The sequence below is a fragment of the Rosa rugosa genome, chromosome 3 (genome assembly GCF_958449725.1).
Source record: "Rosa rugosa chromosome 3, drRosRugo1.1, whole genome shotgun sequence".
NCBI lineage: Eukaryota > Viridiplantae > Streptophyta > Magnoliopsida > Rosales > Rosaceae > Rosa > Rosa rugosa.
Window position 1 is genome coordinate 11,356,339 of NC_084822.1, and position 71,307 is coordinate 11,427,645.

General features: G+C 39.3%; 4 protein-coding genes, 2 long non-coding RNA genes, 1 other non-coding gene and 1 pseudogene across 7 annotated transcripts; 3 read left to right on the forward strand and 5 right to left on the reverse strand.

Annotated features, from left to right (window-relative positions):
* Positions 1-8,617: 8,617 nt before the first annotated feature.
* LOC133741582 (small nucleolar RNA snoR69Y) lies at positions 8,618-8,710 on the reverse strand. Its single transcript, XR_009862026.1, has one exon. It is a non-coding gene; the product is annotated as a small nucleolar RNA snoR69Y (small nucleolar RNA).
* Positions 8,711-14,904: 6,194 nt separating this feature from the next.
* Positions 14,905-17,351, reverse strand: LOC133736620 (uncharacterized). Its single transcript, XR_009859626.1, has 4 exons — positions 17,147-17,351; positions 16,977-17,034; positions 15,128-15,217; positions 14,905-14,980 (listed from the first exon to the last, which is right to left on the reverse strand). It is a non-coding gene; the product is annotated as an uncharacterized LOC133736620 (long non-coding RNA).
* Positions 17,352-18,215: 864 nt separating this feature from the next.
* On the forward strand, positions 18,216-18,890 carry LOC133737212 (disease resistance protein Roq1-like; annotated as a pseudogene).
* Positions 18,891-20,002: 1,112 nt separating this feature from the next.
* LOC133737213 (nudix hydrolase 19, chloroplastic-like) lies at positions 20,003-27,972 on the reverse strand. The gene is made up of 8 exons (XM_062164820.1): positions 27,884-27,972; positions 27,714-27,773; positions 22,712-23,135; positions 22,417-22,557; positions 22,224-22,328; positions 22,044-22,143; positions 21,763-21,949; positions 20,003-21,579 (listed from the first exon to the last, which is right to left on the reverse strand). Exons 1-8 carry the CDS (start codon positions 27,970-27,972, stop codon positions 21,522-21,524), a joined length of 1,164 nt encoding a protein of 387 aa, XP_062020804.1. The 3' UTR covers positions 20,003-21,521.
* A 3,328-nt stretch (positions 27,973-31,300) lies between these two features.
* Positions 31,301-32,578, forward strand: LOC133737214 (uncharacterized). The gene has a single exon (XM_062164821.1). The coding sequence runs from the start codon at positions 31,301-31,303 to the stop codon at positions 32,576-32,578; it is 1,278 nt and encodes a 425-aa protein (XP_062020805.1).
* Positions 32,579-48,476: 15,898 nt separating this feature from the next.
* Positions 48,477-50,040, reverse strand: LOC133741381 (uncharacterized). Its single transcript, XR_009861862.1, has 3 exons — positions 49,987-50,040; positions 49,672-49,863; positions 48,477-48,724 (listed from the first exon to the last, which is right to left on the reverse strand). It is a non-coding gene; the product is annotated as an uncharacterized LOC133741381 (long non-coding RNA).
* Positions 50,041-53,001: 2,961 nt separating this feature from the next.
* LOC133737215 (phototropin-1-like) lies at positions 53,002-55,225 on the reverse strand. The gene is made up of 10 exons (XM_062164822.1): positions 55,112-55,225; positions 54,942-54,959; positions 54,803-54,853; positions 54,621-54,691; positions 54,445-54,551; positions 54,315-54,364; positions 54,048-54,152; positions 53,895-53,954; positions 53,728-53,817; positions 53,002-53,492 (listed from the first exon to the last, which is right to left on the reverse strand). The coding sequence occupies exons 1-10, from the start codon at positions 55,223-55,225 to the stop codon at positions 53,358-53,360; spliced, it is 801 nt and encodes a 266-aa protein (XP_062020806.1). The 3' UTR covers positions 53,002-53,357.
* A 4,875-nt stretch (positions 55,226-60,100) lies between these two features.
* LOC133737216 (uncharacterized) lies at positions 60,101-63,677 on the forward strand. Its single transcript, XM_062164823.1, has 3 exons — positions 60,101-60,237; positions 61,875-62,956; positions 63,286-63,677. Exons 1-3 carry the CDS (start codon positions 60,101-60,103, stop codon positions 63,675-63,677), a joined length of 1,611 nt encoding a protein of 536 aa, XP_062020807.1.
* Positions 63,678-71,307: the final 7,630 nt, after the last annotated feature.

A 71,307-nucleotide genomic window follows, 5' to 3' on the forward strand; every position in this document is an offset into this window, starting at 1 on the left:
CGCCAGGCACGTCTACTGGACGCTGCTTCCTGCTACAGTCAGCGGGGGGATATCCGCTAGCGGCGGATCCCGAGGCCATGCCTCACTCTGACAACGCCCGCCACGCGGCATTACGGTCAGACCGTCCCTACGGGACACGGGGACTTGTCAACAGTCTACAACGGCCCTGATCAGGCACGTTGACCCCCGTCACTCGGGTACTAAGATTGGGTTCGCTACCCAACACCCTCTGCTCCGTGCAGCTCCCCCTCAACAAACAAATTGCCGACCATCAGGAGGTCTATCTTAGCCGGGGAATGGGGGACTCCCTGTGGGGCCTAGCAGGGGCCCACCCGAAAAGGGTATAAAGCGTTTGCTCATTAAATCCATGGTTGACAACGCACTGTCGCTAATTATGCTCTTGCAAGTCTAGCAGAACAAAACGCTTCAAACCGCCGAGCAACTCCCCAACCAAGATTGCCCTCCTTGACTGGGGACTTGGGGGACTTGTACATACATGTACATTTGCAAGCATAATTAGCTATAATGGGCCACACTCATGGTACCGCCAAAGGTACTAATTCCAACCAAAGGAGTGACATACAGATACACCGCCAGGCGGGCTACAACCTCAGCGTCGGATCACCCCCAGGTCACCGCCGACGCGCCGCCACGCGCCGTGCCAAAATGGCATCAGTAGCTCCTAGTGCTGGGAACTGAAGCACATCAGTCCCACATCGAAAACAAGGAGGAGGTCAGCCTCCTCCTCACCCATAAAAGGTTCTCTCATCTCTCCTCATTAATTACGCATTCAATACTTACCTACTGTTACTTTGTCAACATAAATACATTGACTAACTTAGGCATCGGAGAGTTGAAGACCGCCCAGCGCGGTCTCCCTCTGACGCCCTTTGTATTCTATTTGACAGGTAGCAGAAGCTGTGAGAACATCACAAGTATCGATCCGCCCACCGGATCAGCGTTAACAAAGGTTCAGCTACCGCCGAACTTTTAGACATTAACAGGTGGGGAGTCCCAGCCCTTTATATGAAATGAAGTTTTGAATTTTGGTGTTTGTCATGATATGCTTGTACCGCTAGGGTTTTGACTTAGAGTTCTCTTTTGTCAATCAATGAAACATCAAAGGAATTAAGATTGGTCCAAGTGCACCATGCAGCGGACGTGGTCCGCTGATGATTGCTGGCGTTGCCAGTTGCCCTCGGTGCTAGACTTGGGAACAATGGTTTGAATAATTCCTCGTTTCATTGATAGCTGATTGATCAGCGTTTACAAAAGTGGGGTAGTACCCGTTGGGTAGCTTCCCTTAGCTAATTATTGAACAAAAATTTAGCTAAGTCAAGATGCTCCTGGGTAGCGGCATGACTATTTATAGTAATACCGAAGGTGTTCGGTATTCCAAGGGTGGGTCGTTGTGACGCCATCCTTGCCCATTAAGTAGAAGGTGCCTGGGCTAACGACTTCCACAATTTTGTGTGGACCTTCGCAAGTTGGGCGGAGCTTTGTTGGTGGTGGAATGACTTCTTTCATTACCCAGTCCCCCAATTGGAGGTTCCGGGCCTTGACTCTGGCGTTGTAGAAACGCGATACCCGCTGCTTGTTTTGCAAGTTGTGCAAATGGGCCTTGTGTCATTTTTCTTCTAGGAGGTCCTTGTCCAGGTTGACGCCGTCGCTGTTGGTCTCTGGGCAGTAGCCTTCTACCCTAGCGGTAGGTTGAGTGACCTCAATAGGTAGGACAGCCTCTGTTCCGAACATCATACAAAAAGGGGTTTCGCCGGTGGCGGAAGTGGGTGTTGTCCTGATGGCCCATAGGACTTCTGGAAGCTTCTCCGCCCACAATCCCTTGGCGTTGTCGAGTTTCTTTTTCAGTAGCTTCTTGATTATCTTGTTTGCTGCTTCGACCTGGCCGTTGGTTTGGGGGTGGGCGACAGAAGCAAAACTCAACTTGGTGCCAAGGTTGGCGGTGAAGGATATGAGTTCTTTGTTGTTGAACTGTGTGCCATTGTCTGTAATGATTGTATGTGGGACCCCATAGCGGCAGTAGATGTTCTTCCAGAGGAAGTGAATTACCTTGGCGGTAGTTATTGCCGTCAGTGGCTCTACCTCTATCCACTTGCTGTTGTAGTCGATAGCAACAATGATATATTTGAACTGGCCCTTGGCGGTTTGGAATTTTCCCATCAAGTCGAGGCCCCACGTAGAGTGAACCCATGGGCCGATGATGATTGACAGCGGCTCTGCCGGTGCATGTGGGAGATCAGCAAACTGTTGGCATTTGTGGCAAGATCTAGATATCTGCCAGGCGTCATCACCGAGTGTGGGCCCAAAGTAGCCTTGTCGCATTGTGCGGTTGGCCAGGGATCTGGCGCCCGAGTGGTTTCCGCATTCTCCGCCGTGGATCCTTGCTAGCACGACCTTTCCCTCTTCTGGGGTTAAACAGCGGAGGTTGGGGTGGGTGAACCCCTGGCGGTAGAGCATGCCATTCTGGATGTTGTAGCGGGTTGCTCTCCGCTTGAGCTGTCGCGACTTGACTTTGTCCTCCGGCAATGTCCTGTTGCGCTTGTATTCGATAATCTCGTCCATGCAGCTGGGATTGACCTCGATGCTGAAAATCTCCGCCAGGGTCTTTGTGATACTTGGCTTGTCAAGGTACTCCACTCTTGTGTCCGCTGGACTCTGATGTGGCTGGGCGGTTGCCAGTCTCGCCAGTGAATCAGCCTTGGCGTTCTTTTCCCTGGGGATTTGTGTGATGGTGTGAAATTTGAATTTTTTGAGCAGTGTCTTGACGTACCCCAAATATGCCGCTAACTGTTGGTCCTTGGCTTGAAAGCTGTCGTTGACCTGGTTAACGACTAATTGAGAGTCGCTGAAGATGTTGACGCTGTCAGCGCCCGAGTCGATGGCGAGGAGTAGGTAGGCAATGAGTGCTTCATACTCCACCATATTGTTTGAAGCTTTGAAGTTGAATTTTAACGCGTATTCCGCGTTCAGTCCCCCAGGTCCTGTTAAGATGACTCCGGCGCCGTTGGCCTTGGCGCTAGCGGAGCCGTCCACATGCAGGTTCCAGTCTGAAAGTAGGGGAGCTGATTCTTCAGCGGTTACCATTTCCGTTCCGGGCTCTGTCTCGGCACCAGGTTCTGGCTGACGCTCGGTGAGTTCGGCAATGAAGTCCGCCACCGCCTGGCCCTTCATGGCGGTTCTTGGTTTGTAATCAATGTCGAACTCGCTGAGCTCAATGGCCCACTTGCTGAGGCGTCCCGAATGTTCAGGGTTCTGCATTACCTGCCTCAGCGATTTATTGGTTAACACATGGATTGTGTGGGCCTGAAATTATTGGCGGAGGCATCTGGCGGCAACGATGAGTGCGAGAGCGAGTTGCTCTAAGGGAGGGTATCTTGTTTCTGCTCCGTTCATGCCTCTGCCGGCGTAGAACACTGGGAGTTCATCCTGGCCCTCCCGCCGGACAATGGCACAGCTTACCGCTGACACTGATACCGCTAGGTATATAAACAGTGTTTCTCCTTGCACAGGGATAGAGAGGAGTGGGACTGCCGCTAAGTATTCCTTCAGGCCCTGGAACGCCGCCTGACACTCTGGGTTCCAGTTGATGACTTTCTTGTGAGTCGTTTTGAGGAGTCTGAAAAATGGGGCACATCTATCAGTGAGTCTGGAGATGAATCGAGAAAGGGCGGTTAACTTGCCTTAGAGGCACTGGACGTGCACCTTATACTCAGGATCCTCCAGGTCGAGGATGGCTTGTACTTTGTCAGGGTTAGCCTCGATGCCTCGTTCGCTGACGATATAACCCAGAAACTTGCTGGCGGTGACGCCAAAGCACTTTTCTGGATTGAGGCACATACCGTAGGCCAGGAGAATGGTTACTATGATCTTGAGGTTTGCCACATGTCCGCTGGCCTTTATGCTCTTGACCAGCAGGTCGTCCACGTAGACCTCGATTATTTCTCCGAGATGTTCCGCGAACATAGCGTTCATCAGTCGTTGATAAGTTGCACCGGCGTTCTTTAGACAGAAAGGCATCACATTGTAGCAGTAGAGGCCCTTGTCGGTGGTGAAGGTGGTGCACTCCTGGTCGCCGGGATGCATCTTGATCTGATTATAGCCGGAGAAAGCGTCCATCATGCTAAGGAGCTCATGCCCGGCGGTTGCATCAACCAGTTGATCAATGCTAGGTAGCGGGAAACTATCCTTTGGGCATGCCTTGTTGAGATTTTTGAAGTCGACACACATCCGCCACTTTCCGCTGGGCTTTTTAACCATGACCAAGTTGGAAATCCACTAGGGATAGATGACTTGGCGGATGAACCCAATGCCCTGGAGCTTGGCAACCTCCTCTCCTATTGCCCGATACTTTTCCTCATCAAAGGCCCTCCGCTTCTGTTTGATGGGATAAAAGGATGGTTTGATGGTCAACTTGTGTGTGATGATTTCAGGAGAGATACCTGGCATGTCCGCGTATGACCATGCAAAGACGGCAACATTATCACGTAGGAATTGAGTGAGTTTCGCCGCTACCTCTAGGTCTAGTTGGGTGCCTATGCGGACTGTCCGCTCAGGGTGCTCGTCCGAGATGCAGACAACTTTCAACGACGTTTCCGGGTTGACCGGCTCTTTCTTTACATACTTCTTCTCCTCATCTCTAGGATCCTCGAAGATATTTGGTGGCGGTGCCTGATTACCCACCGTCAAGATTTCATGGCGGCGCGTTGACCGCGCTATAGTCGTCGAATAGCATTCTCGTGCCAACTGCTGACTTCCCCTTACACAGCCCGTGCCGTTGGGTGTAGGGAACTTCATGAGAAGCATGTATCCGGCAATGATGCACTTGAGCTTGTTGAGTGTCAGCCGTCCAATGATGGCGTTATACGAGCTGAAATAGTCGACGACTATGAACTCCGTATGTATCTCCGCCATGCACGGACTAGTGCCAATGGTCAACCGCATGTAGTCGGAGCCCAGTGGTTGCGTGACGTCGCCAGAGAAGCTGAGCAGTGGCTCGTGATCTTGGAGTAATTTCCTGTTCCACTTGAGGTGGTTGTAGCAACCGCTAAAGATGACGTTGACAGCGGACCCGCTATCCACCAGGATTCTCCCTACTGAAAATCTGCCAAGAATGGCGTCGACTAAGAATGGGTCGTCATGGGGTAAATGCACTCCGCACTCCTCCTCCTCTGAGAAGGTAATAGGTTCCCAACCTGACCTTGGGAGTTTGGCGGATCTCTTGTAGCGGATGTTGCAGACTTCCTTTGGGTGATTAACGCGTGCATAGCGCTTCCTTACCCTGTGGGACATGCTAGTGATTGGGGCACCGCCGTCGATGGTGTTGATACGGCCCAAGGTCTCAACATTGGCGATCACAGGTGGCGGTTGGCGCACCTTGGACTGCTCCATCTTGCCGTCACGGTACAAGGTCTCAACGGCCGTTTTGAGAGCATTGCAGCTGTTGGTATTGTGACCGCTGTCCTCGTGGTATTTGCACCACTTGCCGGTGTTTCTTGGTTTTCCCGTTTTTGGGTATCTTGGTGGGGGTGGCGGTGGGATCTGATCCTTGCATTGATTGTATATTTCCTCATACGAGGCTGTGAGGACTGTAAATACTGCATACCGCTGAGAGGACTACGCCTGTTTGTTGCGGTTATCCCCATGGGTTGGGCGGTTGCCCTTGTTGTAGTGCTGGTCCCTCTGCCGCTTGTTCTGGTGGTGGCCCTGCTGCCACTCCCTCTTCTTGTCAGTTGGCGGCGCTGAAGGGGTCTTGTTAACGGTTTCCTGATGACTGGAGGATGGTTGTGTTGACTTGTTGGTGTTGCTGGTGGCGGTGGGGTTTCTCCATATGTGATGAATTCTGCTTGGGCGTGAATGACCGCCTCACTCATGACGTGGTCATATGCCGCATTTGGATGATTGTAGTTGAGGTGATAGAGAAATGGCCCCTTGAGGAGTCCCTGCTTGAGGGCCGCCGATGCTATTGTTTTTTCTAGATTGCGGCACTGAGATGCTGCCGCCCGCCACCTTGTGATGAATGCCTTCAGTGATTCGTCTACCCCTTGCTTGACGCTGAACAGCTGACTTGTGTTGTGATGTCTGGCGGACAATAAGATGAACCGAGAGAGGAAGGCGTGTGATAGTGCATGGAATGAATCAATGGACCTCGGCAGACACTCGAAGAACCAGTTCATAGCCTCACCATCCAGCGTTTCACTGAACAAGTGGCACAGGGTGGCGTCGTCAAATCCCTTGTTGTTGGTGACCTTCTTGAAGGTGTCCATATGGACGAAGGGGTCAGACATGCCGCTGTAATGTGACATCTTTGGGGTTTTTGCATACGCTGGTCTGATAGCCTGCAGAATCGCAGCGGTGAAGGGCCCAGGTCTGGAAGCGAAAAGTGGATTTTGAGTTGGCGCTAGGGCGCCCGACTCCGTCCGGATTAATCTCTGCTCCAGTTATTGCATCCTTTCCAATATCTGGGCGGTTGCATCGCCGGCTGAACCAGCCTGGACATTCTGCTGGACCTGTCTGCGCCTTGGCGCAGGCGGATTGCCCTCAGTCCTTGCCCTAGCTTCCGAGCGGTTGGTATGTGGCAGTGATTCCGCTTCCTGCTCCAACATTAGTTGGGGGATGGGCGGTGGTCCCATCCCCAATAATTCAGGTGGGTCCAGCGGTACCTGCATCTGTATGACTAGCCCCGGTACCAATGTGCCGGTGCCGGGCCGACTACGCCTGGTGCTGCGTGATTGCTCACTCTGCGCTGGATTGGCGGTGGCTTCCAGCGTCCTCTTCAGTTCATCAAAACGTGACATCAACGTAGCTACTTGTCTTTGGGCCTCAGCCTTTTCTCTGCGCTCCTCCTCACGCTCTCTGTTTGCCTTGTGAAGGTCCGCCAGTGCCAGCTCGTACATGGTGGTGAGATCTTAGCCCGGTGGGCGGCTGCTGCTTGGATTTGCCTCACCGCTGGGGTTGTTGGCTGGGGTGGTGAATAGTGCGCAGTTAACGCCTACCGCTGGGTTGGGGGGTTGGGGAATGGCGGATTGGTCTGCTTGCTCTTCAGCGTTTCCCCCGCTACCGTTAGTCATGGTGATTGTGGTGGGATGACCTTTTGTTCAAGGGTTCCCACAGACGGCGCCAATGTTAATGCTCAAAGTCCGGCGGTAGCCGAACCTTCGTTTAACGCGGGTCCGATGGGCGGACCGCTACTCTGTAGACTTGGTGATCTTCGCTAGCTGTCAAATGAAAGACAGGGCGTCAGAGGGAGACCGCGTTGGGCGGTCTTCACTTCTCCGATGCCTAATTCAGTCCAAACATATAGACAGATAACAATAAATGAGTAGTAAATGCGTAATTAATGAGGAGAGATGAGAGAACCTTTTATAGGTGAGGAAGAGGTTGATCTTCTCTTTGCTTTCGATGTGGGACTGATGTGCTTCAGTCCCCAGCTCTGGGAGCTTCTGATGCTATCTTGGCACGGCGCGTCGGCGGTGATCTGGGGGTGATCCGAGGCTCAGGCTGTTGCCCGCTTGGCTGTGCATCTGCATGTTATTCCTTTGGCGGGAATTAGTACCTCTGGCGGTACAATGAGCGTAGCCCATTATAGCTAATTATGCTTGTAAATGTACATGTATGTACAACCACTTACCATATAACTATCCTACATATGCTCTTCTCGATCATGTTTTCTAGCAAAGCTGAGAAAAATTGCCTAAATCTCTAGTAAGATTACTCCTAACAGTAAATAAGGTAAATAATTGATGCTTGTATATGACTCATACCAGTTGCAGGATCACAAAAGATCTTGAATGAACATAAGATTAAATATGTAAATATGACTTATAAAATTTGTCAATTTAGTGTTTATATAAGTCTATGATCTCCTACCTGTCACTTCAGAAGTTGAGTCATCTGAATTTCCTTGTGTCCCTTCTCTATTTTGAGTACCCTGTTGTCCGTATCTCTTGAATGATTGATTACAATAAATTTTCCTTTAATATTCTATCTCCAAAGGTAAATCATGGAGAAGCAGGATCTCAAAATGGAACCAGTAGCAAGCACATACTCCAAAGAGAGGGAAAGAGTATTACTGTCAATTGTGCTGTCGGAGCTTTCCACTAGTTTAGCATCTTTACTAGAAGTCCCATTTGAGATTTTGCATCTCCCATTTCCCTCTGTGATTTTGACCCCCCATTTCCATCTTTTTGCAGCTCTGACCCCCAGTTTCCATTTTGTGTGACTCTGACTGGATGCTCATCATAAAAATCTGTAGGAATGCCTTGTTCCTCGTTATCAATTGCGGACGCATGCAAGGACAAAACGAATATACATTAGTCAATGAATCTACGTAATGAGTAAGGAAGAAAACCTCAAAAGTGAAGAAAAAGCACAATAAGGAAGTTCGTGATTGAGAGCTAGAGAGCATGCAGGCTTGCGCATGTGTGCCTCACGCCTATTATATAAGCATCAAAAGCACCATACCACACTTGAAAAGCCATTAGTTCATAACTTCATGCCATTATATGCATTGGAGCATTGGCATTCAAACTAAGTAATCACAGCATTTAATCATAACTTTGTTGATTAAAAACTATAACCATAACTTTGTTGTTCAATCTGAATCTGGGCTCAGATATATGTGGATAAAGTATATTCCCAGACCACAAAAGGTCTCATAATGGAGCTGGGATTCACATCTATCATCATTGCAATAACAAACGAGCAATGCAGTTCTTGGTAAGCATAAACTAAACCCAATTTTTATTTCAAACATGAAACAAATTTAAGAAGCCAGCCCACAATCGGTTAAATAACAGACTCATGTGACCTCAAAGATAAAGCGCTATATCGACAGAAATGTAAGATAAATACCTCATTGATGGCCAAGATTTGTCCATTGCTCTTCTTCACTTTCTTCAACTTCCTCAAAAAGTACCTAATCAAAATATCCAAACAAACAAAAGAACCCACATCAAAATAAGATCCCAAAATACATAACCCCAGATTAGAAGAACCGAATCAGTATTACAAGCAAGCAACTTCACCTTGATAAACGGAAAGTATGAACCTTTACGATTCAAAGGTACACAGTCAAGTAATGGCTTAGTTCATATTGGGTTCTCTCTAACATTCAAAGTTTCAATCTTAAGGAATCAAACACTTACAAGAACTTGGATTTGGCATCAAAAGCACCATGCCACAATTGAAAATATCCTTTTCTTCAGATACACTACATCTAAGAAGAAACTCACACTACTTGTGGTCCTTCTCCGTCTCTTCCAAACTAAAAAAAAACTACTAATAATTCTTTACTCTCTTTTTCCTACCATACCTGACCTCCTTAATTTTCTACCTTATCCAAGCCTCAATCTTCAGAGACCTAAATTATCCACCTTCCAAAAAATCGAAAAGAAAACCCCTTAAGCACAATAAAAATGATACAAGCTAGCTTAAATCACTTTTCCGAATCCACACAATCTCAAGCTGCATTGCCAATTTCTCAGCGGAATTCACAAACGCGGAGACGGAGAAACGCAAATCGGCAACCAGATATTTCTAGCAACCTGCTTTTGAAACAACAACACCAATGATGAGAGAGAGAGAGAGAGAGAGAGAGAGAGAGAGAGAGAGAGAGAGAGAGAGAGAGAGAGAGAGAGAGAGAGAGAGAGAGAGAGAGAGCTTCGGGGTGGCCGGAGGAATCGAGAAATTGGTTTGTGTGAGCTTGGTTGCTTATGTTTTGAAAAGCTTCCCATTCAGGATCTGAAGGCTGGTAACACTACAAGAAAAATGGAGAGTAAAAACCCAGAATGCTATTGATCGAATCTGAGAGAGAGGAACAGATCAAGTTCTTGATTTGAGAGAGGGACTAAGCCGTCACTTGTTGAGAAGAGCGAGCGCCGTCGACCGTCGAGGGGAGAGGGAGAGTGCCGGTGCTGTCGAGGAGAGAGAGAGAGACGACAACGACGAGGAGACACCCAGAGAGAGGGAGAGCATAGGTTTTCAGAGGGAGGTCCCCCCATAGGTTTTAGATCTGAAATGAGTTTTTTTTCGGAGCGAGATGGGTGAGGTTCTTCTGGGCTTTCAGTAATATGAGCTGAGGGTGCTGGATTACAAGTGATTGAGCGAAGATTTGGCAAGAAATTTTGGTTGAGGACGCTGGATTTCCAGTTCGATGGTTTTGGACCTTTGGTCGAGAGCAAAGAGAGAAGTTCACTATGGAGGTTTTCAGTTTGATAAATTTTGAGGGGGAGGGGGGGATTTTTCTTTGAAGTGTGCATCCAATTCCACTTTACGTTGTGCAAAAAAAAAACAAATAGGTAATACACAATCAGGACTAAATGAATCTTCATTGAATATACAACAGAAATCTGTTGTCTGAAACGTACCATTTTTCTCAAAACGAATTTACTATGGTATATCACTATATTCAGACAACAGAATTTTTCCATTATGTCGTTAAAATTTTTCAGACAACAGAAAACAACCATTCTGTCGTCTGATGAGTTTATTGACGTAGTGCTATTGCACAACAGAAAACTGTTGTCTGATACATAACATTTTCAAATAGTTCATTTCACAAAAAAAAAAAAAAAAAAAAAAAAAAAAAAAAAAACCTCTAAACAACCAAAACTAAATCAATCTCAGTTTAATGCACAACAGAAATCTGTTGTCTGAAACAATACCTTTTTAAGAAAACTGATTTACCATGGCATATCACTATATTCAGACAACAGAATTTTTTCATTCTGTCGTTAAAATTTTTCAGACAACAGAAAACTAGGGCTGGGATTTTAGCCCGGGACCGGCCCGAACGGTCCGGGCTTTACTTTTTCCTATACCTGTTTTTCAAGGCCCGGCCCGAAATAAATATAAAACAGTCCGGGCCCGGGCCTCAGAAATCAAAAAAAAAAAAAGCCCGAAGGCCCGAAGGTATTGTTCTTTGACACATGTTTGTATATTATTGGTATGATAATAGGCTTACAATATGTATGCTGCAGGGGATTACAATCCCAACTAAATACCTAACCGGCTAACCCTAACCCTCATTCCCTCAACGCCTCTCCCAAATTTCGACTCACCCTCAGCCTCTCTTCGACCCACCCTCAGGCCTCAGCCTCTCTCAGTCTCAGTCTCCCACCATGTCGCCGCCTAATCTCTAACGGTCTAACCTCTCAGTCTCACTCTCTCAGCCCAGTCTTCGACTCACTCTCTCATCCTCTCTTCGACTCATCTGAGAATCTCTAACCGCTGAACCGCCAACCCAACGTGTTGCCGCCGACGGCCGACCCAGTGACCCACGGCTTTGCTTCGACTGTTCGATCTTGAATCAAACGTGTTCGATCCAGAGAATCTCTTATGTGATTTCCTTTCAAAGCGAATATCGAAGTTCGATCTTGAATCTGGAAGTTCGATCTGCATGTCCATTTCCTTTCTGTTTATGCGACATTCGTAAGTATTTCTCTTTGTACTTGATTGTTGGGATCTTGAATCTGAAAGTTCGATACCATCTCTTATGCGATTTCCTTTCAATCATACATGGCAGTGAGAAGATTGTCTGCGAGGAAAAGAAGAAAACAATTTTGGTGATTTGGTCTGTTATCATAATTTTGGTACTTTCTGTTAATAGTTTTGAACTTTTGATTGATTTTGAAGAGATTGATTTTGGTACTTAATAGTTCTGCTAGTTGATTTTGGTACTTAATTGTTTTGAATATTTTTTTTTTCTCAGCTTCAGTTGATTCATAGTGTCATACTCTGAATATGGCCACTGATGATTCGAGGAAAGAAATTGTGCCAGCATCTGAAGGAGAAGGAAAAGAAGAAAAGCAGCCTCCAACATCACAGAAGAAGAGAAAGCGGGTAGAGAAGAAAAAAGTGAGGCCATTGAAGCCAAGTTCAAGGAGTTGGGTCTGGGAACACTTCGAAAAATTTGAGAAGCCGATTTACAATACCGTTGATGGAAAGCAGGTAAAAGTTGGCCATGAAGTACGAGCTAAGTGTGTTTATTGCTTTACTGAACTTGCTGGTGATTCTAGTTTTAATGGCACTAGTACACTTAGTCGTCACATTGAGAAAGTATGCAAGAAGTATCCTCCTAGGATGGAATTAGACCAGCATGTTTTAACTAGTGATCAAACAAAAAATTCATCTTTAGCTATGAGGAAATGGTGTCCTGATGCTTGTATAACAGCTTGTTGTAAGATGATTGTATTGGATGAGCTTCCATTTTCTCAAGTTGAGAAAGCTGGATTTAAGCATTTTTGTTCAGTGGCTGTGCCTCAGTGGACAATTCCTTGTAGGAAAGTAATTGTCAATAGGTTTTTTGAAATGTATGAAGCACAAAAAGAAAAACTGAGGTTCGAATTAGCTAATCATAGAGTCTCACTCACAACCGATACATGGACATCGGTTCAAAATGTGAATTTCATGGTTGTGACGGCACACTTTATTGATAATGGTTGGAGAATGCACAAAAGAATTCTAAACTTTTGTGTCATTCCCAACCACCAAGGCACAAGCATAGGAAAACTTTTAGAAGCATGTTTGGTTCAGTGGAAGATTGATAAGGTTTTGACTGTGAGTGTGGATAATGCATCGGCGAATAAGGTGGCGATAGATTATTTGAGGAAGAAGATGGGCAATTGGGCTACTCCCCCTTTTTTGGGAGGCAAGCATTTGCATGTCAGATGCCTTGCTCATGTTTTAAACCTGATTGTGAGATCAGGTTTGACCATTTTAGATAGGTCGGTGGCTGCAATAAGAAATGCTGTGAAGTATGTGCGGAGTTCTCCGTCGAGGTTGGATGATTTTAAGCAGTGTGTAGAAAAAGAAGTACCGGAAAGCAAGAAAATATATGTGCTTGATGTTCCAACTAGATGGAACAGCACCTTTTTGATGTTAAATACAGCCCTAGAGTTAAGGAAGGGTTTTGAGAGGATGGCAGAAGAAGAGGAGCAAAAATTCTATAGTTATTTCGATGAGGATGATGATATTGTTGAGGACAATGAAGAAGTTAGGGAAGAGGACAAGAACAAGAAGCGTAGGAAGAGGATTGGGCCACCAAATGACAGTGATTGGGAGAGGGCAGCAGTATTTGTGCAGTTTTTGAAGGTATTCTACGATGTAACCCTCAAGATCAGCGCAACGACAAGGCCCACTGCTCATATGGCATTTCATCAGATTGTGACTATAGAGGGAGAGATAGATTCTCTGTTTGTAAGGCCTGAAATGGCTGAGGGCAGCGAAGCAGAGAAAGTTTTGGTTAGTATGGCAGTGAAAATGAAGTCCAAATTCAAGAAGTACTTTGGTGCCCTTCAAGATTTAAATCAGCTCCTTCTAGTGGCGTTAGTTTTGGACCCTCGATACAAACTTAGAAACTTTGAACATGTGTTAGTGAAGTATCTAGATTATGATACATTCTCTATGAAGGAGAAGAGCAGGCAGCTCAAGGATCTTTTGGTGAGCTTGACAGATTTGTATGCAAGCTCCTCTACTTCCCATAAAAAAAGCAACAAAGAACCTGTTCAAAGTAGTGGCTGCAGCTCCTCGACATCAAGAACAATGACAGGCAAGATGGCTGAAGGAGCTTCAAGACAGTTGTGAAGTGGTTGTTGAGAGTGAGGTGGATAGGTACCTTTTAGATCCTATTGAGTTGCCTCCAAAGAATGCTGAATTCAATTTATTGTTGTGGTGGAAGCTCAATGGTGGGAAATATCCAAACCTACAAGCTCTTGCAAGGGATGTTCTCGCAATTCAAGTATCGACAGTAGCATCGGAGAGCTGTTTTAGCACAGGGAAAAGGGTCATTGATCCCTACCGGAGTTCATTGACTCCAAAGTCTGTTGAAGCATTGATATGCTTGCAGAATTGGATCAAGGAGGAAGATGCATCTTCGATTGAATATTATCCGTCAATTGAAGAAATGGAATTTTATGAGCAAGCTGAGATAGGTACATGTAATGGTTTGCATATCTTTTTTAATTCTTTTCTTTGTTTTCAGTTTTTTCAATGTTTGGAATGTCATTAACTCTGTACATTTTTCCACAGAATTTGCAGACAAACAAAGTGGAGACAAGGCTGCAAAGGCTTCAAAAAAAAAAAGCAAGAAAACTGCTATGGCAGACCAAGGTTAGTGTTGAAAGTTTTTAAATTGCTGGTCATGTTTGTGAATTGCTGCAAGTCACGTTTTTGAGTTGTTGCTGGTCATGTTCTTGAATTGCAGGGAACAATCCTTCTGTCCAAGCTCATTAAGGCTATATGCATCTTTCAATCATTGCTAGGATGGAACTGAAATGAAGCTGCTGGAGCTGGAGTGCTGGATCCATGTGAAGGAGCTGCCTCCTTGCTTTGTTGTTTATTTATGAACTTGTTTACTTATGTTGCTGGGATTTGTTGAGTTGCTGGGATTTGAAACTTGTTTACTTATGTTGGAATTTGAAACTTGTTCAGCAGGTGGATTTATTCATTTGGTTCGCCTTGAATTGTGATGAATCACTTGCTTGAATTTGCTGGGATTTGTCGAGTTGTTATGTACTTATGTTGGAATTTGAAACTTGTTCAGCAGGTGGATTTATTCATTTGGTTTGCCTTGAATTGTGATGAATCATTTGCTTTGACATGTTCATCAGTGGTACTGATCTTGTGAAAATGTGAAATTTCAACAGAGCAGGGTGTTTTTTTTTCCTCCCTTAACCAGCCTGTTGGGCCCGAAAACCCGGCCCGTAAAAATCAGTCCGGGCCCAACTCGGTCCCAAAAATTAAAAATCAGTAATTGAGCCCGGCCCGCAGAAAAAGAGTCATAACCCGGGCCCACCAAATTTTACACGAGCTCGGCCCGATCCCAGCCCTACAGAAAACAATCATTCTGTTGTCTGAGCTCTGTCGTCTGATGAGTTTATTGACGTAGTGGCATCATCAATAAATACCTGCACTTGGACATCAGAGTATCTAGAGTTTTCTCAAGCTACTGCTCCATGTGCCCTAGCTGAAAAACATAAAGAACTTCAGTTCAGATGCAAACCATTGTAATATAGGAAGTGTCAAAAGCTCATATAATATTGTTGATAATGGAAACAAAAGAATTTGATCAGACTGTGTAGTAATGGAAAAAGAAAGAATTCCAGAAAATTACTTTTGCATAATATTGATCAGAATATTTTTTTACTGTCTCCTCAACCTGCAAACTGTTGTTCTCTAAAAGGAACTGCCAGTCATCATCGACCTGAAGAATAGAATTACAATACATTATGCAATCACCCAATAGTGTACCAGTAAGCTAACAACAGATATGAGTATAATTGCTACACACACAAGCCCCTTTGAGTAACATCTCACCAAGTACCATAAATTGATCCAACAATACACAACACAAGTTTTGAACCACAAGTTTACTTCTAAACTCCCCATTCTCTTTCTCAGCACCTATGGCCGAACCTAATTCTTTCTCCCTTCCCTGTTTTTATGTGAACACTGAACTTGCAAGCATTTCATAAAGGCTGGGAAAAGAAAAAGAAAGAAGGCATGTTGTTGAAAGGTTCCGTGTGTGCAGACTTGTGAAAGTGACATAATCGAACGAATTAGATGTTCATTTGTTACTTATTTAGAACTGTGTTTGACAGTTTGGTCTTGGTTAGTCTCCTCACATCTTAGGTTCATCTTGACACCAACTTTCATCAAACCCTTAAATATGTGAGCCGCCAATCATTCTAAGCTTGTCCGCCAACTTCTGGCCTCACATTTACAGTGGGAGATTAGGGACTAGGTGCCTATTTATATGCCCTACGACTATATTCCTGGCATTTCCGAAATAGTTTAAGAAACAATAACCCCAATGCCCATCATGCTCCATATATAGGACCCTCCTTCCCTCCCCATCTTCAGGCAAATGTTATTTGAACTTATAACATGACCTTTTGATTGCAGAGGACATCAACTATAACTACAATTGCCCACATATGGGTTAAGGTGATAATGGTATTGCAAGTCTAGCAGCAAAGAGACAAGTGATTCAATCATAATACCAATTTAACAAAAACAATATAAACAAATTGACAAAAATCAGTAAACACATTTAAGTTTAACTGTTAATGAATACATACCATATAAGAATAAAAATGGTTGCTCATATATAAACAAAGAGATGAAAACAATCATGGGAGCAGCACTTTTTGTTATTTTCTTATAACCAACCCAACCTTATTTAGGGGACTATACTTAATTAGATCGATCATGCTACTCTAATTTTAGGGACAATATAGAGACTAGAGAGGGCACTGGTAAGAGAAGGGACACAATATATAGTTCATGCTCTGCCTCTAATATCACCATAACAAAACAAACAAAAAAATTGGTTTTAAAAGGAGCCTCACAAGCTGTGTGGTGGGTTTCAAAACAAACTTTGTTGTGTTTCGCCTGAACTCCAGGTCATTGTTGGCCATCCAACTCTTCCAAGGACTGAGGTTCAAGCTCATTCGTTATTGTTATGTATCATAGTTTGTAGATTAACTTTCAGTTGTTTTGGCTTATTTACATATTATTTTCTTTTCTTTTTTAATTGAGTTCAGATTGTGAAGCAACTGTGGGCTTAACATGTACCCATCCTCATCCAGAACAAACACAAAACGAAAATTAACAAAGAAGAGATGAAAGGGTCAAGTCAGAGACTTTTCAAAACAATATCTATGTATGAAATTAAAAATTCAACTACATAATCAAATCAATGGCAAGAGATAAATAGATTCAGAAACAGAAGCGCGGAAAGTGAAAACGAAGCTGAGAATTAGAGTAGAGACCATTGGGTTATGATCATTCAAGGCTGCAAACTCCTAAATCCTAAGTCTAAACTCTTTTTTTATTGGTTCTCAGTCCGATTTCACAATGCGCAGACTTCTTTAACATCAATAAACAAAAAGTGATGCTCCCAGGCCACTTCAATGATTCAAATTACTATACTCTTAATTGATTGAATGAAAACCCCTTACCTAGTAGAATCTTTCCAACTTCAATCAATCCTCAAATCCCTCTCAAAATCAATGTGTTCTGCAAAATAACGACATCAAAGCTAATTCACATATAGCTAATCAGCCTAATGATCCTAATCTTAATTGAACAGTACTTAACAATGAACAAGGTAAAGAAAAATTAACCACACCTGCTTAACGAGAGGGAAGCGGAAGAGCAGAAGACAACAGAGGAAGCTCTACTACTCATGGCGAACCAAACCCCCTGAAATTAATTTGATGACGGTGCCGACTTGAAAGATAGGCGAAGCAAACGTGAAATGATCGAAGCTATGGAGATGACGCTGAGAGAATTACGGTTATACTTAAGGGAGTGAGAAGATAGAGGAATGGATCGAGGCTGTAAACACAAGAATTGATCATGTAAACCTGAGCTTTTGGTGGAGGGAGTCCAGATATGGCTTAACTCTTCAATTTTTTTTTTTTTTGCTTTTCTCAAGAAACTGCCAGGCGCCAACAATCCCGCCTCCATGAAATTATTTTTAAGTTTTCTTCGGTCACTAATTAGACATGTGGTTTCTAGAGTCCCTGAAAGCGATTAAATTTGGTCACTAATAAAAAAAAAATTACTTACCAAGCGGACTAGGTCACTATTTGTCATAGAGTAGGTCACTACAAATTATAAAACGGGCGGGCTTTTAATTTTTATTACCGCCGAGTAGTTTAATGACCAGTACTTCTTATTGGTCAGTAAATCAATATTATTTGTGACCATTATAATTAGGTCACTATGGATTTGGTCACTATAGGCTGATATTGTTGTAGTGGGGTTTTAATCACAAAAGGTTTAGGTACAATTGGGTAAGAGTCACCCACTTATAAGTTATATTTTATTTGTCAATTTTCCAATGTGAGATCTTTTCTTTCCAACACGTCCTCTCACGTGCAACCTAGCTCTAGGTCTATACATGAAATTAATTAATCCAATTCCCACATTGAAAATTGGGACACAAGCCTCATATCGGAGACTTGGTCAATACAATCCAAGGCTCACATCGGACACTTGGTAATAATTCAATCGGAATATTCTGATTGCAATATAAGAAATCCAAATTCGGGCCCATGATAATTGGAGACGCAATTGAAGAATGACCCGCTCTGATACCATGTTAAACAGCGACAAGTGTGGCCCGTGACCCACCATTGTACCGATATTGTTCCAACTTAACCACCCGATAGTTGTTGGGTTTTAATCACAAAATGGCTCGGTACAATCGGGTAAGAGCCACTCACTAATAAATTATATATTATTTGTCATTTTTTCAATGTGAGATATTTCCTTTCAAACACACGAGATATATATCAACTTTTAGGCGCTGGAGTAAATGATGTACGCACGATAGGTATATGTGGGATTGCTGGAATAGGCAAGTCAACAATAGCCAAAGCAGTTTATAATTCAATTGTCCATAAGTTTGAAGTTGGCTATTTTTTGGAGAATATTCAAGACAATTCAACTACACATGGAGGGCCAATCCAACCATGCACGTACAAGAGATTCTTCTATATGAGATTTTAGGGGGAAAGCAGATAGAGGTCACCAATGTTGATGAACGAATCAGCATGATAAGGGAAATGTTGAGACACAAAAGGGTTCTCTTGATTCTTGATGATGTGAATCAAATGGACGAGTTAAGCAAATTCATTGGAGGCTCTGAATGGTTTGGCTTGGGTAGTAAAATTAACATGACAACAAGAGATAAACATCTATTAGCTTCTCATCAAGTTAACCTGATATATGAGGTTAAGGAATTAGATTTTGATGAAGCATTCGAGCTCTTTAGTTGGAATGCTTTCCGAAGAAGTAAACTTCCGGATGATTTTGCCCAACTCGTAATTACATTAATAGTAAACTATGCTCAGGGGCTTCCATGAGGTCTCATAATTTTAGGATCACTTCTATGCGGTAGAACTATTGATCAATGGAACACAATTTTTGATGGTTATAAAAGAGCACCTAACTTGAAGATCAAGAAATTCTTAAAATAAGTTATAATGCACTGGAAGACTCAGTCAAAGTAGTATTTCTTGACATTGCATGTTTCTAAAATGGTAGAGATAAGAACTATGTGATAAAAATGTTGGATAGTTGCCACTTCAACCCGGAATATGCATGGTATTGAAGTACTCAGAGAAACTTTTAATTTGTTAAATGACTTGAGGTGTCATTTTTTTTTTTTTAAGATACAAATAGACTGAATTCATTGAAAGACATCGTGATTAAGATGCCCAGAATAGATGATTTATACTTGACTGCTAAAAGTTTCTCAAAGGTGGATTTCTTCAACTTTATATGAGTTGTAATGCAATAATACTAGGCCAAAAATTCAATCAGACGACAGTTTTTCACTGTCGTCTGATTATAAGGTTTGCTGTTGTCTATCTCAATGCCGTCTGATACATGAATCAGACAATACCAGAAAACTGTCGTCTGATAAAATTTAGTACAACAGCAGTTACTACCCAGTCTGTTGTCTGAATACCAAGAAGAACAACAGCGGCTTATATACTTACTGTTGTCTGAAGGCTGTGCCAGACAACATGGGCTTATATGCTTGCTGTTGTCTGAATGCTTGGTCAGACAACAGGGGCTTATATGCTTGCTGTTGTCTGAAGGCTTGGTCAGACAACAGCGGCTTATATACTTGCTGTTGTCTGAAGGCTTGGTCAGACAACAGGGGCTTATATACTTACTATTGTCTGAAGGCTGTGCCAGACAACAGGGGCTTATATGCTTGCTGTTGTCTGAAGGCTTGGTCAGACAATATGTACTTGCAAATCCCATTGTCTATCCATTATTGATACTATAGATTTCTTCAAAAAATTATTGTTTGTTGTTTTGCTGGACAATGACTTTCTCGTTCTTTTAGTCTTTATAGTATTGTAATTAGATGGCTCATACAACAGTTTTTGTTAGGCATTTTGTGATGATCAATTATTGCACAATAGTTTTTAGCTGGATTGAATGGTCTGATATACATTCAAAATGACATCACATCCAAAACACATTCATTTATGTAAAAATCCGATACATTCATCCATATATCCAACAAAGTCATTACATCAACAGAACTAGTTCTCTAACAACATTTACTGAAATGTTGAAACCAACCAAGTCTTGAAGAACTGCTAGTTCCCAATTGATCAACAACCTCCTCCTCTCATTTACAGATGTAAAACTACCAAGTAATTGATTCTTTAGTATGTAAGTTGCCTCCAACTAAAGCATGCCACTTCAGGCAGCACATAAGAAGCAGACTTGTATTAGAAGCATAAGTATCTACCTCCAGTACAAGCATATACAAAATCAATATTTGATTAACAATGACAACAGAGCACTAGATTTTGCAGAAATCACCTGAGAGGGAATTGAATTATTTTGATCTGGCATATCATATCTTGGGCCAATATTCTAAGTTCACTCTGGCACCATTGTAATTGCCATAGCCATCCAATTATTACACGAAAAAAGGAAAGTGACATGGATATGTAGCGCTTCATCTGTCCCAAGGAATCAATATTATATGTGGTCTCATTCCAGCAACTAAGACAACAACATAAACCAAAATGGCTTGTTTCAATTGAACCACAATTCACGTGAATGCAGGAAAGGATAGGCATCTATACACAGGTAACGTAGCGAGACTCTAAACATACCTCTTCCAATGTAAATATTGTATGTTGATTAGCAGCCTTGTATTTTTCAACCTGTACAAGAAAAAAGAACAAAAATTTACCATCACAGACAAGTTTTCAAGTCATCTTTCATCACTTCCAAACATCGAAACCCAAACTCAATTAAGCCCTTATACCAAAAAAAAAAACACAAAACTAACAATGCACCAGCAGCTTTAAGTACATCGATCCTTCTGTTAACCCTTGGTAAGAACCTGCATATGATAATGCAGAGATGAGTGAATTGGTTAAATACTAGTATTGTATATCTTGAAAAACCATCCTTCTAGAAAAGAAAGATAAATGTAAATCTAAACAAAAAATTAGAAATCAGGAAACTACATTGAGGCCATGCACAGATAATGAAAAAATAACTGAGCTTTGAGGAAAGTATGGACCAAATACAGAGCTGGAAACATGACAAGATATCACTTGTGAAAGTCCAAGACTCCAAATTAGAAGAAAGAATTGTGTATCAAGGTAAGCATTTTTTTGACCTCGCAGAAACTGAATCAACACACCAAAAATAAATTTTTCCTTAGGACAAGTTGATTGTATCAAGGTAAGATCACTTGAAATCAACTTTTGCCAAAATATTGGATAGCTGCAACTATTTCATATGTAATGTTTACAACATCCATATGAGGCATAATCAACATATTCCACTGCTTTTGGCCTTGCATAATGTCCTCTTCTGAAATTCAGATGTTTACATATTTCAAAGTTAGATATTTAGATATAAAAATGTTTCGTAAAGAAATTAATGTTAGATTATAAAGAGAATGCTGTCCACTTTGAGAGAAGATGTGGAACTGTACCTCATCGCATTAATTACCACCTTGGTTTTGATCCGGTGGCCTTCTTTCCACTCATGTTGGATGCATTATTTCTGACAATAGAATTACAACGATCATTGAAATTAATCCAAGTAGAGAATCGTGTATGTCATTGCATATTCTATATATACTTCAAACAAAAAAAAAAACAAAAAAAGAACACAAGTAACCCAAGTAATGGGTGGTAATAAATATATGTTTCAGACTATGCCTAATCAACATATGCATTCACACACCTCATATAAGATGCAGTTGAATTTTCAGCTGGCTCGTCCCTCAGAGCGAGACAAGATAATGGTGTTGAAAGGAACTCCAGAGGATCAGATTCACTGCAACTGCTTGAATATTCCACTGGCCATCTAATTGGAACTACATCGTCCCTATAGCAATTGATAAAGAATGGATGATATAAACCAGGTCCAACTGGAAATAAGCCAAATTAGGAACTCAATAAATCAATACAGAGCTAAAGAAGAAAAACTGTATGATGCTCAAACGAAGTTTGAAATGTTCATACCAGGCCATGGTTGAGAGCTATGATAGACAACTTCTCCTATTTCAATACCAGTCTCCTCCCATGTTTCTCTCTTCACCGTTTCTTCTAAGCTTTCTCCTGGCTATGGACAACAAAAAGATCCAAGCTAATGAAACTGCTTTTTAACCCTCAAATGGTCCTCAAGTTGGCCAAGGCACTAACCTCTATAAAACCAGCTAAGCAACTCCACATTCTAGGTACAAATCGGGATTGTCTACTCAACAGAGCACGATCATTCTCTTTATCAATCACTAACATTATGACAACCTGTTAAAATGGCAAATGTCTGAGACAACTATATAAGGAATTGAAGCAAGTACTGCTTGAAATCGAAATTGGTAGAGCATATTCTCACCGGATCAACACGAGGGTAGACCCGCTTTCTGCACAGCTCACTAGAACACTGCTTGCGTCTCCCAGCTTCCTTGGGGACCGTCTTTTCTCCACAATGTCCACAAAACAGTGATGAACTGTGCCACTCAAGCAAAGCCCTGGCCTGATCACACACCAAAACCATACAACACATTTGAAACTATCTTCGAAAACCATCACACCAATAGCAAACTTCAATTGAAAACGTCTATTCTATAATGTCAAAACCAACATTTGCATCAATAATCAAACTTGAAGCATTAAACACAAGCACTTACATGACCAGCAACAGCCAACGCTGCCATAGCCCTTTCATTAGCCCAATCAGTAGCCACCATAAGTGTTCTGAGCTCAACAAAACACAATTGCTTCCCACCCAATTCAGGAACCACACCATCCTCCTTAGACACATCAATAGCCCAATAAACCGCATCCTCCTCAGGCCTTGAACCCAGATACACCAATGAGTCACCACTCAACTCAACCCCACAATTACCCAACAAGCCTTTACAATCAGCCAAACTGATCCAACCCAGATACCAATTTGGCTTCAAATCACTGATCCCACCAATGGTTGATGCCAAAGGCCTGCCCTTTCTGAAAGGCAGGATGCAATTCGAACCTAGAAATCGAAGCAAGAAAGATGGCAGCAACTTACCAAGCTTGAAGTTTCCGAAATCGAGTCGAAAACTGAAATCGAAGCTGCTTCACCTAGTAGAGTTCGAGCCAAACCCAGACTTGAAGACTGAAAATTGAATACCCAGAAGCAGAAATTAAGAGGAAGCCATAAATCGATTGAAGAGTGAAGACCCAGAAGCAGAAATTAAGATAAACAGAAACCCAGACTCACCGTGCACCGTCAGTCCATCACGACGTCACCGTCGAAGAAAGAAAAGGCGTCGTGCGGCCGTGCCGGAGAGAGACAGAGAGAGAGAGCGGGGCTGCGGGAGAGAGAGGAGAGCCGAGCTCGTGTTCTAGCTGGTCTTCGATATGAAATTCTGGGTCTCCCAATTAAAAACCCCCAAATTACAAAACCCACATCAGAAATCTAGGGTTTGGAGATTTACTTACATCGGAAATAGAGATATTCAACCAGTTCGGCGAAGGAAAAAGATGGGTGCTGTGAAAAGAGAGAGGTAGTTTTGTTGAGTGGAAGAGAGAGAGCTGAGAGGGAGAGTGGGAGAGATAGATGGTTGGTGAGCTCGGGGAGATGAAAAGTGATTTTGAGAGAGAGAAGCGCGCGCTCGGGTTTTGGTTGAACGGTGGGAAGTGAAAAATTGAAAATTTGGCGAAGTGTTAAAGTCAATTAAGAAGGGCGCCAGCATATATTGAACCTTAAAACTCAGACAACATCAATTCAAATACATTGTCTGAAGGAGAATGACACAACAGACAACTAAAAACTGTTGTGTGAATTAAAACAATTAGACGACATCTTTTTCAGCCATTGTGTTAATAGTAATTGCACAACAGAGAAGTAATAACTGTTGTGTGATTAAAACAATCAGACAACATATTTTCTCAACCATTGTGTTAATCAATCTTGGACAATACCAACGTAATAACTGTTGTCTGAATTGATTGATTCAGACAACATCGAAAAAATAACCATTGTCTGAATTACAATTGCACAACAGCAATGTAACAACTGTTGTCTGATTCAAAAATTCAGACGACAGAAAAATTCTTGCTGTCGTCTGATTATTTCAGACGACAGTTAAAATGTTTGCTGTCGTCTGATATGTGTTGTCTGATTGATTTTTTGGCCTAGTATATAAAAGTTTTGTGATTGCGTGTTGACAACTTGTAAATGAGTTCAGGTCCTTGAATTAATTTGGATGTTCCTAAAGTTGACATCGAATTTTTGTCCATGGAAAATTGTTACATTCAATATTTGCGGTTAGCCTGAGTGGTTAACGAGAGTGATCAGGTTAGAATTAAGCTAAACTAAGGGTTTGATCCGCTCTAGTGTACACACACAAGAAAAATACGTCTCCAACTCCAAATGACATATAAGGGTTCTTGACCCAAAACACCAAAATAAGCAAAAATTATCCCACTTACCCCAGCAACAGATTTTTGTTCCCACATACACAATTTAACACCAAATGACCATTTTTCCCTCAACCCAATTAAAGAATTACAACCGCGCCACTCTGTCCTCTCTCTCTCTCTCTCTCTCTCCCCCCGGACGCCAATTCTCTCTCTCATTCTCCGATCTGCGTTCTCTCTCTCTCTCTCTCTCTCTCTCTCTCTCTCTCTCTCTCTCTCTCCCCGCCCTACAAAGCCCCTCCGCCTACTACTAGAGTCGGGCCGCCCACCACGGCGTCGTCGCCAACTCTCTCTCTCACCGCCGTCGACCTCGACTGCAGTCGCAGTCAAACGATTCCGATTCCGATCTCGACCGCTCAGTTGCCGTCGTCGTCGACCTCAACAACTCGACCTCCATTTGCAGCCTCGATTGCATGTGGATGAGGAGAAAACCGGATTGATCGACCTTCACTCTTGGCCTATAACGACGCCGTTTTCACTGAGGAGGATTTTGCTAGCATTTCGAGGATTGGAGAGAGCAGAAAGCACGGTCACCGGTGACGTCTAGCCGGATTTCTGGGGTGCCCAAAGTATTTCTCTGGGTGGCCAAATCAATTTCTCTCTTTCGTTTTTTTTTTTTTTTTTTTTTTAAGTAATGGGGCAGAGAGAAAGTGAATTTTTTTTTTTTTTGAATGTCTATTGGGGGCAGTAGACGTCTATTGGGGGGCAATAGGCGCTTTTAAATTAATATAATCTCTTCGTTTTTTTCTTTAATCAAAGTTTTATTTGTCTAATTTTTGGAATATTAATTCCCATTTCAGCTACCGAAAGTTCTATTGGAGGGCAATAGACGTCTATTGGGGAGCAATACATGGCCAATAGTCGTCTATTGGGGGGTAATAGACGTCTATTAGAGGGCAATAGACGTTTTGAATTGATGTAACCTTCTCGTTTTTTTTCTTTAATCAAAGTTTTATTTGTGTAGTTTTAGGAAGATTAATTACCATTTTGGTAATCTAAACGTCTATTGGGGGGCAATAGACGTCTACTGGGGGGCAATACATGGCTGATAGTCGTCTATTGGGGGGCAATACATGGCTGATAGTCATCTATTGGGGGCCAATAGACGTCTATTAGGGGGCAATAGACTATTGGGGCAATAGACGTCTATTGGGGGGCAATAGACGTCTATTGCCCCTCTATTAGGGGGCAATAGATGTCTATTGGGGGCAAAAAAACTTTCCGGTGAGATTTTCAGCAATTTTCGGTGGGCGGCAGTCGGTGATCGGAATCCGGCGAAAGTTGGCAGGAATCCAGTGACCGGAATCCGGCGATCGGTGACCAGATTCTGGCGACCGGTGACCGGATTCCGGCGGCCGGTGACGGGCTCCGGCGAAGTCTCCTATAGTTTCTCTCTCTTCCATTTTCTCTCTCTCTCTCCTTAAGTAACAAAGGGGTGAGGGGTAAAATGGTATTAAAAAAAAATTAAAAACAAAAAAAAAATCTTAATGGGGTATTAGGGAAGACTCCCTTAGAGTGTATTGGGTAAGAGGGAATTAAAAAAACTTAATGGGGTAAGGGAGAAAAAAATCCCTAGAAATGAGGTAAATGGACAAAACCCCGACATATAATGTTGTAGAGGTAAGCAAACCATGAAGGAGTCCGGCCCACTTAAGGTTTGCGCAATTTAGTTTTAGCATGGGCAGAATTAAAGACGGGGCAGGCCAAACCGGCTGGGCTTCGCTTGAACACGATCTGTCACAGGCCTGCTCGTTAAAAATGTAAATAATTCACTTGTTTATCATTTTTACCACATTAATGTTGTTAAAAACTTAAAATAACTACTTAAAAAATGTAAAACTTTAGTTAACCCTCAAATATAATGTTTCTTTGAACCAATATTTCAGTTATTCTTCTTCTTTTCAAATTTCAAACAATTAAAAACACATTTCATCATTCCAATCTTGTTGCGCATTTTTTTTTTTTGGCAATCGAAGAAATTTATTAAATAAAAAAGATAGCATCTAAAGGGGGATATAAAGCCAAAACCCTTAGGCCCCGTTTGTTAGCCAGGAAATCAGATCTGTGAAATTGTTTCCCATTCCATTAAATTGTCATGTTTGGTTAAATCATAAGTTTGGAAAGGAAAGTAAAATAAATGAGTTGACCGGAGTTCAATTCCATAAAAGAGGCGGAATAGAAATACCATATAGGGTGTGGTATTTCAATTTCTTCACTCAATAGAATTGAAAATTTACTTGTTTAGCCCCTCATAAAATCTGGTCAATTAATAATTCTTATCTCCGCTCATTCATTTTTAATCTTCCACATTTAATTCGATTGGGCATTATTGGAAAATCATTAACAAATTAATTCTCTCAAACCATTTTCTAATCTCAAGTCTTGAATCCTTCCAAACACCACAAATGGAAATGCTAAATCAATTCCATTCCATCCTTGAAAGGAAAAGTAGTACAATTCCTTTTCTCATTGTAACATTCCAGTCAACCAAACGGGGCCTTAGAGCATTTTTAGCAATGCTAGACATTTTTGAGTTAAATTTTAACTAAAGTAGCTAAAAAGTTATTTTAGCTAGCCACTTTAGAATTACATCTGCATCAATGCTCTCTATTTTAACTAGTTTTGAATTTATATTATTTTTTAAATGAAGATTAAATAGTTTAAATGTATTTATAAATTACATTAAATAACTTAAAATGAATGTTTTAAATTATAGAGAGCCTCATCCCGCTCTCTATATTTAGGAGCGAGATAGCTAAAAGTTATAATAGAGAGCCACTTAGGAGTCTGGTGCAGCTGCTAAAATAGATAAAAAGCTAAACATTCTCTCCAAAATAGCTAAGGAGTCAAAATAAAGAGTCTGCTAAAGATGCTCTTAGAAAAAACAACAGAACCAAAAGGCAACCAAAACATAAGCAAGATTAAGCAAAGCCGATTGAATCAAAGATCAAGACGCACAATGGGCGTCCAATTGCAGGTAGGGTAAGGGTCTTGTGAATCTCTTTTGGTCTTCAATTTTTTATTTTGAGACTTTGGGATAGACTTAAGAAGATTCTCATCTTCCAAAGTTGCTTCACCCTCAACAAACCAGGAACACAAAGGACCTATCTCAGCCTAAGCATATGTGTGATGACCAACGGGTTCTTTATTTTCCAAATCACCCCAACAAAACTTAGTCTGATGGACACTAGGTTCCACCAAAACGGAATCCATCTTATTAGTGCCAACCAAAGTGTCATTGCACTCTCCCTCTGTCTCTTGCTCATCAGCAATAATGCTCTCGCCTTGCTGCATTTGAGCAAAATTATTACCAATGGAAATATTGACATTAACATTACCTGGGGAGTTTTGTTGGAACTGATCTTGCAACTGGGCTTGAGATATTGTGTCCTACCTACTGTACTATTGGAACAATGGCTTGCTCAACAACAAATGGAGTAGTAGTTTTTTCTACAATTGGATCAGCAACCTTCTCAATAATTGGCATAGGAGGCGATGCTGGTTCAATTTTGAATCAACAACTACTGCTGCAACAAGAGGAGGCGATGCTCGTGCGAATGAAGGACCCTCTCTGGCATCTACATTCACACTTGGCATAGGAGAAACAACCATCTTATTTCCCTTATCCACCTGCTCACTATTCTTTGCAACAAATACTTGTTTTGTCCTCTGTCGGCGACGCTTAAGCGATTAACCTTGATTCATCTCCATCACAGCCTAACCAGAAGTTGCATGATTTCACAAAAGCTTATAATTTGTAACATTGTGCCCAACATCACCACAATGCGAGCAAAGATCAAGGAGACGCTCGTATCCAACTTCAATTACAACAATCTCTCCGTTGTTGCGACGAACAGCCAATTCTGTGGAGGATCAGAAGATAAATCAATATCAACTAAGACCCTAGCAAAGAGACCAAATTTTCTATCCAAGGTATTTTGATCAATTTTCACAGGCACCCCAATTCTCCAGAATCAATACTGATTCCTTTCTTCTCTCATTCCACTTGTTTCCGATTCATGATTATTTTCCATTCCAAATAAGTAAACGTACCATTAATGTGATACCTACACTTATTTTTCCTATAAATGCATGTCATGTTCTTGTTCAATTTCTGTCATGGAGCAGTTAACTTAACTACGTGTGGCGCACCACAAAATGAGAGTAAAAAGACTTGTATGCCCTAAATTTCTTTGCTAAGACGAGAATCAGCTACTACTTCTTCCTTCCAAAACACGCATATGAATTTGACCGATGGAGGTGATTTCTTCCCTCCAAATCAAGATTTTTCCTTACAAATTACATTGACCAAGTTGACCAAGACTTATTTCACTTTAGATGGGTACAAAAATGCAATCTCAATCAAATAGAGTACCATATCAAAGGCAAATATGCATGTATAACTCTATGGGAATGAAAATCAAAACTGAAAAATATCAAAAGCCAATAAGATTGCAAACATTCATTGCAACATAAACCAACAAACTGTTCACAAAGATTTCCACAAAAGATCCACATATAGCTAACTATGCTCGTGGAATGGGAATTGTAGATACGATTCTGGAGCTAGGGATACACCAGAAACAAGACGCAATGAGCATATAGTCTGATTTTGAGTCACTTTCTTCAAGACTAGAAATCACTCTCAGAAAAGTACCTTGCTTTATAAAGTTGGGCGAGCAAACAACTGGATGCCGAGTCGACCTCCAACCATTCGTGGTTTGAGCATATAAATTCCTAAAGCCCATTCCTCCCTCCTCTTTAGGTTTACAAAGAAGATCCCAAGACATCCAATATATTTCCGGTTATCATTCCAAGTCAACTATAATGCTAATACTAATTGATACACAATAAATCTAGTTGATACACAAAATAAATCATATATAATAAAGTTAATTGATACAGCTCATGTCAACAGAGGATACATGCTTCCCATCATGTTTAGGCTCTACAAGTCAGTCGAAAGCATGATAATATTCATATTATGTTGATGCTGGAACTATTTATGAAGAAACAATAACTGACCTCGAAGCTAAGAAACTCATTAGAGTCCTCGATCTGTGCACATACATGTATGTGTTGACATGGGTGTCCCTGAATATGAGCATGAAAGAACTTCTTAGCAAAGTACGTAGTTCAAGCCTTCCCCAAAGATCATCATGAGCTGCCTGTTATTATTGTTATGGTCATGGAACACCATCAAAGATGAGGTGACTTCGCAGAAATATTGATGATGATATGGCAAATTCTCATTGGACAAAGTGTGGAGAATCCTAAATCAAATAGAGAATCAAGAAGTTGCCTTTCTCTACAATTCAAGGAGTCTCAAACCAAAAAGGAATGAAAGAGGACTCAAGGAGCAATATAAAAGGGCTATGCAAATCTGAAAAAGCTCTCTTCTCTTCTCTTCTCTTCTCTCCTCTTCTCTTCTCTCCTCCGTGACTTTAGTCGATGTAGCATCAATAACTTCCATTAGAGCATCATTCTCCACACCTTCAGTTGCATAAATATGGTTATAATATTGCAGCAGAATACCTCTAACACATTCAGGCTCAGTTTTCCATCTCCCATGCTCATTTTGAAGACCCTTGATTAAATTACGGCTTCGTTGGTTGGAGGCCTTGCGGTGGAAAAAAGCTGAATTTCTGTCTCCTTCCTTGAGCCATAAGGTGCGAGAACGCTGTCTCCAATATTTCTCCTGCTGCGTCAAAAGCTCACTATACCTCACATGAAGTCTCCTTTGTTCTTCATACTGCTCAGGCACATAAGGCATTCGCATCAAAGTATCTAACTTCTCCTGCACAGCTCTCATCTAACTTCTCTTAATAATAGTATATATCTATACTATTATTAAAAGAAGAGGGTTTGTTAGCCAAAATCTAGAATTCTGACAGAAATGACCCTAGAAGATTAATAAATTTTGAGAATTAATTAAATCAGAAGGATAATTAAGACATTTACAAAATATATTTTTATTAAAAAAATAAACAAAAAAAGTATCCACAATCCACTTTTCTCTCCCCATTATCTTTTCTCTGCAATAACTAACTCTTTTCCTTTTTATTTTCTGAAAAAGAAAAAAATAATAATAATAACTTACACATGTAGAGCATGTGTGAGGAAATGCTAGTTATTATTAATGAAGAAGTTTTGTTAGTCAAAATAGAAAAAATGTACCACAATGACCCTGAATTATTAAAAAAACTTTAAAACTCATAAAATAGATAGGGGTAAAATAGTGAACTTATAAAATAAACAGACAATAGAAAAAAAAAATTGTGAAAGTGAGAAGCAGATAAGTACGTGAAATAAAAACTACAAACTTTCACATAAAACTACCCACTCCTGTAAAAAAAACTACCCACTCTCTATTAAAAAAAAAATATCAATTTTCACACACATAGTGTGGGGGGCGTCTAGTTTTAATTATGCAAGTTGAAAATGAAAAATCCCATACGGAATTAATTATGGATCACTTAGGAGAGTGGGACTTCCTAATCCAGTTTGGATGCGAATTCAGAATCCTGCTTGGATATAAGTATGTATAGCCGTTATAAATACAAAGGTCCCATTTCAAGTTTTTCTTACTTTCAATTGCACAACCAAATTAATCAAGGATGGTCATGCTCTCTCTATATTTGTCTTACAGTAACCTGGGAAACTACCTCCGCTGGTCCACCAGGTCTGTTTCCTTCAAGAAATTACATGAACACAAAATATCTGCAGGCAAGAGAAAACAAATAGAGAACTGCGACGACGACCAAATTACTTGTCATGGGTCAGCTGGGTGCTGGCAGACACCACCACAAGACAGCATGGAGGAGATTCTACGAAATATGGGTTTGATTGCTCGTACACGCTTAGCCAAGGTCTGCATGTCTTGGAGTTCACTTGTTATGCGTGCTGAAATCCGCAGTGCTCCACAACTGCCATGGTTAGTACACCCTCAAACCCCAAACACCAACTACTTAACCTTTTCCAGCCTCTCTGAGGGTGAAGTTGTGAACATGGAGCTCCCAAAGCGATTCCGAGGACAAGGCAAGTTCAAGTTTCGAGCGTCTTCTAAAGGTTGGTTGATCATTTTACAAGAAAAAGGATTCGGCTTTGATATGTTCCTATACAATCCGATTTCTAGAGCCCGACACCAACTTCCTTCCTTAAACACTATTCCATCTTTCCTATCTTTCCAACTAGCAAGAATGCTAGGGAAGGTTATCAACAATCATGCCGACAAACATGCCGAGAATTTTGTATCTAAAGTTGTGTTGTCTAGTCCAAATATCTCAGAATGCATTGTGGCTGCCGTTTTCGAACCTCAGAAGGAATTGGGATTATGCAGACCTGGAGACAAAAGCTGGACTGTCTTTGAGATACTGAATCATGAGGACGACTTCCTCATGGATTTACTTTTTTCGCAGGGCATGCTATACGGCTTAGTTGATAATGTTGATAATAGCAAGTCCACCAAGAATGGCATCGGCGCAGCTCGCATCTTAAACTTTGGAGATGATCAGGCAATGACAGTGGAATTGAAGTTGGTCTACGGCCATAAAGAAGTTGGTAATACTACAGAATATCATGATGACTATCTAATCTTTTTAAATAGAGACTACAACTCATATTTGTTAGAATCGACAACAAATAGCGACAAGGAAATCTTGTTGATCCATCAAATGCTCGATTGTTTAATGCCCAACTGTGCTGCTGCTGCTGATGATGATGATGATGATGATGAGTCGGAAATCGAATATCAGAGGACAAGCGGGTTTGTAGTATACAAGATTGACCTCGAGTGTGGCAACTTTCATGAGGTACAAAATTTGGGGGACCAAATAATATTTTTGGCAGAACATAGCTCTTCCTTGTCCTTTCCGGCAAGTGATTTCAAACTACAAGGAAATTGCATTTATTTTGCAACAAGCGGATACGCAACTATCAACCTACCTCTTAAGACCCTTCTTGGATCAAATATATCTCGTGAAATCGGAATCTTTAGTTTAGATGACAGAAAAATTAAGCGGCCGTTTCCAAGTCTTGATGTTGCTGGCATTTCATCACCTAGTCAACTGAGTTGGTTTAGTCCAAGTTTATGACGCTCTAGTGAAATTAAGATTATACTTCTTGTAATCCAAGTTACGAAATAATATACTACTTCATAAGTATGCAAACTTCTTGTTACCTTGTGATCAATTAGTCCTAAACTCCTAGATTTGGAAAGTAAGTAAATTACCATTTCAACATTTCTTATCCTTTTTCTTGTCTTTGTGATCATACATTTACATCAGGAGATGATGTTTCACTGCACGGAATTTTTGTAGCAATTTGCTTTAAAAGGGAATCAAAACCTTCTTAATTAGCTGATGAGGTTATGAGTAGACAAAAGGAACATACATTTACAATGATTTTCTTAGATATTGGAGAGACAAGAAATTCTATCAATAAGATGAACTCGGTGAAAACTTCTATCACTAAGTCAAGAATATTCTCTGAAAATGTAGCGTCCTCGAGTTGTACTTGGATGAAATAATGAGATCATGCAATGTCACTACCCCAATAATGGCATTAGACGACAGTTTTGGACTGTTGTCTGATGAAGTTCAGTGCTGTTGTTAAAGCATGTGCCGTCTGGTGGAAGTATCAGACAACAGCAAGAAACTGTCGTCTGAGTAAATTTTACACATAAGCAGCTGCTTACATGACTGTTGTCTGAATACCAGAAACAACAACAGCGCCATATATGCTTACTGTTGTCTCTATGAAGCTTCTACATCAAATGACTAATTTTTTGGGGGTTTTCCCGTATACCCAAAAAGCATCAGTATTTTTCCCAACTACCCAACACTTTTGTATTACACTGTTTCTTTTAAGAAAAGACTAACAGGGATAAGTCTTTATCTAAATGTCATTTGTATCCTATATTAATCTGTGGTTTTGCTAATACCCTTTGACTAAAAAAAATTTCATTCTAAACGACAAAACAAAACAAAACTAGCCTTCAACATGCCTAAGTTTTTCTCCTAACGGCCTCTTGCCTAACGGATACTTTAACAGGCGGAATCACTGCTGCTTGTCTTAGTTTTGGATTTAAAACTGGTTTTTTCGGTTAAATAGTACCATCAGAACCTCAGATTTCTACAAGATGCAGACATTTAGATAGTGACCTAAAGACGAAGATAACTGTATTATGACAATGATAAAGATGAAGATAACTATATATGACAACGATACTTGTTGAAGAGGTGGATGAGTAACCACATGAATTTATTTATTCAAATAATATACATGTTAAACATTCAGAGCCTCATTCTCAGGCAAACAGCAAAAGCTGTTTAGCTATCCATAAGAATGAGAACAGGTACTTACTTGTACTGAAGCACACTACTTCACTTCTAGATAGGAAAGGAAGCACACTCTAAGGCTATATCGGATTTTTCTTTCCGTTTTTCGAATGCCTTACAAATGAAACTAAAGCTCTTTATATAGAGAGCGGAACTCAAATTTGAATTCAAAACATAACAATGTACAGGATAACTCCGTGATCTTCTACTTTTCTGAGTGCTCTTGATGATGGAGGTCGGACAGGGAAAAGCAAAAGCACTTGGGTGAAATGTTTTTCACCTTCTTCTTTTCTGAAAAGCAAAAGTATCTTTTTGAAAAAGGGAACAATTGCTTTTTGTTTTGGTGCACTTTTTCTTTCACCAGCTGCTACATGTTGTCATCAGTCTCTGAGTGGTGGCCAAAGACAAATGAGTTGTTGTCTGTCTGTGCCATCCTTACTGTTGTAGCATTATCTTCAACATCCGTGTCGACATACATCTTGTAGTGGTTGTCGTTTTCAAGTTTGTCCATCCACTGCATGCATGCCATTGTTGAGTCTATCTCTTTTCTGGTGAGAGATAGGAATAGGTCACTGTTGACTACGTCAGGATGATCGTAAGCAGTGATAATAATCTTCTCTCCTGCTGCCAGGAAGGTATTGCTGAGGTCTTCAGAGATGATCTTCTTCATGTATTCCAGAGCCATGGCCTTCATCCATGGGATGCTAGAGTTTGGTTGGCCATTATACCCAACACAGGCAAGTTGCAGATATTGTCTTGGAATAATTCTCACATAGTGATATGGAGCAATATATTCAACCTCACCATTTGCTTGCTGGATCCATTCTGGCGGAGTGGATCTAAACTTCAGACGAAGCGTACAGTCTGTTTTTCTAACATTCTTGACTGTATTGACGATGATGGGTGGCAAGCCTTTTAGATCATCGTTAGTTTTGGTCCACGGATTATGGACAAAACCATTTTCAACAAGCCAAAGCTTGTGTTCTTGTGGATGTTCACTTTGAACATTTACCAGGTATCTTCCAACATATGGTCCTGCTATGATGAAGAGGGTTGGAGGAACAAGGTCTTCTGAATTGTGCCTTCCTATTAGATGGTGGAATTTATGCCAGTCTGCTTCTGTGAGTACCATGATAGGGACTCTAGCACTTTCAGGATCTTCTAGGAAGTGAATTTTTTCTTTCTTGACAGCACTCTGCTGTAATTCTTCGAACTGTGGTCTTGCATTCTCGTATAGTTCTTCAGCTAATGCAAAGAGAGCTGGAAACATTAGACCACTGCTTCTTTCTTGAAAGGCAAATAAAAGATTATCCAGAATTGCCTTTTGGTGGTAAGCTAATCTCCTGCCAGTTCTGAACACAGGAGTATCGAAAGTTCGAAGTTCATAATTGAAAACATTTATTACTCCCATTGGAGTAGGTTTGCTTTTTGGCAAAGCAACAGCCGTCAACGGTCTTGATGAGCCTTTACCGTCTGCCGTTTGAGACGGGCTAGTCAATCCTTTACCCTGGGATTGATCAGTTGTGGCTAAGCCTTTTGGACTTAGCAGGAATCTCTTGAGGATTTTTTCTTTGGGATCCTCATTGGTTTCATGCTCTTTCCCAGCTCTTCTGCTTCTGGGATTGCGACCTTCGTCGTCGTCATCATTTCTTTTACTGAACATGGCTAATTCTCTTGTTAAGGCGTCTGGAAGATAGTTCTTGTTTCCTGCAATTAATTCAACAACATAATCATATTGGTTAAGGAATAATTGCCAGTTAGCTAGTCTTCCTCTATCAGCAGCTTTATCAAGTTTGAAATTTTTGAAATTCTTTACTCTGGCACAATCGGTGCGGACAGTAAAGGGTTTTCCAAGGAAAGCTGGAGAATTTAAAATTGTTTTCTTAACAGCCAAAATTTCTTTTTCCCCTGTGGGATAATTCAGTTCTGCAGGGCTGAACTTGCCACTACAAAATTTACAGATCTTTTCAATGTTAGTTCCAGGCGCTTTCGCCAGGACTACACCGGACCAGTAATTATCACTCGCATCTGTTTGGAGGATAATCTCATCATTCTCTTCTGGTTGTTGAAGAGGAGGGAGGTTTTTGCAGAGATTTTTTATCTGCTTCACAGTTTTTTCATCATCTTCTGTGAAGTTTCATTTTCTTTTGGAACTCGTTTTAGGAGATAACATTGCGGTTAACCCTGATATTTTTGGGAGGAAATCTCTCCCATAATTAATGACACCAAGGAATCTTTCTAGACTCTTAGCATCAGGAATCCTGTCTGGGAACTTCCAGATCTTCTCAAGGATATGAGGTTGGAGTTTTATCACTCCATTCTTGATATTTATTCCTAGGAAATCAACTTCATCAAGGATAAAGAAGATTTTCTTTTCTCCTAGGATAATTCCATGCTGAACTATCAGCTTTACAACCTCATGGAGGTGTTTCATATGTTCTTCTCTGTTTTTGGAGAAGACCAGAATGTCATCTATGTAGACGACGCAGAACTCCGCAACATGTTTGAAGATATTATCCATTTTTCTCTGGAAGATTGAGGGAGCTTGCTTTAGACCAAAAGACATTACTAACCATTCGTAATGACCTTGTGGTGTTCCAAATGCAGTGAGAGGAATACTCTCAGGATGCATCTTGACCTGCCAGAAACCCGACTTTGCATCAAATTTCGAAAAGACTTTAGCTCCTCTGAGCTGGTTGATCAATACTCTTACTTGAGCAATTTGATAGCCGTCTTTGACAGTCTTCTTGTTGACATCTCTGTAGTCAATTACCATTCTAGCTTTTCCTCTTAGCGTTTCTGCATGGTTTCTCACGTAGAATGCTGGAGCATGATGAGGGCTAGTGGAAGGTTGAATTAATCTCTTGTTCAGGAGATCTTCAATATCTTTTCTGAATTCTTTTTGGTCTTCCTCTTTGTATTGAGGAATGGCTTTGACATGACAGATGGCATTCATGTCATGCAATCTTAATTCACAGACCACTGGGTCTTTTTCCCAAAACTTCTGAGAGTCTACATCGATGTTCTGCTCGAGAAGTTTCTTGATTTTTTCAAGAGTGGAAATTTTCTGAGACTCAAGCTTAGTCTGAAAGTGCTTAAGGTTATGCTCATGGATGAAACTAGCTTCTTCTTCTTCACTAGTTTCTGCTTCTTCTTCTTCTTCAGAAGAGTCTTCAACAAGTAATTCTTCTTGTTGTTTGATTTGGAGTATGGGTTCAAATTTGGGTTTGTAGGGGGTAAGATCACCACTATTCTGTTGCGATCTCTTATATTGGGTAGTAAAGTTTGGACCTACAATACTTTTGGCCTGAATAAGCCTATCAGCCCAGAACGCCCGTTCTCCTTTTCTGAAGCCTATTGCTTCTTCATCCTGAATAAATCTCTGTTGGAGAATGAAATCATTACCCAACAAGAAATCTGCGCCTTGGCCTTCAGATTGCCAGACGTTGTGGATGGTAAATGTTCCTCCACCAATGGTGATATGAACATTTTTTGCTACTTTATTCATGGTGAGATGGCTTCCATCAAAAGTAACACCAGTAGCTGTTTTCTTTTCTTCTTTCCAGAGTTTTTCTGGAATTGCAAATCTTTTTGCAACTGTAAATCCTGATCCATTATCTACAAAGGCATGTAGATGGTATTTTTTGTGATCAGGGAATTTTAGTCTAATCTCTATGTAGTTGCTGTATCTACTCGTAGAGACGACTTTCGATTGTTGAGACTCATTTTCTTGAGCTTGTTTATTTGGAATGAATGGTTTACATTCTTCTGGAACATTTTTCTGAGTGGGAGATTTATCAAAACTCCTCGGTTTTGTATCATCCCAGCCTGTAGGAATTATCTCTTTGCAGTCTGGATTACTGAACCATAAAGGAGGGTCATATCTGACTTTATAGTCAAACTTGCCAGAGGGTTGGCCAAGTAGATCCCATGTTTCAGTAGCTGCTTCTTGTTTTTCTAAGAGATGAACATTTTCTGGTGGTTTCACCATTTCTACATTTTCTGGTTTTTCAACCAGTTCAATGTCTTCATCGATTTTTTCTTCATCGATGATTTCTTCCTTTATTTTTGAGGAAGATGGTTCCATAATTTCTTGGAACAAAGTTTCTACTTCTTTCTCTTTTTGTTCAGAGAAATATTCTTCATATTCTTGTTCAACCAGTTGGCTGACAAGACCATTCTTGGTTTTTCTTCTTGCTTCAGCTATGAAGCATTCTTTGTGATAAGTCTTTTTTGACTCTTCACAAAACATAGGGAGACCATTCTTTTCGTGACATAAGCAGTAGTCACAAACGAATGTACCAGGGTTCACCTGATAAGAAGACATTAAAGATTCTGTCTTACTTTCTTCCCAGTTTTTGATTTTCAAAATATTCATTTGTCTGGATTCGAAGTACTCTACTTCAGAATCTGTCTCAGACTCAGATGAATCTTCTTCTTCAGACCAGGCAGAATAAACTGACCTGTCGTCTTCTTCATCATCAGAATAGGCTATTTCGTAGCCTTTCATGTTGGCAGTTTCTACTATATGCTCATATTCTTCAAAGAGAGCTTTAGTAGATCTTTTACCCTTTTCCGGGCATTCATTGGCATAGTGCCCTTCAGCTTTACATAACCAACATCTGCAAGCTTTCTTGCTTGGTTGTTTATGTTGATGAGTATTCTTCTTTTTCTTGAAGAATTTCTTTTTTGGATCTTCATCCTGTTGTTTCTTGTGATTGGAACTTTTCTTGAATTTCCAATTCTTTCTTTGATTACTCTTTTTGAATTTTTTAGAGTAATATTTTTCTTTCTTTTTTCTGTAGAACTTGGATTCATGACATCCCCAGTTGGTTGGCATATCCAGTATTCCGTAACAGAAATTTTCAACTCCTTTGAGTTGTTTCTTGGCCATCTTAGCTCTAAGATTGGCTTTGCATTGTTCTTTCAATAGTTGTCGGATTCTGTCGGCAATTCCTCCAACTGAAAATCTTTCAATTGGTTTTTCTGCTATGCTTTCTCGCACAGCTGTTCTCCATGGTTCAGGGAGTTTCCTGTGCAACAGGTTGACTAGATCAGTATTTTCTAGTTCACCAATTGTACAGTAATATTCTTGAAACTCATTCAAGTATTCTTCAAAATATCTCATGTCACAAATTTTGAGAGCATAGATATTTGATTTGGCCGTTTCTCTAGCCTTTTCAGTCATATTTGCAAGATCTCCACAGAACTGATCGTACAGTGGTGCTGCAAAATCATACGGAGATTTCGAAGTTTTGATTTCTTCCAGCCATTCTTTTCCTCTGGCTGTTTCTTTGAAAGAATAGTAATACTTCTTAGCTACTCCTGTGAGGGTAATTTCAAAGTACATCTGAAGATCAGGAGCTTCAAATTTCCCAAGGGTTAGAGCAGATGCCATCATCAGGCTGTCTACCCATTGGTCAAGAGTTTTTCTCTTGTCTAGAGCTTTATCTAAATCTAGCCAGATACCATAGTTGGAAATTGGTACTCTGGGTATCTTGTCCTCTGGGACAAACCTTTGAGAATTTCTTTCTCCATTTCTGCCCGTAGGGGCCTTCTGTATAGGGAGTTTCACTTTTCCCTTTTCTCTAGTGATGAAAGTTTTGGAGCTATCTCCGTCTTCCATTTCAACATCCTGGTAGGGAAGGAGTTTTCTTTCCTTTCCTGGATTGAAGTTTTTCATTTCTTCGATTAGTTTTTCTAATCTTTCAGGATTTTCGCAGAATTCTGCTTCTTCATAAAGATCATAGAGCTTTTGTGCTCTAAACATATTGACTGGTCTGTTTAGATCAGCTTCTAGTTCTTCTTCAGTGATGGACTCTGATGGTTCCTCAGAGTTTTTTGTACCACTAACACTAGCTTCTCTAGTGCTGTAGCTTCTTCTGAGAAGATTTTTATTCATCCTGATATTCTCAAGACAAACATCACTTTTTCTGTGATTTTCAAAATTTAGACTGATTTCTCCAGTCTTTCTACTTTCATATACTTTAGCTTTTGCACTTTCTGCTGGTAGCTTCGGACCAGATAATTTCCATTCAATGGGAAAAGTTACTTCATTCCAAGTAACCTTATGGATCTGTTGTGAATGGTTCTTCTGACTGGTGAGGAATCCAGTAGTAAGACCAGGGATGTTTGATATCCTTGTCTTTGGCTCTACTGTAGTACTCATCAGTTTATAGTATATCCTGTATACTATTGCCAATTCTTGCATATCATTTTTCATAGATATGCCATCTGTCTTGACTCTCAGTCGGAGACAGTGGGCTGCATCTTTCAAGCTGGTAGAGAAGTTGGGGAAGCAGTTGAAATATGCCACTTGGTTGCACAGAGATGCTTCAAGGGTTCCCAAAAGACTAGCTTGAAAATCTGTTAGCCTATTGTCTTGTAAGACACATAGAACTGAACAGTTTATGCCTTCTCGAGCAAGAAGTTTTATGCCTACTTGGACTGCTCCAATGTGCATAAATTGATAATTTTTTGCTTTTGCTCGGGCAACTTCAGCAGGAGTGATCAGTAGTAGATCTGTTTCTCCTGCTGTAGAGGGGGTTGTAAATTCAAGTAATTTGAAATGATGGCTGTCCATCAGGTCAAATGTTCCCCTTTTGTATATTTGCTTGAAATCTAGCTTTGGAATTGAGGCGTTTTTTACCTCATGCTCGATTTCATTGTATTCAAATTCTTCAGCATTTAGGAGTTGTACTCCTTTCTTTTTCCCGAAGATGCTCATCATGTTAACATCTCGAGTTTCTTTCGGCTTTTCATACTGAATACTAGTAGAACTAGTTGAAGGATCCAGGAAAATCAAGTTTGGAACAGGATTCTCTGGTCTTTCTAATGGTTTGAATCCATTAGCTTTCTTTTTTACTGTAGGCACTTTCTTGTCCTTCAGTATAGTTTTCATAGAATCCAGCGTTTTTTGCTGTTCATTGATTTTTCTACTAACACTTGTTAGCTTTTCTTCTTCCGTTTTTGGAAGTCCTTTGATATAATCCAGTTTGTTTTCCAATTTTTCTAACTGGTGGATTATAACAGGAATTTGTTCTAGATGATCTTGACATCTAGCTATTTCTTTCTGTAGGATCTGATATTTTTCATCAGAAGATTTTAATAGAGAATTCAGTCTCTCTATTATTAAATCAGACATTGTCCCCATCGGGGATTCCCCTGCTGAGCTATTTTACAAGCTCTGATACCAGTGATTTGCGGATCTAACCAATGCTCAAATAATCAAGAGGTTTTTGTTCCTCTCCCAGAATATATAAAAGATTTTCAATATCTTCTTCTAATTTATAAATTCTGGTTTGAAGTCTATAGATAATATCCCAGTAATTGGGAGTCTCTCTACTAAGCCTTTCTCTATATTCTTTCAATTTTCTCAATTTTTCTCTTTCCTTATGCAGTTCTTTGCTAGTATTTTTGTAGATAGCATTTAACTCAAGTCTGTCAATGATTGAAATCTTGAATAGTAAAGTGTACTGTTTACCTTTGAAATAGAGGATGAATGCAACAGCTGTATATATTCAAACAAATATAATTCTTATGGGCTCACCACGTTTCAACAAAACAATATAAAACAGATAGTTAAAGAAAACCAACAACTGACAGAGACATCAGAGAAGGGTACTACTGGTAGGAATTTTGATAAGATGGGTTGGTGAGAAAGGAAAAGAGAAAAAGTTGTGTAAAGAGGAATAAAAATAAGACACTGGGGTGTATGAGAAGTATTCTCAGGAATCTGGGGTGTATGAGCATTAACCCTAATTTTTTTCTATTGACTGGATTTAAAAAACACAACAGGCTGTTGAAAATGGCGTTGGCTGTCCACTTTTGATACTATAGGTTTCTCTAAATAATTGTTGTTTGAGTTTTTATTGGACAATATTTTTTTATGTAGTCTTGTTGTGCTAAGATGGCTCCAACACCAGTTTTTTGCTATCATTTTAGTTGTGTCTAACTATCTCGGACAATTGTTTTTACTTAGTTGAGAGTGGTCTGAAAGTGACTCTTATGACATACATTTTCTTGTATGGAAGAACAACAATCTTTATTAAATGAAATTAAGGAGTACATGAGGCGATGCAATAGCATCGAAAGAAAGCTATAAAACTACGATGAACAACATTTGGACTTGTATAAATGTAACAATAGTTCCATATATGGGAAGCAGTCAGCTTCCAGGGCTTAGATGGGTCATCTTTGGGGAAAGCCTTCATTGCATGGAGTGCTCGCTTTTCCTCTATGACAAGCAGCTCCCTTTTCCTCTCTAACAATGCCTTGTTCTTAAAATTCAATAGCCACCTGCAGCACCAGAAACATGTACCAATAACAGATCCATGTGACTTCAATATGATAAAAAATAAAATAAAAAATCAAACAGATGACCGAGATTCATTTCCGATATCTTACCTGAGCAAATGCGTAAGGCAACTCTGAGTACATTCATGCTACTGAACCGCCACAACAAATTGCACAGCAGAGGCATTGCTAGCTGCAAGGAAAAGAACAACAGCATAGGTAGCTCCCAAAAGATTGATCAGGTCTTGTTGTTTGTTAATTAATGTTGACAATATAATATGCAATTAATTGTGAAGTCCATTTAGTATTAGACAAATCTTGATAGTTAGGTCCATAATGCACCAAAAGCTCAACGCATTCAGTCATACAAAATCTAGTATTCAGAAGAAACTTTGCTGTACATAATTAACAGAATTCTTACCCTTTCGAGGGTAACTTGCATATCTCATCTACAGCTTCACTCCCAGTTACCACAGAATTCTTACTCTGAGTACATTCCTGCAACTCAACCGCATGAAAAATAGTTAGGATTCCAACAATGCTATAAACTCTAACACTAGACACAAACAAAGAATACCAGAAAAATGTATTATTGCAGGATACTAGAAAAAAAGCTAGGATTCCAACAATGCTATAGCTCTACGGATCAATGCTATAACTCTATGGATCAGACCAATAATCTTCAGATAGTGCCAATAACGGATTACTTTTACTAATTATCTTTATCATTACAAGCAAAGTCGGTTGGTACCTATTAAATTTCACTGATATCTTTGTTTAATTGAACACCCATGATACCCAGCCATATGTCTAATGTATTGGCCATCCAGTTAATAAACTACTACATATCAATAAGGTACCCAGCCATTTCTATACCAACAAAGAATGATTCAAAGAGACCAATTATACAAAGTCTTATATATCAGACACCATTTCTATATCATTTAATCAAAGAGACCATTTCTATTATTCTATATCAAACACCAACAATTAAATGAATTAATAGGTACGTTTCGTCTTTTCCAGCAAAAACAAAGAAGAAGCAAACAGGGTGCTGCCTTCGATAGTTTGACAATAATCATAATATCAGCTCTTTGACAATTTGACAATATCAATTCTTGCACGCAGTCAAGGTTCAAAATTTCCTGTAATTGACAATTTGATATCGCAAACCCAGTTCATATCTCAAACCAAAAACAATCAATTAAGTGACTAAATCAATGAAGTAAATAGAGAAGAGTCGGAGGACAGTACCAAGATGAGATCGTAGTAAAACCATATCACTTCAATTACTGAAATAATCAACACCCACATATAAAGATTGAAAACCCATTAAAAGTGATGTTATGTGTGTATATATAGAGATCCTGGGGAAACCAACAGTCCAAAAATATTCCAATAGAGACGAAAAAGGTCTATGACGAAACCTAAAAATCCAGAAAAGAATTCACTCTAATTCAATCAATCATCCACAAATTCAATCAATTAAAACGAATCGAATAAAAAAGAAACAAGACTTGCCCGTTGACGTAGCTTTCGAAATCGGGGAGGATATCAGGGTTCTAGCGATTGACCGCGACCAATTGCTCCACCGTGAACGACACTTGCTGCTGCGACGTTTGCTATGGAGCCTCTCTTCCCATTTTTGGCTTTGAAATTCAATACACCCCAGCTCTGAAACAAACATTGAAGCAGCGAGAGTTTGAGGGTTTTGGGTTCATCTCAGATCTGAAAGAAACCCGAGAGAGAGAGAGAGACAGAGAGACAGCCGTTAAAGAGTGAGAGATCAAAATTAAAACGATGGGTGGGAAATTTAAGTTTTGGGCAAAAATTTTGAGCGGGCTGAGAGAGAGAGAAATGCCAGAGTGGTGTTGGTCGATGAAAGGAGTCCAAAAATTGAATTTTGGTCTAGTGTGGGAAATCAATTAGGGCAGCAGAGTTTATTAAATATAAAACTTAGACAATAGAAACACACAGTGTCATTGTCTGAAGGAGAGTTGCACAACAGACATAGAAAAACTGTTGTCTGAATAAATATTCAGACAATATCAAATATTAACATTATATGAATAATAATCGCACAACAGACAAAAAAAAAAACTATTGTCTGAAGATATAGTCAAACAACATCAAATACTAACATTATCTGAATAATAATCGCACAACAGATACAGAAAAACTATTGTCTGAATTAAATTACTCAGACAACATCAAAATGTCACCATTGTCTGAATAATAGTTGCACAATAGAGAAGTAATAACTATTGTGTGATTAAAAACAACCATACAACATATTTTTCTCAACTATTGTGTTAATCAACCTTGGACAACATCAATGAAATAACTGTTGTCTGAATTGGTTGATTCAGACAACATCAGAAAAACAGTCATTGTCTGATTTATAATCGCACAACAGCAATGTAACAACTGTTGTCTGATTCGAAAATTCAGACTACAGAATAATTTTTGCTGTCGTCCAAAAGTATCAGACGACAGTTAAAAATTCTGCAATTGTCTGAAGTGTGTTGTTTGAAGCTATTATTGGCGTAGTGTGTAAAGAATCAAATTGTTAAAAAAACAATTCACTACGGAACAGAAACTACCAATAAGATCAATTCTGCTTAGGCATTGTGGCCGCTGCCGTTTTCTCACCTCAGAAGGAATTGGCATTGTGCAGACCTGGAAACAAAAGCTGGACTGTCTTTGAGATACTGAATCATGACACTATACCACAAAGTTAAACAGACGACAGTTCATTAACTGTCGTCTGAATGAAAAAGCTGCTGTTGTCTAGTAGCCTGTCGTCTGATTGACCTCATTCAGACGACAGTTAAAAACCATTGTCTGTTCAAAATTCACACAACATATATAGCTAAGTATGTGTCGTCTGAATATTTCCAAATTAAAATAATTAGGTTTAACTGTTGTCTGTTACAAACTCACACGACAGTTCGTTTATTAACTGTTGAGAAAAGCTATATTACCTCAATAGTTTTAGGAAAACTGTGTTGTGTGTGATGAATCTCAGACAACAGCAACACAACTACATGATGTCTGAAATGAATTTCACACCACACAGTTATAATGACACTGTTGTCTGAAATGAATCTCCAACAACTGTCATTGTTGTTTTAGTTGTGTCTTATGGAGATCACACAACATCAATTTGTTATTTCTGTTGTCTGAAATGAATCTTAGTCAACATATTATTGTTATATCTGTTGTCTGATTTCAATTTCAGACGACATCAATTTCAGACGACAGTAACTTTATTATACATGTTATCAGAATGGAGATCACACAACATCAATTTGTTATTTCTGTTGTGTGAAATGAATCTTAGTCAACATATTATTGTTATATCTGTTGTCTGATTTGAATATCAGACGACAGTAACTTTATTATACATGTTATCAGAATGGAGATCACACGACATCAATTTGTTATTTCTGTTGTCTGAAATGAAGTTCAGACAACATGTATTATTTGCTGTTTTTAGATGTGTTGTATGAGTGGATCTCAGACAATGGTTTTGTGAACCCTTCAGTTGTGTGATACCTTTGGAAACTACAGTTATTTGACCTATATATGTTGTCTGAATTAACTTTGCACAATTGTTGCAAATATGAACATTCATATCCTGAACAAATCCAAAATATAACATTATCATATATCAATGCCATCTGTTCTTGCATTGCCAATCCAAAACATTTCCAAAAGTACATATCCATATCCAGATATGATCAAATCCAGCAATTCTAACCAAAAGTAACCTCAATCTAGCAAGTAATAATAATAGGGAAAATCGTCCAAACAGTGTCTGAACTTTTCCAGACTATTAATTTTCATACCTATACTTTGAAAAATATCAAAATGGTACCTGAAAATTTAAGCCCGTCCCAATTTTCATACCTGTCAACAGTAAAAACGTTAACCCCGTTAATTTTTTAGGGGTAAATCCGGTACTTCCAAAACAAAAATCTTTTTTTTTTTGGAGTGAACCTTCTTCTTCCAGCTGCTTTCGAATTCTTTTCTTTCTTTCTCACAATTGATTCACTTCACTGATTCTTTCTTTCTTTCTTTCTTTCTTCTTCTTCTTCGAATTGCTACTTCATCAAACCAAGGACAAAGCGCTCTCTGTATCTCTCTCGACTTCGTGCCCCATTTTCGCGCCACCGGTGAACCGGCACCCAGCCCACAACCCGCTTCAGATTCACCCGCCCACGGACGTCCGATTCGCGGGTGGAACAACCCCAACGCCGAGAAATTCAACCAGCGCCGCCGCCCCCAACAAGTAATCGATAGGCACGCCTTCATTTCCCTCAAGCCCTTCAATTCCAGGCAGAAAATCCAAGTACTCTGGTGGCTGTCGTGGGACGAATGGGTTCTTCTTCAATTGTGGAATTGCTTTAATTGATTTGTATTTGAAGCTGGGACGAATGGGTTCTTCTTCAGTTGTGGAATTGCTGCCTAAAGGTTCTAGTGGCTGTCATCTAGTTCGAGGTGTTTTTTCGGTTTGTGAAGCAGAGAGTTGAGTTTGAGGTAGATGAGCTGAGGCTTCATAGGGAATGGGTCAGAGGGGCTTGGGTTCTTCATCTGAGAGAAGAAGAGATGGTAAGTGGAGCAACTTTTGGGGCTTTTTGTTGGTTATTTGATTTGATTTTGTTGTGGGTGAATTGATTTTTAGGGATGTGATTTTGGTTTAAAGGTTGAAACTTTAAGGTGGGTTTTGGGGGAAGGATGAAGATAATGAGGAAATTGATTATTGTTGGGAGGTGATTATTGTTGGGTTTGTGAAGCAGGTTAGTATTCCACCTAGAGTTAAGGTTTATGAGGTTGAGGAAGGAGTAGAAGATGGTTCCTTTGGGACGAACCACATATCGTCCACAACCTTCAGGGAATCTCAAAATGCTTTAACTCCAGGCCTCTTAAAATTGGGACGAAACCCATTTTCTTTTTCAGGTTTTTTCAATGTAACCATAATGCCTAGCTTCCAATAATTTGTCCTCAGAAAAAAGTCAACACCAGGCACAGTAGAAACTATGAACTTGAATTACAGGTAGAAGTAGAAATGGAAGTAGAAGAGCCAGTAAGATTTGTACTTGAGAAGTAGACAATGAATTTTGCATTGATGATGAAGAAGATGATCTGGAGCGTGAGGGTGGACCAGCGTACTTCATCGGCGTCCTCTTCTTCTTCTTCTGATCACAGTTGCAGAAATTTGGAATACATGAAGTACCGGATTTACCCTAAAAAATTAACGGGATTAACGTTTTTACTGTTGCCAGGTATGAAAATTGGGTCGGGCTTAAATTTTCAGGTACCATTTTGATATTTTTCAAAGTATAGGTATGAAAATTAATAGTCTGGAAAAGTTCAGACACTGTTTGGACGATTTTCCCATAATAATATTGTCTATATATCTTGTAAAATCAAGGTTTACCAAAATAAGTCGATCACCAACCACAAGCTTACATATATGTTTTAACAACAAATTTTGCCCACTCGTTTCTGACTTCATCAATATGCTGCTGGGTATATGCTGCTTTCCCTTTTTTCTCCCACTGAAACAAATTGATTTGCACTTAATGGTCAGAAAACTATCCAATACCTTGTTCCTATTGAGCACGATACCCTTATCCATAGCCTTCATGGCGTAGTACTGATCAGTTCCACACAATTGGACCAAATGCACACTTATTGGACCAAATGCACACTGACATTGAATATTTCCAAAAGATAGTTCAAGTAAGTAGAATCTAAGTTAAGATTCCTCAATTTCCATAGACTACTTCAAACCTGAGGTATAAAACTGTTTAACATACTAACCTGCCAGTATCACACTACACCAATTTTTCAATCAGACAACAGTTTTTCACTGTCGTCTGAGTATAGAGTCTGCTGTTGTCTATCTCAATGCCGTCTGATACATGAATCAGACAATACCAGAAAACTGTCGTCTGATAAAGTTTACTACAACAGCGACTATTATACTGCCTGTTGTCTGAATACCACGAAGAACAACAGCAATTGGTACCTTAACTCTTGTGCAAAGTAATTTCAGTTGACAAACCCTGGAAGAATGTTGACGTGTAACGAACATTTAGAGAACATTGATTTGTAAAAAAACTGTTGTCTGAAGGAAGCTTGTAGATCAGCAAAATAATTGAATACTATTGACTGACTTTGAACAAGACAACAGCAAAACTATTAAAGCCATTGTGTTTCATTACTTCAGACAACAGTTTTTTCTTTCTTTATTCTTTATGTCCATTTGTTAGACAATGGTTTTTGATTGGTATTGAATTGTCTGAGATAGGAGAGAAGACATACATTCTGTACAATTAAACAACACATCCTTGATTCCAAAAACCATTTCATTCCATCAGCAGTATTCATCTCAACATTTACACAAGAATTAACCTTGCCTAAGTGCCTATATCTATTTCATTAGCTTAACAGGCTTTCAAGTTTCATGAGCTTTACATGATAATAAAAAAGAATACAATTTGCTCCATCTCCCAAGATAGTTGTAAGCAAAATCACTGCAAGCTTGAAGCCCATTCCTTTGGTATTGTACCACTAAGATAGTTGTAAGCAAAATCACTGCAAGGAAAGAAAAGTGGATGCAATTCATAAACTGTCAGGGTATTGAGAGCCTCATGATCAAATACTAAAGATCTTATAAAAAGTAGATTGACACAAGTCAATCAAATAGTTTACGTACACTCAGGACTGATAAACTAGGGAAATCAAATAAAAAAATAACACAAAAGCCCTTGATCGTAAAATGCTTATCAGTTTGTGCTAGTTGCCTGGCCATTTTGATAATCACTTCTTGGCCAGATGTAAGCTTTGATACAGAAGGGATAACACCAGAACTGCTTGAACAGAATGGGCAAAAAGGGCAGTGTTTTTACACATTAGGAAACATAAGAAACATGAAAAGAAGCAAGTGGTGGTGTGGATTTCATCTTCTGAGGAAAAATTATTGAGATGCTCCGACATTCACATAAGTTGACAGCAACAAACTGAAAAGGGAAATATTGAGGAAAAGAAGAGTACATAAAGGATAAAGAGAAAGCATAATTAAATCATTCATAGACCGGAGTACAAGTAGTTCCTAAACTCATCTTTCATAAAATACCCCAGAATTGGCTGGCTTTATAACTACCATAAATGGTAACTTCACACTTGGCATCCCTCAATGTTGCTGATTTTACCACCTAAACGAGGAAAGTTTACTTTTTTGTAATATATCTGAGTTGCCCTTAGTTAAAACTGCTTACAGAATCAGTAAGATATGCCCAATAGATCCATGAAAATTTAGGTTTTTAGTCCAGTTGATGTCAAATGCATCATGCAACTGTATCTTACATCATCCTATAAAAAGTATAACTTTCTTTAGTGACTTTCTTTAGAAGGATAAAACCAATAACCAACCGTTGGAAGATAATTATCAATTATACAGTGGAGGAAAATACTATGCCAGCACAGAAAACAGATCCAAAGCATGACGGAAACAAACAACTGCGTACAGGGCGTTCTATTACCTGTCAAAAGTTGCAAGGACTGCAGCAGCTGGCAACTTGAATAGATTTGAGCTACCAGAGCTTCCAGTTTGAAACATTGGGGCAACACCTTCAGAAGAATGAATAACTCCTACATCTCCTGGCACCAACAAATCTCCACAACCCATAAATAGGGCAGGCTAGATCATATATAGTAAAGCAATATATATTGACCTTATTGTAAATAAACCAGATTAAAGAAAAAAAAAATCAATATTGAAAACAGAAAGCTTAACAGATAAGGGAACAAAAAGCTTAACACTAGTACAAAATAAGAGAGAGCTTAGCAATACTCACCAAAAGTGCCTATCTAAGCTAGTTTTCCACAGCAATAAGCTTATCTACCTCTACCAGCCTCCTTAGTTCATCCGCCGAGATTCCTTTTCAATCACCAAATTTACCTATGACAAATTGACAATACATACAAAAGTTATCTAAAAGTTCAAAAGTTCACTTTTGAAACAAAGAACCAACAGAAGAAGTTTCATCATTAAGATCTCATTTTTTACTCAATACCAAGATATATAAGTAATCATGTTACAGATGTATATATAAGTAATCATGTCACAGATTATAAGTAACCATCACTATTAATGGAAATAAAACAATCTCAACCTGCATGTTTTCTATTTGAATCAATATGTTCTAGGTCTGGAATGGAATCAACCATAACCATCAGTACTCTTTAATAAAAAAAATAAAAAATAAAAAAATAAAACTCCATCAGTACTAAGAACTGAAACCCAATTTCAGAAATTGTAGCATCAATGATCAAATCAATATTCGACAAATATGTCCCTTCTAGTCTTTTATTTACAACTTAAATTAATAATTGCATCATATTCTTATTAATACATATACTGGCCTTTGCCACTGCTTTTTTTAGTTAGTCAAAGAGTTAGGCATTACTAGGTAGCCTTTGTAGGCAGCAACTTAAACCAAATGATCATGTTTTTAATTAGACATGGTCTCATTCCAGCAACTAAGACAAAAAAAAAGCATAAAAGCATCCCAAAATTTCGTGTGTACATTAATCCTAGGAAACCACTCACACAATCACACAGCAACTATGTCATTTTCTTTTTTTTTTGGTGGGCATGGCATAAAAAATAAAGGTACTTACAAAACCATTAATTTGTGGTAGCATTCCAATACAGTAGCCATTACGGTAAGATCATGAATTTCTATCCTGAAATGAGCCAAACACACACGCACACACACACACGCAAATAACTAAAGTTTTGACAAAACTGCATGTTAAGTTATTTACATAATCAACAAAGATATAGAGTAATGATTTATTTGATCCGAATGATATGCTTGTTTGAAACCTTACAGATCAGAAAACTTAGAAAACCCAGTATCCAAAAGGTCAGATTAAGGTGCTGAAAAACCTCATCCAGCCATCCAGATTTCGAACAACTGGTAATGATAACACAACTATCATGACAAGCAAGTAGTATAGGCCACTATGCACATAAAGAGAAACCACAAAAGTTCCTTCAATTTGATAAAGCCAAATAAACCCTTTTTAAAAAAAATAATAAAAAAAGAAGAAGATAAAGCCAGATAAACATCTGGTACTTTATCTATGAACTGTTGACCTTTCCAACAGCAAAGACCCTTAATTAGTATGGTGAGAGTGAAATAACTATATAGACAAAGGAAACAGGCAATGGACTAAATCCAGTAACCTCAATGTGTGATCAGAACACAACTATCAAAATCATCAGTAAACGCTTAATTAAAAAGAGACAATAGAATTTCAAGGAAACCAAATAAGGAATTAGGATTTAAACAGCCCTCTCACATAGAAAGACATATCCCACTGCTCTACAAATATCAGCTCATATTTTTGACTACTTGATGTCAAAATTACACACACACACACACATAAAAATAAAATAAAATAACAAATCTAATTTATCATTAACCTTGCATTCTGGCACTCAATTTGTTTAACACAAACCGGTGTTTGACACACACCAATACTTAATTATTCTTGCCACCCTATTTTAGCCACTTGTTTATACTCATTCACACACACGCATGTGCCGGTAGACATAGCTGTCAATACTCAATACTACCTAGCTTTGATGCTATTATGAGCAGCCAATTGTATATGTGTAAAATAACTTACATGACCAAAACATGGTCAGCCATGCATGCCATGTTCCAATCAGCATTACAATTTAATTATAGAAGCATGCTCAATGCCTTGCCTTTTTGGAATTTAATCTCCTTGTTGGGTTTTTGTGTTCTCAATATTTTGGTATCTGGGTTTTTATTGGTTTGTGGATCAATTGATTGTGTTTCCTGGGGATTTGATTTTTTCAGCTCTGAGTTGAGGAACCTGGATCCGTTTCTCATGCTAGATCAAAACAGGTTTTGAGTTTCAAATATTTTTATCCCCACTTCTACTCGATCTGGTTGCTGAGAAAATGGAGGAAGGAGATCAAATTTTCAACCCTGACATACGTTTCATGACCGCAAGAATAAAAATTCAACCCCACTCACTATCAACTCTCAATACAAGTGCTCAGTGAAAAAAAAAACACAGATCTAACACTTCGCACTTCAAGCCTATTTGCCTGAAATCTCTTAACAACCTACTGGGACATGATATCAAAAAGGATTTCAGGATTCACACTAATTTTTCTTCTCTTTTCTCAAGGTTTTCCCGTCATCCATACAATCTTGGTTTCTTTTCGGCACCCTCATACACCTAACTCCGGATTATATTTTAGCAAATAATAAACCAGATTGTAAAGATAGGCTTAATCATTGACAAAATCAATCACCAAATGGAAAGGCATAAACCTTGAGCAGCTAAGAAAGATAGAGAGAGAGAGAGAGAGAGAGGGAGGGAATGGAAACACATACATAAGTGTTCAACTGCCTCACGAAACTGGAGAAGTTATTGTGCTTGAAATACTTGGGCAAAAGGTCCCTGACGAGCTCCGGCAGGTTCCAGACCATGAAGCTGTTGTTGGTGGGGGTTAAGTTTGAGAGGATCTGCCGTCAAACTTCTTAGTAGAGACGGGTTCGTGGTCTAAGAGCGGGCTGAGGGCCGGGCTGAGAGCGGGACTGAGGGCGGGCTGAGGGCGGGACTGAGGGATGAGAGAGAGAGATGGCTAAGATAAATGGGGTTAATTTCCTTGGTATTGACAGTGATTTTGAGCTGGAGGCGGGAGTGGATATTTTGCTCGATGGAATGGAGAGGGAAAGAGTTGAGAGTGTTAAAGTATATGTCAAACCCTAACTAAAGTCAGCTATTGTATCGAAAAAAAAAATTCTAAAACTCAGACGACATCAAATAAGGTGCATTGTCTGAAACTCATGTGACAACAGACAAATTAAAAACCATTGTCTGAACCACTCAAATCAGACAACATCTTTTAGCAGCCATTGACTTACAAGATATCAGACAACAGACACCTAATAACAGTTGTGTGATTGAAAATAATCAGACAACAGCAAAAATCAACCATTGTATAAATGAACCTTGGACAACATCACATAATAACTGTTGTCTGAATTAATTCATTCAGACAACATCAAAAAAATCAACCATTGTCTGAAATGTCATTGCACAAGAGCCAAGAAAAAACTGTTGTCTGATTCGAAAACTTAGACGACATAATATTTCTTGCTGTCGTCTGATTTAATCAGACGACAGTTAAAATGTTTGTTGTCGTCTGATATGTGTTGTCTGATTCCGAAATTGGTGTAGTGTCACCAGATCCCAAGGGCTTTATAGGCTTAAAATGTTTCAATCTTATCTGTTCTCCACTGTCTAGAATCTGCAATATCAAGAGTTACTTCGATCAGCAATCTATCATGATATAGTTTTAAGAAAAACAACAGAACCAATCCCTAACACTTGAAGATAGAAAAGAAAAATTTTAGAGATGAGTACGTCTATGTTATGTTTCCATGAACCAGTAATAGACACTGAACAAAACCAATCTTTTCCCATGGCAATTTATAAAAATTTTATTCGACAATACCATACATATATAATTGAACAATTAATACCTTTTGAATAGCTCTCCAAGGGGGGCTGTCCCGTCTATGAGGCTTTGGATGAATGACCTTCGAATGATTCATCCATAAATCTTCTGGTTTCTGCAGTTAGAGAAAACTTCTGTCAAATTTTTAAACCTTTAGATTTTACAAACTGTGGATTTAGAAAGTGGCATTACCATATTGGCATCTGGAAGTTCTCTTGCTGCCTCATCAACATTAACTGCAGTCTCTTTGACCTGCGTAACGAACCAACCAAACAATTTAAGGAAAAGAACATTCAATATTTATGATCACAATCATCTGAAAAGTGCACAATGTATCTTCCATACCAGTTTTTCACTCTCTTTTACTGTAACTTCAGGAATAGAGTTATGCAGAGGCTCAATGTGCTGACTGCCATCAAGTTGTACTCCAATAAAATACTGTACTTCTCCCTGTTTACATAAACAAGTAGAATGGCAAATCAGTTCCATATTGTTTTCTATTCTAGTAATTGTCTAATTTAAAATTTTATTATACCCTTTTAAAATAAGCTTGCATTCAACAGTAACATTGATTTTGTAATGTAATAAAGAATATGTGAGGAGATATATTACCTTTTGATCACGCATAAGCTGCAGATGAAAGACATTCCAGAACTTTTTGCCTGGATTGAGTACAGAGAGACTTTAGCTAAGTACACAATCACTGAGCTTTATGGACTTAACCTTTACAAGAGAAACATACCGCTTTTCGTGTAATTGATGAGTTGTACAGTCACGTCAGTCTGGTTGTCAATTGCCTCTCTTATTTTTTTCACAGTTGCTGGATCAGTCTCAGGTCCTTGAAGGAATCTACAAAATCCAAACAAGCAAGAGTTTAGCTTGAACGCATCAGTGAGCACTATTACACTAACTAGTAACCTGCAATTTCTTCCCAATATTTCTTCGCAGCTGTACTCCGTTAGCTCTAAGAAGCTGTTGGATGCAAATATCTGAAATACATACATTCAAAGACATCACATTCTTGTTACATTCTCATCTAGATTGCAAAATTGAAATGAAATTGGAAGAATGAACTAAACAGTTCCGAGTGGAAATCTTACAATGGGATTATCAGGCAGCCTTGGCTTTGAGTTTGACTTTTCCGAATAACCCTGAAGTATGACACACAGTTGTTAAGCTACATATATGCATGATCATTTAATTTTCAGCAGTTATTTATAAGAAGAAGCGAAACTATACCCCATGAAAGAGCGCCGTCTAGATTTTTTCTGTTTCTTTTCAGGAACCTCATTGATACACTGCATTGAGATTTTAGCATCCCTAAGTGAGTTACGTCTAGGTGGTGCCACATTCTCTGAGTTTCTCCTAGGCAAACTCTCAGAGTTTCTCCTCGCAAGAGCTTCTATTACCTTCTCTCCCCTACCGCCACCTCCAGACTTTCTAAAGGGAAGATTTGTCGATTCACTAAGTGACCTCGGTCTCCTCACTGCCTGCACAAGCTCAGTTACTGAATGTGTAGCCATCTCTTTCTAACGAGCTGCAACAAAAAACACTTTTCTGTTAGCTCAAATATATATAGCTTAATGGAACTTGTTCTTTCCTTTCTAAGTGTCACAACGTAGATGCAAAGAAAAAAAGATTACGAAATTGAACTATCGACCTAAGCAATTAACAATATCAAAGTTGTGACAATACTATTTATGTTGATCTATATAATTACATCGATCCTCAATTCTTAATTTTAGAGAGGTTCGCTTACAATATATTAATGTATCAATTAATACATAAAATAGATTAGCTCAACATTAAAATAAAGTAAATCTATGCATTGGTAGACAAATTCAATACAAATATAGTTTGTTCTATGTATGGAAATAGACAACAGTAGAAAATTGATCTACTACTATAAATTTGATCTGCATTTCATTTCCACATTTGATTTCCACAGTATCATACAATTGATCTACAAACTCATAATTAGATTAGAACAACACCAAGTATCATACCTGCCCACAGTAATTTCTGGAGTTTTACATCGATCAGCTCCATTCTCCAAAAGCAATGAAATAATCTGAATCAAAGCCAGAAAATAACCAAAATCAGAAAAATCAAACGGTCATCAATTTCAAATGGGAAGCAAACCCAGAAAAAGAAAAAAAGAAAACCCAAAACGACCTCGTTGTGCCCTTTAGTTGCAGCAAAATGGAGAGGAGAGTTAAGCCCACCAAATTGCACTTAATCATATCGTCGTCTCCAGAAGCAATGAATAGACTGCAATTAGGTTTTCAATAACAATCAAAATCGCGAAACCCAATTGGAAATTTCAGAAATTGGATAATTAAAGCGTTGAAATTGGACCTTCATTTGCGCCTTTGACATACAGCTTTCTTGAACTCCAGTTGCTCCTAGAGTCTTCTCTCTCTGCTTTAATCGTTGCCTGAGTGGGTCTGCAATTAGTTTGCCGATCTCTTCCTTCTTCGTTTCTCTCCTTACTTCAACAAATTATATGCTGGGCCTTGTTGTATCAGAGCTTGAAGTAAGAAAAACCCGCTCAGATCGAGTGAGAGCTAGGTGGAGAGTTAGGGTCGGTGAGGTTGAGAGGGCGAGGGGGATTAAGGGTGAGAGCGATGGTGATTGAGGGTGAGAGCGATGGTGAGTCGGAGGGAGGCCGAAAGCAATGGTGATTGAGGGTGAGAGCGATGGTGAGTCGGAGGGTCGGAGGGAGGCCGAGAGCGATGGTGATTGAGGGTGAGAGTGATGGTGAGTCGGAGGGAGGCCGAGAGAGAGAGTTGACCCAAATTTTTAGCTAAGGAGGGAACTCGGGTTTACTGCTAGGTTAGGTTTTGGGTTTTTTTTTTTTTGGCGGAAAGGTTTTGGGTGTTTTGAGAGGGGAAAAAAATAAATATAAATTAATGATTGTTTGTTTTTTTTTTCGGTTATTCAGACAACAGATATCCTTGTTAGTGTCGTCTGAAATCTCTCAAATTTACGAAATGATCATGTGTTGGATGAGTAGAGATGAGACGACCGATTTAAAAAATCTGTCGTAACTCATGTGTCGTGTGATGAGTGTCGTGTGATTAACTTATTCTTGTAGTGTGATGAGGACGACTCTCTCATGCTATACGGTTTAGTTGATAATGACGAGTCCATGCCACCAAGAATGGCATCGACGCAGCTCGTATCTTAAACTATGGAGATGATCAAACAATGACAATGGAATTGAAGTTGGTGTATGGCCATAAAGAAGTTGGTAATACTACAGAAGGTCATGATGACTAATCTATTTAAACAGTGACTTCAACTCATATTTGGTAGAATCAGCAACAAATAGCGACAAGGAAAATTTGTTGATCTATCAAAGGCTCGATTATTTACTCGACTGTGCTGATGATGATGAGTCGGATATGGAATATCAGAGGACAAAAGGGTTTGTAGTATACAAGATTGACCTCGAGTCTGGCAACTTTCATGAGGTACAAAATTTGGGGGACCAAATAATATTTTTGGCAGAACATAGCTCTTCCTTGTCCTTTCCGGCAAGTGATTTCAAACTGCAAGGAAATTGCATTTATTTTGCAACAAGCGGATGTGCGCCAACCAACCTACCTCGTAAGACCCCTCTTGGACCAAATATATCTCGTGAAATCGGAATCTTTAGTTTGGATGGTGGAAAAATTAAGCGACCCTTTGCAATCTTGATGTTGGCATTTCATTAACTCGTAAACTAAGTTAGTTGGCCCGAGCTTATGACTGCTCTAGAAAAGTTAACGATATGTGTGTAATTCTTGTAATCCAAGTTACGATTAATACTTCATAAGAGTGTTTGTTGTTAGCTTCTGATCACTTAGTCATAAATTCCTACTAGCTTTGGAAATGATTCAACCATACATTGTTTGAAAATTTACCAAGAATATCGACCAATAGAAATAGGGCAGTTTAATTTATTATGCCTGCCGCCAAGTTTTTTTTTTTTTCCTTGAGTCAAAAGCTAAGTCAATGTATATGTAAATTTCCATTTCTACACTTCCATTTCCATACATTTACATGGGGAAATATGGGGCAGTAGAATTATCATAACATCAAGATATAAGCATTTGCTAGTGGCTCATCAAGAATTGACCCAATATATGAAGTCAAGGGATTAAATAATGATGATGCTTTACAGCTCTTTAGCTGGAATGCCTTCCCAAAAAGTAGACTTTCATCTGATTATGAGCAACTGCCAAATAAATCAGTACACTATGCTCAAGGGCTTCCATTAGCTCCTGTGCTTTTTTCCATTCACTTCTTTGTGGTAAACATTTGGATCAATGGCAAACAGTCTTATCAGTGTTAGATAATAAGAAAAGAGTTTCTGACAAGAAGATTTTAGAGGATCTGAAAATAACTTGTACTGCATTAGAAGAATGGAAAACTGTGTTGGGTGTATTAGATAGCTATAAATTAAAAGAGTTCCTAGCATAAATATTGAAGATCTCAGAATACTTATAATGCAATAGAAGATCCGGTGTTTGAAGAACTCATGAAAAAGCCTCTATCTTTTAAATATTGAAGAAACTCATATTTGGATGCATGACATGATTGAAGAAATGGGTAAGAGCCTCACAACTATAGAATGGTAAGAGTGTGTGTGTGTGTGTGTGTGTGTTTTCTGCTAGATATGTTGAAATTTTAATCTAATGCATTATCAATTCCTTTTGTAGGCCACTTCAACCGCGTGGATCCTCAGTGTCGACTTTTCTTTTTTCCATTGTTAAATCATAAGTATGTTCTTACACATATGCATGATGTTTATGCCAGCTAGCTTTCAGCAAGTCAGGTTGCATTTTTTTTCCTTATGTGTTGGTTTGGTTTAGTATGCTGCATGAACTTTTCTTATTAACAAGATTCAATTCGGTTTTCTAGAGATATATGAGAGCAAAGAAACTTAATTAGGTGCGACAGTATGTCGTACTCATGACTATGCAAATGCAAGTACATGGAGAAAGGTTGGTTGGCTCACTATGAGAAATAACTAGGCTTAACCTTAAATTAAAAAATCAATAATTTTTTTTGCAGCAAATGCATGGCTATCTTTATCGAAGTTGGGGTTGAACAAATGAAAGCAATGTGTTTGGCAATGGTCCTCCCCTGTTGTCTCAAACAACTCCACAAACCCCTCCCCTCATAACTCTTTATGGTCACATTGTATCCCACTACTCCTCTATGGCTCTATCTCTAGCTCATGGTATCCTAATTGGTGGCATCGCACAGTGCATTTTCTCGACAGTTACAGTGTGTTTATTGCTACCTTTGGCATGTTGATAACCTAATCCAACCATGCCTTTTGCCTACCATCCTATTTGTGGCCGGTTCCAAATAATTGGGAAGTCTAAAACCGATTGAAGATGCTAAGATTTTAGACAAAGCAAATGAGTACAGTTGGGCAATTCATGCATTTTCTGTTCTGAACTTAAGTTTGAAATTTTATCAAGTGTGTAGTGTACCAACTGCTGAGGAACTATGCTAGCTAGAAGCGTTTGCATATATTATAGGCATATTTACTAATTTATGTGCCACAAACAATCATCCATTTAGCTAGCTAGAAGCATACTAAGCAAGCGCAGCAAAGATTTATAGCTCCCAGTTCTTAGAATGTTCAGATTTCAGCCAACTATATAATAAATTCAGCTCAGATATTGAAGAAATCAACCGCGCACTTTTTGCAGCAGATGGCCAGCCTTGTCGGCATTGGGGTTGAACAAATGAAAGCAATGGTCCTCTCCTTTTGTCTCAAACAAGTCCGCAAAACCTTCCCCTTTCATTTAATGTTTTAAAATCGCTAGACGGCAAGCCGGCGATGCCCTAGGAAACTAGCATGCATAGTGATTTTTACAATCACTGACTTTATGTGTTCCCGCACGTTGACTAGAATCTATGGAGGCAGAGGGGTGGTGCATTAATTACTTGGTCAATAGGCGAGTTACACGCTAAACACTAATTAAACTTTTATAACAAATACATTTACCGGGGTTTCACTACAATAATTGCAAACTGTACTTCAATCACTTTGATGATGGGATTCTACGGTTAGGGTTTCAGAATATGGGAATAAAGGGATTCAGAACAATTAGGGTTTTGCATGGTCTTCATTACATTATTAGAATTTTCAGTGGGGAAGTTCTGTTCTTTCAGATCATAATTAGACTCCCAAGATTTTTTAGGAAAGAATTCCTAGATTAATTAGGAAGAGGATCCCATATGTAATTAGGAGATCCCCCAATCTCTAATTAGATAGTTGTAAAAAGTCTATATATAGCCATCTCAAGCCCCTATTATCCTAGACCCAAATCTCTCACTATCTTTTCTAACCGATCGTGCACAATTAACAAGAAAACCTTAAAACCTTATCAGACATGGAGATGATAGAGAACCAGGGGGAAGCTGAAGCTGAATCCGTGTTTGTTATGGTGGAGTTCGATAAAGATGATTTCTACAGTGGTGGTATATACGAAATGAAACTTGACCACCTTCAGCAACTTGATCGAGCATGGTAAATCTGTGGTCGGATTTAGGGTTGACCTTTCGACTCTGCCAATGCTCGAACCTATATTAAAGTTCTTTGATAAGAGTTGGAAGATGGAGGGTTTCTGTTTATTTGATGGTGCCAGATTTGGCAGCCTGTCCAAATTATATCTTATGGTAAATCAAATCCCATGGCCTTATCTCAAGCCCGTCATACCCAAGTATGCTTTTTTCTTCGACACATCAAGCTTAGAATCAGAACTGCAGCAGGTTTCTCCACCCAAAACAACCAAGGAGTATTGTCTTGTCATATCGGCATATGGAATGTTGTACTATCTTGCACAACCAATGTGCTTTCCTAAGATCCAAGAACCATCATTCGAGCGATATGATCCATCCAGTGATTCATGGGAGTCCTTGCCTCCTTTCCCAGATTATTCTCTGGATTAGGCACAGACCAACATGACAGTGGTGTGTGAAGTGGTGTGTAGAATTATGGGAGAAGTGGTGTGTGAAGTGTTGTGTAGAATGCTCCTATTTATAGGAGGATGACAACTTGGTCTCCAAGCCTTCAAAAATCTTCTTTTTATTTTCTAGGATTTATCTGATTAATCCACACAGCAGTAGCCAATCAGATAATTCCACATCATCCTTCCTGTGTCATCCAAACAATAAAAAGTCTTCAAATTATCACCTTGATTCTAGGGAGAATATTTTTGAATTAATTACATGATTATTTTCTGATTTATCTCCTCAATTTTGGCCAAGGATGGAGTGTGGAGCTCAAGGAATGTATCTGGACCTGTTTTCAACCTTCCTGAATATTGTAAATCCCTTAAACTCTCCATGATAACTTCAAATTTCAAAAATGTCACTTTCCAGAATCCCTTGAATATCTCACAGCAAAAACACTTATTTCACTTAGAATTCATTCCTTTTGCATCCAAGAAACCCTAGTATACTTAGGTCTCTTTATTTGCCGCAATATCCCAAGTTTTCTAGAACATTCTTCAGCTTTCTTTAGCTATCTTGAAGCCACATGATCTCCTAGTGCTCTCAGGTTTCCTAGCCTCATCCAGGACTCCTAGTCAAACAAGGACTTTTCACATGAAATGTTCTTGAACCTTCTGGAATCTTCTTTTGCTATCATTGTTAACCCAGGATTCCTACTTTGACTAGGTTTCCTGGTTGGACCAGGAAAACTTCATTTCTTCATTTTAGCTCATCTCTGCATCCTTGTGCCTTGACTTTTTTACTTCTAACGTCTCACATCCTTCTCATGTGTCTTTAAGCTCATTTCCTTGTCATTTTCTCCGATGTACCTAGAAAATAGAAACCAAATTTGTTGTTCTAAGTTAGATCCTTTTCGTTGTGCTATTTGTGTGGTTCTGTTTTAGAACAGTTCGATCCGTTTCGGTATTTGTGAAGTGTCTATTGGCCCCCAATAGACCCATATTGGGGGACAATAGATGGTTTACAGAGCTGCTTTTTTTCTTTTTTGATACGCTTAGTTTTTAATGAAGCTCAGAAATAGTTGTTTATAGTAACTTTTTTCTGTTCTGTGAAGTTATTTTGGTGTTCCAGACTCCTTTATTGGGAGGCAATATATGTCTATTGGGGCCCAATAGTGGTTTGATTTTGTTTTGTTTTTTGTTTTTTATACAGGAATATGGATGGTTCTTTAGCTGTTAAGTGCACTCATATTGGACAAAGTTTCATGTTTTGTATTAATCAATATATGAGCTATGCTCATTTGTTTGAATACATTTGTGAACGGTTCAGTTTTTCTGCAACTAATGGTATTGAGCTTCATTATTCTCTTCCTGGATGTTCTATTTTTTTTCTTCGCAATGATGACGATTTCCAGATGCTGTTTAGCGGTGCCAAGATTTACAAGTTGGATTGTGTTGATATTACGGTGTTGAAGAACAATGGAAGTTGCAGCAAAAATGCTTCTATTTCATTTGAAGATAGCTGCTCCGGTATTGTGGATGAAGATGATTACCTCACTGAGGCATTTAGAACTAAAGTTCAAAAGTCTTACTTGTCGAATGAGTGGGCTAGTTACATTCAAAGTGTAGGGCAGAAATTTCGTGGCGGTTCCCCCAAGTTCCGAGAGAAGCTCAGAAAATATGCTGTTGAAGTTGGGTTCAGCTTTGTGTTTATTAGAAATGATTGGGATAGAATTCATGCGGTTTGTTCCAATTGGGGAACCGAAGGATGTGATTGGAATGTCCGTGGTTATGTATCCCCTGCAAATGGATGCTTTATAATTGGTGATTTGAACAATGTGCACCCTTGCAAAGGTGTTCTTCGGAAGCAAAAACATGAGCTTTTGGGATCGAAAATTGTCAAGACATGTATTGAAGAGGACATTAGCTATAACTTATCATTGAAGCCAAGGGAAATTATCATCAAGTTCAAGTCAGCTTATGGGTTTGATATATCGTACAAGGTTTCTTGGAAAGCAAAGCAGAAGGCTAGGGAAATGATTTATGGTTCTGAGGCTGATTCGTTTAACAAGTTAACATGGTATAGGGATGCTGTATTTGAGACTAACCTGGGATCTTCGTTTGTTTTGGAAGTTGATCCATCGAGCAATCGGTTTCAGAGGCTTTTCCTAGCTTATGCAGGCTGTGTTAAAGGTTTTGAATTCTGTCTTCCCGTCTTGTTTGTCGATGGGACTTTTGGGAAGAGTGTCTACAAGGGGCAGATACTTTGTGCAACTGGAAAGAATGGAAATCATGGTACTTTTCTCATTTCTAAGATCTTTTATTTGTATTTTTGTTGAAAATGTGAAGCGGCACGCTCCCGTTGGCGGTGCAGCGGCATGCTGCAATCATGTATTAGCCCCCAATAGACATATATTGCCCCCCAATACACGTTTATTTTCTTATGATTTCTTTCCCCTTTCTATTTTTTTTATGTTTATTATTGTTTTTTGATTCTTTTTTTTGTTGAAAATGTGGAGCAGTATGCTCCCGTTGGCGGTGCAGCGGCACGCTGCTATCATGTATTGCCTCCCAATAGACATGTATTGGCCCCCAATTGACTTACTCTTTTTTTCTGTTTGCAGGTTTCTTTCCTCTTGCAATGTGTGTCTGTGATTCTGAGACTGATGCTAATTGGTCTTTTTTCTTCCAACACTTGAAGAGCTTGCTGGAACCTCAAGGTAGATTAATTACGTTTATTAGTGATCGTGGTGTTGTACTGTTGAGTGCTTTCGACAAGATATTTCCTGGTAATCCTCATCTTTTCTGTTACAAGCACTTGGTGCATAACCTTATGACTAAATACAACGGTAAAGGGTCTTCTGTTTTGAAAGATGATGTTAAAAAGAAGTTTTTTGAGTTGGCATATTCGTGCACTGAAAAGGAATATCATTTTCATTTAAGAGAGTTGAGAGAAGTTTGTGGTGTTGATATTATAGATTCATTTCTTGCTGATTTGCCTCTTCAAAATTGGTGACGCGCATTTTTCCCTGGATGCCGTTATGGAATTATGGCTAATAGTGTAGCTAAATCTTTTAATGCTTGGTTTGCTGTTGAGTGTGAGATGCCAGTATACACTATGCTTGATCAGACTCGGATTAGGGTGATGCAGATGATGGGTGAGAAGAGAGACGAGGCTCAACTTTGGACCTTGCGACTTACTCCTGTTATGGAGGGTCGTTTGAAAGAAGGTATGGAGAAAGCTTGCCGTTTCAATGTGCATTACTCCCATACAAATGTTTATGAAGTGAGATCAAAGTATTCTTATGTTGTGGACCTTGGAACTCTTTCTTGCTCGTGTAAAAAATGGGCGATTAACTGCTTTCCTTGCTGCCATGGTCTTGCTGCAATTCAAGCTGCCTCATTGGATGTTTATGCTTTTATAGATAAGCATTTTCATGTTGATTATTGCCAGAAGTGCTATGATTTTCCAATTTATCCAATTTCCAACGTTGATATGGCTTCTTCGGAATCTGCTAGCAGTGGCTTCATACTTCCTTCAAATGCAAAGAGGCCTCCTGGAAGGCCTAGGCTCAAGAGGTTCAAGTCTAGAGGAGAGTGTGAAAAAGAAGCTCATTCGTTGCAGCCGATGTGGCAAAATGGGACAGCATAACAAGAAGACCTGCACTGAACCTATTTGAATGTAAATTTGTCAATTGTTTTAGCATTCTGACTGGTTGTATTGGGGGGCAGTACTAGGCTACTGGGGGCAATAAATGATTTTATCCAGGTTTAGTTTAACATTTTTTATTGTCAAAGATTATTGACATTGATTGGTCCTTCAATTTTATTGTTGACTGATAAATTGATTAAGTTTTTCAAGAACTTGTATTGAGATTTTTTCCGGTTGCTCTATCCATTTTTATTTCATTTTAACTTTTTCTTATTTCATTTTAGCATGTCTGTTTCTGAGTTGCAAGTTTTTCCAATGGGTTGTGAAAGCTAACTGACCCTACAAACGTCTATTGGGGGGCAATAGACATCTATTGGCCCCCAATAGAACCTGAGTTTTGGAGGCTTGAAGTTCAACAAGTGTGGAATTTTTACACTTGCATATTTGCAATGTAGTTGGATGTCCTACTATTTTATTTCTGGCCCTCTATACAAGTTTTCTTGGGGGCCAATAGATGTCTATTGGGCCCCAATAGAACCTAGTTTCTGAGGGCTAAATGCACAGGTATGTAATATGGGTCTGTATTTTAAATATTGACCTGTGTGATATGCTAAACAGTAGAAACTGGAAACAAATTCTTTCAACTTAACAGAAAATATATTGAAAAGCTTTCAAATCATCCCAAAGTAGTATTATTATTCCAAATCAAAATAAGTTCAACTGGAACTAAGTGCATAAAATTTACATTTTCTAGCTTTGTGCGTTTCCTACAATAAGTGCAGCTTCTTGATGGTATCTTTCAACACTCCAACCACATTCCTCCATTGAAAACCTCTCAAGAATTGTTTTCCTCATGTCATCGGCTTTCTTCTTGTTCGGTGCCACTCCGTGAACTATGCTTTCCATGAAATAGAGCATAAAAGGCCCACAGTCCCCCCATGTAAATCATGAATTAAACTTAGTGATCCTCAACAAAGTACTTATTGCCCCCCAATAGGCATGTATTGGCCCCCAATAGACTGAAAACTTGGCACAAATGTAATAATTAAATTGTCATTTTTCACATCATAAACAAATATTAAAGCATTTTGAAGCACTTACGATGAGGTTTTCTGCTGAGGGCAGTTGAAGTCTTCTACAAGCTCGCAGTCCTGTTCGCCGATATGATTATCCAAGATCCACCTTCTGACCTCTTTCTCTCTTTCGGTCATTTCTTCAACTTCAGTGATAAATTCTCCTTGAGCGTCCTCACCTTTACACTTTTCTCTTGTGTTGTCTTGATCCTGGCTGTCAGTGTCAAATTTTCTGGCTGTCATGTTCACATCACGGATGAACCTCCTTATGTGCTTTACCTGTTTGATACAGATATATGAAGCATCAATAGACATTCTAAATTTGACCATTTTGAAAAATAAACACATTGTTTTGATATTATTACTTACCACCCAGTTTGCGTTGGTGTAGTGGTGGTTATCTTTTGTCCATTCCTTCTTTGGAGACAGCATAGAGTTCATGTGAACAAAGCGTTTTTTCTCATTGTCGATGATAAGCAGTGTGTAGTGCTGGCTGTAGCAATGGTGGATCGGGATGAGCACCTTGGGGTAGCTGAAGTTACTTGTAATAACCTAGTTTTTTTTAATCAAAGCAAATTTGGTGGCAGACACCTTTGATCAAGTATTCCGTATTTTAAGGGGTAGTGGATCAACCACATAATTAGAAAGACCTGTGCTTTTTATCTTACATGATTATGCATAAGTGGAAGAACCATTCAAACAAGTTAGCAGACAAAACTTCTCTCTCTCTCTCCCTTGCGCGACCGAAACCGAAAACAGAGCAAAGGCTCTCCGGTCTCTCTCACCCTCCACCGGCCACCAAACGGAGTCGGACCACCTCCATTAGCTTCGTCTCGGCCTTACGCAGCTGCCAGAGGCAGCCTTGCGCCGCGACACTGCCGCCAGCGGCGGCGGGAAGCTCCGCCCGGTTTGAGCGCGTTTTGGTTCCAAGCTTGATATCTCAAGCTACCGGTCACCACTCCTCACCAAACTCAATCCACGAGCTCGCCTCAACCTCCTGAAGCTCCCAGAAGTGTCCTTGCACGGCGGCGCTGCGTGTGGTGGAGGCTGGAAGCCAGCCCCGATCGAAATCGAAACCGAGCAATCGATCCTGATATCTCTAGCTGTAGGCCATCGTTTCGTGTGATTCTTGGACTGGTGAGCTCGCCTTGAGTTGCTGAACAAATATCCAGAAGGAACCGAAGCGAGTTGTTGAAGTTTTTACGTGGATCGGAGCACCTGCCGGATTCTGGAATTTTTCCGGCCACCGTAGCTTCTAAGGTAGATTTCGATCCCTTCCAGATGTTTTCTGTTATCATGCCTTTAGAGTTTTTTGATAAGCATGTTAAGATGAAGAGGAGCAGCCCGGCCCCGACACCATTGGTGGTGGTCGGCGGCTGCTCTGCCATTAACTCCGGCAGCCCTTTCCGGCCACCTCCGGGGGTTACAAGAGCAGTTTCTGTGCATTTTTAGATTCTATACTTCAATACGATCATTTCGATATACTATACGCAATTTTTAGATATCGTATGATTAAGTTATGAATTTTTACGTTTCGATCGTTCGATTTGTGATCTGTGAAGATCGGACCGTCCGATGGACTTGTAGTTTTGATATGTTGATTGTATGACTGTCCCGATGATTTTGTGTGGTCATGGGAGAAGATCCGACCGTTGGATCTTCGTATAATTGTGAAATGTGATTCGAAAGGCGATTCGTGAGAATCCGACCGTCGGATTTTCGTATAAGTTTGTGGAGATGTTTGTAAGGGCGATTCAAGAAGATCCGACCGTTGGATCTTCGTGATAATTTAGGAGGATGATCCTAAGGGTGATCTGTGAAGATCTGACCGTTGGATCATCGTTTAATTTCAATCCGACCATTGGATCGTTGTTTATGTATGTTTATGAGTTGTTGGCTAAGTTAAAATCATATTGGATTAGGTGATCGACGGATTGATTTGGCGGACGATTCGTGAAATCGTTGTTTGAGCTGTTAAGAAGACGCAGCTGGATTAGAGGTGAGTAAATCGCACATGGTTCATTTACGAACCGAAATTCAGTGATTTATATTCAATTGTGAATTTGTGGAAATTGTTTTTAAGAAAATAAATATTTGTTTTAAATTATATGGACTTGTTCAACTACGGTCCATAGGTAAGTAAAATGTATTTAAACTATAAAATGAATTTCTTGATTTTTGTTGCTGTGAACTATAGTTGGTATTAGTGGTCATTCCTGTGAGGGTGACTACGTATATATATATATATATATATATATATATATATATATATATATATATTTATGTGGAAAATATATTGGATGGTGTGGCATTTGGGAAGTGTGGAATTGATTTGATTGATTTACCGTTTCAAGCATTATTCTTTCAAAAATATAAATTATAGTATATTGTTGAGTTGATTTTGGTGAAGAGTAATTGAGTAAAGTGTGATAATTGAGTCGTGTGGATTGATTAAATGATAGAGTCTAGTACTCTTATCACATTGATGATTGTGGCAGTTATTATCGTAGGTTTGAACCTCGGCCGAGGTGACAGGCTACGATTCAGTTAGAGCTCTAGTCTGTCTGCCATTGTACTTCTTGGGGGATAACTGCGAGTTATCGCACCCTTGGGTGCAACGTACTGCTTGGGGGATGACTTTGTGTTATTGCGCCCTTGAGTACAATATACTTCTTGGGGGATACATAGTATTATTGTACCCATGGTATATTTTTAGTGTAAAAGAAAGTGCAGGGTTGTTCTTTCTTAGTCGTTCAGTGGAACTTGAATTGATAAGAAAAGTTTTGTTGTTTCTTAGTGATCATTGTGAGATGTGAATTGATTGATGCTTGAAGTGACGTTATGCACTTCAATTACTTATGCTAAGAAATACTTGAGTTGAAAATTGTTAACTTAATTGTGCAATTCTTAAATTTACTCATACGGACTTTTAAAAAGCTTACCGGGTTTTGTGTTGTTGCAATCCCGGTACACTATTCAAACGGTGTAGCGGATAATCCTACAGGTCAGGAGAACCAGGGCGGTGATCGTGCGGTTTAGAGTATTAGTATTTGATTTACAGCATTTGTATTTGTGAGGTAAGTTATGCTCTTTTGAGCCTTACAATTTGATTTGGTGAGAGTGTGCTGTAATAAATAACTTGAGGATTTGGTTTATGTAATATTGACTGGTGTGAGGTGTGTTTGTTTCTGAGAAAAAAATTCAGAACGTTATTTGTAATTGTTATTATTCATGTTTCGGATTTGAATTGGTTATTCAAAATTCGGGGCGTGACATTACTCCACAGTTGTTCAATTAGAAATAACTCTATTTCAATCTCATGGCCTTTGAAGTCGTCTTTCAAAAGGCTCTTTCCTTCTTTCTTGAAGTCTGCCAGTTTCTTTTCATGTTGAATAGCGTAGTACTGTACAGGAAATAGACACATATTAAATCATTCAATTGTTATAGACACGCTGCTATTTTTGTTTCATTACTTTCCGCTGCTTCAATGTCCAGCAATCCAATCTGAGTTTTCTTTTCTTTCAGTTCATTCTGTAATATTACAATGTAAGCCTTGATCACCTGCAATCGTTTAATTTGGGGTCCGTGACCATCAGCCCCAATACTGGGCAATTTTAGCCCACTTACACCAGCAAAAGAAAACTGTTCCCACTAACCCAAACATGCATGAAAAAGACCATTTTACCCACTAACCCACCTAACTAAGGCGGTTCCGTTTCCATTTTCAGTTTCAAAAAAATGGAAAAGAAACAATAATCAAACCTGATCTGGAAAAGGCACTTGGCAAGGAGCTCAACAAGAAGAAGAAGGCTAATCCCAAGATAATTGCGGCACTGATTATCATGTACCTCTTCAACGCATTCCTCTTCAGCAGGACATCTATAACCTTAACATGGGACCTCATCAACGCTTGTGAAGACCTGGACAACATAAACAGCTTCAATTGGGCAAAGATGGTACTACATTTTCTGATGGGTGGGCTTCAGATGTATCAAAAAGATCATCCGTCAACTCTTTTTGGCTGCCTCCTTCTCATATATGTAAGTACAATACATCATTTTCTTGAGTATTGGGGGGCAATAGACATCTATTGCCCCCCCAATACAGTATAATTGGGTGTCTGTTGTTCATTTACTAACAAAAATGGTTTATTTTACAGTACTGGTTCTTGGAGAAGACAAAGATTAGAAACTGGATTCAAGGAATGGAGAATGAAAAACCGTGATTTGTGAGGTGGTCAATAAAGGAGCTGTTCAACTTGCAGAAGCTCCACCATAATCCAGACTGGCCGGAGGAGTTAATAAGAGAAGGGCTGTGGTTGGAACATAACTTTGTCAAGTTATTGGATATGGAAGAGGAGCAGGAAACACCAACTTTCACCAACTGGGTAAGTTAGCAGGTACATTGGAACTTTACAAATTGTCTATTGCGGGGTAGTAGACCTGTCTTGGCACACCAATACTGGGTTTATAATGTCTCTATTGGGGGGCAATAGATATCTATTGGACCCCAATACAGGTTTTGAAAAGTGTCTACTAACCCACCGCCTTAGTTAGGTGGGTTAGTGGGTAAAATGGTCTTTTTCATGCATGTTTGGGTTAGTGGGAACAGTTTTCTTTTGCTGGTGTAAGTGGGCTAAAATTGCCCAATATTGGGGCTGATGGTCACGGACCCTATATAAATTAATATGAAAATCATCATGCCAATCTTTATCATAATCACAACATTCTATATATATCATAATGAATTTAAATGCGTTTAATAATCAAAATCATCATAATAATTTTAATTTTCTTTCAATTATTTTCATGACACCCGTACAATCTTAACAATTTTGTTATTCAAAATTGCTGGTAGTCAAGATTGTTGAAAATAATCAAGAACACATGATGAGGATCCCAAATAGGTTTATAACTACATTGTTGTTATTTTCTCTCCATTAGTTATCATGAAACAACATATACAATCATAAGAATTTTGTAATGCAAAATTGCTAGTAGTCAAGCTTGTAGAAGAAGATTCCAATTAGGGTTTATATATATCATACTAGTTTTTATTTTCTATCTATTAATTACCATGAAACAATATGAACAATCATAAGAATTTTGTAATGCGTAATTTATAACAATATTAAAAGCTATTAAACATATTCCAACTATAGTTCCTTTTCTAATATGGATGTCTTTTTAGTCATTTCATATACCCATATAATCTGATTTTAAATGTAGAAAAATTTCAATGTGTATTAAGTATTTAGGGATGTGTTAATAAAATTTCTCTTTCTGTTCTTATCTGGTTGGCATTTGCATCCATTTAGGTTGAGCAGAAACTGCTGACGACATTTTAAATGAACTGGAAAGAGCTAGGGCTCCCATTGTTGTTCCATCTACTTTTTTCCCCCCATTTTGGGTGATAGTGGTTCAAGTGTAAGAATAAGTGTTATAGTGAAAGGCCATGGTTCTGACTAGGGCTGCCACTTGGTTTGGTAATTACCAAATTGACCGAATACCAACCGATATTTTAAGTTTGGTAAATCTACTTTTTGGTAATCGAGACCGATAAAACCGAAATCGAAAATTACCGAAAAAGTTGGTTTAATTTTGGTAAATACCGAATCTACCGATTATCTATATATTAGCTTTATATACAATAATTTATATACATACATGTATATTAAGAAATAAACATAAAAAAATTTATAATCGTATGAACATTACTACATATACTACATTAATAGTACATGTATTTTAAATAATCTAGTCAAAGATGGTTAAATAACCTAGTTTTATTTTTTGAGTTGAAGGAGGTTAGACTTTATTGATAAACAGAGAACTTAGGGTACAACATTTTCAGCCTTTATTACATCTTGTATAAAGAAAGGAGCAGTAGTCCAAAAAATAAAAAAATTGATCATTGGCAGA

What these genes read in the sequence shown, in the direction of transcription:
- LOC133737216 (XM_062164823.1), top strand. Translation starts at nt 60,101, where the DNA reads ATGGAGATGATAGAGAACCAGGGGGAAGCTGAAGCTGAATCCGTGTTT. An exon ending in CAGCAACTTGATCGAGCATG is followed by an intron (nt 60,238 to 61,874) that starts GTAAATCTGTGG and finishes TTTTTTATACAG; the next exon opens with GAATATGGATGGTTCTTTAG. An exon ending in TGGAAAGAATGGAAATCATG is followed by an intron (nt 62,957 to 63,285) that starts GTACTTTTCTCA and finishes TTCTGTTTGCAG; the next exon opens with GTTTCTTTCCTCTTGCAATG.
- LOC133737215 (XM_062164822.1), bottom strand. Translation starts at nt 55,225, where the DNA reads ATGGCTACACATTCAGTAACTGAGCTTGTGCAGGCAGTGAGGAGACCG. An exon ending in ATATTGGGAAGAAATTGCAG is followed by an intron (nt 54,552 to 54,620) that starts GTTACTAGTTAG and finishes TGGATTTTGTAG; the next exon opens with ATTCCTTCAAGGACCTGAGA. An exon ending in AACTTCCAGATGCCAATATG is followed by an intron (nt 53,818 to 53,894) that starts GTAATGCCACTT and finishes CTCTAACTGCAG; the next exon opens with AAACCAGAAGATTTATGGAT.
- LOC133737214 (XM_062164821.1), top strand. Translation starts at nt 31,301, where the DNA reads ATGGAGGAGATTCTACGAAATATGGGTTTGATTGCTCGTACACGCTTA.
- LOC133737213 (XM_062164820.1), bottom strand. Translation starts at nt 27,972, where the DNA reads ATGCCAATTATTGAGAAGGTTGCTGATCCAATTGTAGAAAAAACTACT. An exon ending in CGTTGGCTGTTGCTGGTCAT is followed by an intron (nt 22,558 to 22,711) that starts GTAAGTGCTTGT and finishes GTGTGTGATCAG; the next exon opens with GCCAGGGCTTTGCTTGAGTG. An exon ending in GCTTAGCTGGTTTTATAGAG is followed by an intron (nt 22,144 to 22,223) that starts GTTAGTGCCTTG and finishes TGTTGTCCATAG; the next exon opens with CCAGGAGAAAGCTTAGAAGA.